The sequence below is a fragment of the Pygocentrus nattereri genome, chromosome 11 (genome assembly GCF_015220715.1).
Source record: "Pygocentrus nattereri isolate fPygNat1 chromosome 11, fPygNat1.pri, whole genome shotgun sequence".
Lineage (NCBI taxonomy): Eukaryota > Metazoa > Chordata > Actinopteri > Characiformes > Serrasalmidae > Pygocentrus > Pygocentrus nattereri.
Window position 1 is genome coordinate 15086653 of NC_051221.1, and position 72089 is coordinate 15158741.

A 72089-nucleotide genomic window follows, 5' to 3' on the forward strand; every position below is an offset into this window, starting at 1 on the left:
ATGAAACTAGAAAAAATGAACTACACCCTTAAAGGATCTATAGGTAATTACTACAAAGCATGGGGACCCTTCTTAACACATCTAGATGATGTGGAGCTCTGGGATCATCAAGATTCCAATTAGTTAGATTCAAAAAGTGACTGCCTCCAATTTTGTCTTGGGCCGTTGCCTCCTGCCTCCTTTTGTGTCTCTGTTTGTATGATTAAGATGCTATCAACCGCTGATTTGTGGTGTTCAAATATTTCACTTTTAATGTAACTCTGTTTTTGCCTATCTTGTTTTTTTCCTCATTATTATTTTATTTTGTTTTATTATTTGTTTCTTTGTCTGTGTAGGTCTGCAAGTGTATGTTTTTGATGCATATCTTAAACCAACAAATAAAACAATGATAAAAAAAAAGTCATTTAGCAAAAACCAAAAGATTTTAAGCCACTTTTCTCTTATACTGGTATGTTAATCTATAGGTTTTAAAATTATATATTTTCCTGTGAGATTGTCTGAATGTACTGTGGGAATCCTACAGAAACTCCTATATTAGCACAATATGTCTTTTCCATATGGAATGGCAAACTATTCTACTACATACCTGTGGAAAGACAGAGGATGAAGCTGATATAGTGAATATTCAACTGTTGAAGGAGCTCAGGTGATGACAGCAGTTCTACATCATGTCACCACAGGGTGTCAGCTTTTCACAATGTCACACCACAAGGGTGAATCCAGCTGAAAGTTCAACTAAAGACATAATTTTACTGGATTAATCTAAGGAATTAGTCTAAATTGCAGTCCCAGAAAAAAGCAAAAAAAAAAACAAAGAACAAATCTTTTCAAATGAAGTCAAAAGATTTAGATTTAACATTTATTTTTTTTTAATAAAAACTTTATTTCAAAAATGCTGTCCCACCTTTTCATGTCGTTACCAAAACAAAAGTTCTATGTGACAGGTGGAGCCATATTTTAGTCACACCCCTATATTAGTAAATAGCTCCAGCTGTTATTTATTTATTTATTTTTACACATATTTTGGGGATTTTTACCCAAATTTCTCCCCAATTTAGACATCTCCAATTCCACCTGCTAGTTAGAACTTCCCCAATTACGGGAAGCTATCAATGCTAGCAGAGTAAAGGCTAACACAGGCTTCCTCCGAGTCCTGTGAAACCAGCCACTGCTTCTTTTCGAATTGCCGCTTACACAACGTCACTGGACAGCTGAACGTGCTCAGAGGAAAGCGCCTACTTCCAGATCTGTTACGTCAGCTAACACGCCTGTGCTGACCAGCATCGCATTGAGTGATGGGAGGAGAAGGGAGACCATCCTACCCACCCAGAGAGAGCAAGGCCAGTTGTACTCTCTTGGACTCCTGGCCACAGATGGCTGTAAGCTCCAACTGTGTCCCAACACCTGTAATCAGTGTGTAACTTTATGAATTGTCACTACTGAAGCAGATGTTTTCTGATTTTAAGTGAACTTTTTCACGTTTTACAAAAAATATCGTGATTTCAACTGTGGAGAGATGTTCAAAGCTGTGTTTGCTCATCATATGCTGGCTGGCAGTGTTTCAGTTATGCTTCAAGGGTTCTTTAGTAAAGAAAATGCTTCTGTACAGAGCAAAGAACCCTCTGCATGATTAAAGGTTTCTTTATATTACTAAACGATTCTTCTTTGAATTGGTGGAAAATGTGATATAGTTGTTTCCACATGGAACCTTTGAAAAGGGTTCTATATTGCACAAAAAAGGACTCGTCTATCGTTACGATGTCAAGCTGGTAACAAAAGCAAAACCCTTTTAAGGTGCTATATAGAACCCTTTTCAAAAAGCTTCTCTAAAGAACCAGCACATTCTCCGTCAATCTGAGGAACACTTACAGCATGCAAAGAACCATGCAACGTGCAAAGCTTTTTTTATGTTTGAGTGTTGGTTCTATATGGTTCTATATAGAGCCTTTTTTTTAACTAAAGAACCTTTGAAGCACCATCTTTTTAATGTGTGTACCAAAGCATTTGATAATGTTTTGGATGCATTATTACTGTATTTGTATTGACAAAATGGGGTGTTCATTTATTTCTTTTATTAAAAAGAAACATAACTAAGGTACAGGGTCATTTAAAGCAACTGGGTTTTAGTCCAAGTCACTGTTTTCACTCTGACTTTGAATGAATTCTGTAGAAAAATCTTACTATTAGATTTTCACAGAAAAGGAATCTAAGCATGTTATTGTGCAGGACGATTCCAAGCTTTCATTTTCATACCTCATTCTCACTGGTGCACTATTGGGCTATCAGTTATTTAGTTGCTGAGTGGGCACTAAAAGGGCATCTCGGTTAATGAGTAAGAGAATGATATTATACACAGTTTGCATGGATAGGGGTTCCTATATAAACCTGGAATTCCCTTGGCAGTAAGGTCTGCCATCCCTGAACACATCTCACCTGGAGAGGAGACAATTAAACTTCGACCTTTTAATCAGGTAAGATGCTTAACAATTGATCTATCCACAAATGTGCTCTTTCATAGCCACTGTTCTGAGGTTGAACAAGCTTTACAGAACATTAGCATTAAAATTCTGTTCAACCTGATGAGAAATTGTAACATTCCATTTCGTTTGTCTCAAAGTATCTACATTAAACGCTACAGTATTAAATCACACTGCATCAAAACATGGATCAAAACATGTTTTTATTGTTGTTTGGCCCTAACTGCTGTTGCACAGTTATACAACGCTGTTGTTGGAAGAAAATCTTGTATCTCCAAAATGGTAAAACAGGAGAAGGAAAAAACCTACTTTACTTTTAATGTAAGTCAAAGGAACCAGAATTTTCCCCAAGTCATTTTGAGTCATTTCTTTTAGTCCAGTCATCATGAAATTTACACACAGAATAAAGAGCAACGGATATTTTCAAACTTTGTCAAAAACTGGAAAACATCAAAAATGGAGATGATGAGGTTTTCTTCTGACAACAGCGATAGACAGAAATCACGGTACGTTTTAGAAACAAGCAAAAGTGGTTACATTTGGATCAAACATTATGGCAAAATGATCATTTTGCCTTTTAAACAGTTCGGTATAATGAACTGTGCTTAAACAGGCCGTCCTGCCAAAATGAAAAAGGATTAGTGCATCTGTAGTAAACATGCGTATTAGCATCTTACAGTAGTGTCACAGTGGTCTATAAAATGTGACTTGCCAGATTAAACACTAGGAAAACCCCATTCTTTTGATGTCTCAAGGCTAGAAGGAGCTTTTTTGATTCTGTACGTTTTTTTTTTTTGAGAAATTATTAGTTTGAACTGGTGCATGAAGAAGTAAGCATGTTATTGCTTCCATATAACTGTAATACCTGTCTTTAAGTCATTATAGTGGAGAGAATGGATTACTTAAGTGAAAGAAATAACTCATCAGATGAGGACAACAAGCTATTTTTTTGCTTTGGTGACATCATTTTATACTTGTTGACATTCTCCTGTGTGTTATGCTTGGCTACAGTAAGTCTGGTTTAACAAGCTTGTTAAATATTTATATGTGAATTTCTTCAGATGTGTGTGATTTCTCGGGGGGCTCTCTTCGCCCGTGCTGTATGTTCTGCTGAATACATTGCGAGTGGTAATGCAGCAGACATGTAGATGTGAGTGCATGGTGCAATCTGATGATGGACATTGAGTGTCCCACAGAATCTTAAAGCAGAGCTCAGTGCAGATTCCACATGGAGGACAAGTGGCATCACCCACTGGCCTTCTCGGCATTTTTGTCACGGTGTTCAGGCCGTCTCAGACAGTGTTTTTAAAAAATAGTTGTTGCAGTGTACAGTCCCATTATGAGTGACCTTGACCACACACTGTGCAGCATATTAAATGTAAACAAGTGCTATTGAACATTCAGTTTTGAGCTTTACATGTGTCTTGAATGCCTGAGATACTGTACACTTACTTACATGAATGGCACATTCATTGCTAACAGTTATTCCATCATTATTATTATTGTTATTATTATTATTATTATTATTAGTAGTAGTAGTAGTAGTAGTAGTAGATGTAGTGGTATTAGTAGTACGTTATAATAGTAGTAAACAGTGATAGAAGTGATAGTAGTAGTAAACATGGTAACAGAAATAATAGTAGTAGTAGTAAAAGTCGTAGAAACAGTAGAAGTAGAAGTACTAGCAATGCTAGTAGAAGATATTTTAGTAATAGTAGTACAACCCCAATTCCAATGAAGTTGGGACATTGTGTAAAACATAAATAAAAACTGAATATGATGATTTGCAAATCCTTTTCAACCTATATTCAATTGAATGCACTACAAAGACAAGATATTTAATGTTCAAACAGATAAACTTTATTGTTTTTTGCAAATATTCAATCATTTTGAATTTGATGCCTGCAACACGTTCCAGAGAAGTTGGGACAGGGGCGTGTTTACCACTGTGTTACATCACCTTTCCTTTTAACAACACTCAATAAGCGTTTGGGAACTGAGGACACTAATTATTGAAGCTTTGTAGGTGGAATTCTTTCCCATTCTTGCTTGATGTACAACTCCAGTTGTTCAACAGTCCGGGGTCTCCGCTGTCGTATTTTGCGCTTCATAATGCTCCACACATTTTCAATGGGAGACAGGTCTGGACTGCAGGCAGGCCAGTCTAGTACCCGCACTCTTTTACTACGAAGCCACGCTGTTGTAACACGTGCAGAATGTGGCTTGGCATTGTCTTGCTGAAATAAGCAGGACGTCCCTGAAAAAGACGTTGCTTGGATGGCAGTAGATGTTGCTCCAAAACCTGTATGTACCTTTCAGCATTAATGATGCCTTCACAGATGTGCAAGTTACCCATGCCATGGGCACTCACACACCCCCCATACCATCAGAGATGCTGGCTTTTGAACTTTGCGCTGATAACAATCCGGACAGTCCTTTTCCTCTTTGGCCCAGAGGACACGACGTCCATGATTTCCAAAAATAATTTGAAATGTGGACTCGTCAGACCACAGGACACTTTTCCACTTTGCGTCAGTCCATCTCAGATGAGCTCGGGCCCAGAGAAGCCGGTGGTGTTTCTGGGTGGTGTTGATATGTGGCTTTCGCTTTGCATGGCAGAGTTTTAACTTGCACTTGTAGATGGAGCGACGAACTGTGTTCACTGACAGTGGTTTTCTGAAGTGTTCCTGAGCCCATGTGATAATATCCGTTACAGAATGATATGGGTTTTTAATGCAGTGCCGCCTGAGGGATGAAAGGTCACGGGCATTCAATGTTGGTTTTCTGCCTTGCTGCTTACTTGCAGAGATTTCTCCAGATTCTCGGAATCTTTTGATGATCTTATGGACTGTAGATGATGAAATCCCTAAATTCCTTGCAATTGCATGTTGAGAAACATTGTTCTTAAACTGTTGGACTATTTGCTCACGCAGTTGTTCACAAAGTGGTGAACCTCGCTCCATCCTTGCTTGTGAACGACTGAGCCTTTCAGGGATGCTCCCTTTATACCCAATCATGACACTCACCTGTTTCCAATTAACCTGTTCACCTGTGGAATGTTCCAAACAGGTGTTTTTTGAGCATTCCTCAACTTTCCCAGTCTTTTGTTGCCCCTGTCCCAACTTCTTTGGAACGTGTTGCAGGCATCAAATTCAAAATGAGTGAATATTTGCAAAAAACAATAAAATGTATCTGTTTGAACATTAAATATCTTGTCTTTGTAGTGTATTCAATTGAATATAGGTTGAAAAGGATTTGCAAATCATTGTATTCAGTTTTTATTTATGTTTTACACAATGTCCCAACTTCATTGGAATTGGGATTGTAGAAGTAGTAGAAAAAATAATAGAAATAGAAGCAGAAGTAGCAGTAGAAATAATAAAACCCCAATTCCCAAAAAGTTGGGATGCTGTGTAAAATGTAAATAAATGTAATTAAAAACATTTACCATTTCATGAAAAAGAGTAACTCACTGTACACAAGGGACAACACCGATGATGAATATGGAATGGTTATGATCTTTGGGCCCTCAGGTGGCCCTGCATTGAAAACAGGCATGATTCTGTAGTGGAAATCAATGCATGACCTCAGGAACACTTCCAGAAATCATCATCTGTGAACAGAGTTTGCTGTGCAATCCACAAATACAAGGTAAAGCTTTATCATGCAGAGAAGAAGCCACATGTGAACACAGTCCAGAAACGCCTTCTCTGGGCCAAAGCTCATTTTAAATGGGCTAAGGCAAAATGGAAAACTCCTCTGTAGTCAGATGAATCAAAATTTGAAATTCTTTTCGGAAACCATGGACACTGTGTCTTGCGGACTCAAAAGGAGAAGGACCATCCAACTTGTTATCAGTGCACAGTTCAAAAACCTGCATCTCTGATGGTTTAGGGTTGCATTAGTGCCTATGGTGTGGGCAGCTTACACATCTGAAAAGGCACGACCTGTGCTGAACAGTGTATATAAGTTTCAGAACAACATATGCTCCCATCCAGACAGAGTCTCTTTCAGTGAAGGCCTTGCATATTTCAGCACTATAATCCTAAACCATTCTGCATCCATCATAATAGCAGTTGGTCTCCTCACTTCCCAGATGTTTACAGTTAACTGTTGGTAAAAGAAGAACATGGGCCTGTCCCAACTTTTTTGAAGTGCATTGCTGCCATGAAGTAAATGAGGTAAGGTTTTTTCATGAAATGGTAAAATGTCCCAATTATGTTCTATTATGAATAAAAGACTGAGATTTACACATCTTTGCATGCTGTGGTGATGATAGTGAAGGTAGTAGAAGGTGTAGTAGTAGAACTCAGTAGTAGTATGCCCTCCCAATATTCTCCCTATTTATTTGCTGTCAATTTCCATATGTTTACTAATTGAAATGATTTTTTTTTTCAAATACAATTTTGAACTGCCAAAGTAAGAAGTTGGTAAAATTTTGAAACGTCTTTCCTTTAAAAAGTTGGCCACTGTCTTTACAGTCCAGCTCAGCCATGCACCCAATAACTGCTCTTATAGAGTGAATATAGAGTGAACAGCACCATGGACTGTATAATGCATGCAAGATGCAAGAAGGTTTGAGACTGAGTGACTGTCAGGCGTCATTAATTTCGTCAATCAGAGCTGTTGCTTTCAAAAACCCATTTGCAACTCCAGGTTTTCCACAGCCCTGGTGTGAGAAATGCGTTTATCTTAAGATAAGATGCATTTGAAACGAACATAATGGCAACTCAAGGTAGCTCAGGCAATTAACCAGTAGGACTTTGCATCATCTGGGGATTGCAAATGCCTTCTTTGTTACTCACAACATCTAAGACAAGCTGTCATTTATTCGAAAGGTCATGAAGGTGCTGAAGAGAGAGACAAATTAAGTGTTGGATAATTTATCCCTTGTGAATGAAAGCAAGCTACAGCTTCAGCAAACACTGCAGGTCCACTCAGTGTAGCGCAATGTGTATCTTAGCCTTCTCAAGTCAAACAAGGTGAGGCATCAGCTGAGATTCTGATCACCTGTGTTCATACTCATCACTCCCTGCAGCTATCTACCCAGACGTCATGTCCTCCCGGCCAATCAGAATCATTTCAACCGGAACTGGAAAAATGAGCAGCTTCAATGGTAAGCAGAATAAAGAAATTTGTTCACCAAACAATGTTTTGTATGTTGTATTTTTTCTTTTTTTTAAATATTCAGTTTAGATTTACATGCATATTTTACTTATAATACATTTTTAATCTGTTATCTGTTAAACCACATTTAATATGCTGAATTCAGCAAATAAACAGTAATTGTGTGTAAAAATATATGCAGAAGTGTGTTTTCTGTAGAGTAAATGTTTAAACCAACAGTTATTTGACCAGAAGTACCCAAACTTTTGAATACAGCTGCATTATATTGTGTAATATTGTTGGTAGGGTTATTTTATGCATTTATAAAAAAGTACTTGCCAGAAATTATGTAATGAAAAAAAAAAAAACAGTATAGTCAGGAAATCAGATGTGTGGCAAGGAGCACTTGGCATCAACGGATGGAAACTTTCACAGATTAGTAGTTTCCATTGACCATGCAGGCCTACGCGGCGCTCACACTATAATAAGGTAAAGGGAAAACAATTCAGGGAAAAACAATGCAGAATTATTGCGTGTAGTAACTTCTCTGTTAGGTATCTGAAAATAAAATTATTGTTGATTTGTTTGTGTGTACAATATATCATTTGATATTTGTTGTCATGATATTTACCATTGTAATACTGCTATACTGGGCATTACTAATGTAGTGGTTGGTGTAGCATATTAGGTAACACTGCTATAATGCATAATATTTGCTATATTGCAAAACCATTGACCTGGCCGAAGCCTTTGATGCTGTCAATCATTCCATTTTAATTAATAGATTGGACAGATTGGTTTACAGACCATTCTCTCTCTAAGATCACAGTGGATAAAGCTGACAGAAAATGATCTGTCTCTCCCCGTTTTGGTTGCTAAAGGTGTCCCGCAAGGATCAATATTATGTCCTTCATTGTTTTCGATATGGATCGTTGTACCAAAGAGGTTCAAAGTAAGAGTTCAAAACACATTTCAGACCTTATGTTTATTTCAATAAAACAATAAAATGTCGCACATTCCTTCTTGTCCTTAAAAAAACAATCACAACTCAAAAATAATAGCATGAGTTGCATGAGCAACAAACACAGCTTTGAACAGTTCTGCTACATAAATTCATAATATCTTTTAAAGAAACATTAAACTCATGATAAATCTAAGTCTTTCAAAAAAGATCTTAAAAGAATGTAAGAAAAAAAAATACTCGTGTAAATGAAGTTGGGACAGACACTTCCCAACAGAAAAGACCATATAAATGATGATTTTGTATATATTTAGCTTATTGATTTCTCAATTCATAGCTTAGATTTAAACACATAACATATTCAGTATTAACATTAAGATCTGAAACGTAATTGGATTTTACTTTATTTTACAGAGGGACCACAGATGCCTTTACTTACCTCAAATTGTCATTAAACATTTCTATAACCAAGATGACATCATCGGAAGGATGCCACAACCTCCCCCGCTTTTAAATTCATTACTACTACTAGTTTCCATTGACCACACAGGCCTATGCTCTGCTCACCATATAATAAAGTAAAACTTTCACAAAGAGGTGAGGTGATTTAGAAGAAAATGCAGAACTGCAGTGCGTACTGACCTCTCTGTTAGGTATCTGTGGATGAAATCATTGTTAATTTGTTACCTTTTGATTTGTCTGTCTTCCTTTTCCTCCTACGCACATGGTGTTTTAGGGATGAACCTGCACAGCTCCAGAGCATCAGAGTGTGCAGAGTGCGACATGGGCTCTACCGTGGACCTCATCAGCAGCTGTTCCCACTTACACTCCAGTGGTCCTGGATCTCCATCCCACGAAACCTGGGATGGAGGAAGACTTCCAAAAATCCAAGGTGGGCTTTCTTTGTGTGTTGACTGTAGCCATGGCATTTACCATTGTAGATAACCAATATTTATCTATATAAATGTGCAAAAGTTTGAACACCCCTGGTCAAATTGTGGGCTTGAATTGTTGATGTTCTAAGTGTAAACACATTCTCTATTACAAACTTAAATATGACGTTTCTGCAGATTTTAGAGCTCAGTTTCTGTTTTTTGCTCAGTTTAACATGTTGTAAAAGCAAACAAACCAAAAAACTAAAACATAAATATAACTTTTGCATTAGTTATGTTTTACACAGGGTTGTTTTATTTTTTTCTCTCTGATATGTTAAATTCAGGAAATAAACAGTAATTGTGCTTAAAAATGTGCAGAAATGTACACTCTATAGAGGATGTGTTAACGTATTTTCACTTAGAAAATCAATTTGACATGGCCTAACCTTTGCATATGAATGTATGTCTCTCTCTCTCTCTCTCTCTCTATATATATATATATATATATATACATATGAGTTATGTATTTACATTTTAAACTTTTTCTAAATAATACAATTAACATGAAATTAATTAGTAGACTCATAAGAATGGGTGGAGAGCCCTCTCTGGGTCAGGGATAGGCTCTTGCCTCAAGTGGAGGAGTTTAAGTATCTCGGGGTCTTGTTCACGAGTGATGGTACAAGGGAGCGGGAGATTGACAGGCGGATTGGTGCTGGGTCAGCAGTGATGCGGGCTCTTTACCGGTCTGTTGTGGTAAAGAAAGAGCTGAGCCATAAGGCAAGGCTCTCGATTTACCGGTCGATCTACGTTCCCACCCTCACCTATGGTCATGAGCTTTGGGTAATGTCCGAATCACGAGTCCGCGAATACAAGCGGCCGAAATGAGTTTCCTCCGCAGGGTGTCTGGACTCTCCCTTAGAGATAGGGTGAGAAGTTCGGTCATCCGGGAGGGACTCGGAGTAGAGCCACTGCTTCTCCACGTCGAGAGGAGCCAGTTGAGGTGGTTCGGGCATCTGGTTAGGATGCTTCCTGGACGCCTCCCTCAGGAGGTGTCACAGGCAAGTCCACCTGGGAGGAGACCCCGGGGAAGACCCAGGACACGCTGACGTGACTATATCGCCCAGCTGGCCTGGGAGAGCCTCGGAATCCCCCTTGGAGAGCTAGTGGAAGTGGTTGGGGAAAGGGAGGTCTGGGCCTCATTGCTTAGGATGCTGCCCCCGCGACCCGAACCCCAGAGAAGCGGAAGATAATGGATGGATGGATGGATGGAATGAACTTCGTCACATTAATATTCACTAGTTTGTTTTTAATATGTCGCTTGTTAGTGTTTTCTAATTTCTAAAATGTGACTAACCACCCTGTCTATCACAGAGTGTACAAAATATCTGTGCCTCTCACAGTCATTTGAATGTATTCTTGGAAACTGTAAAACATTTGTAACTACTTGGTCAAAGGCTACATCTGCCTCTGCCCTGTGGAACCAATGAGTGCCCTAAATGTGACTTTTACCATGTCTCCTTCATCATGGTGTGATTTTTCTCTCTCTTTAGTGCTGCCTGAGGCTCCTCATGGAGAAAAGACAAAAATGAAGTCACTCTTCATCAGCGTGATGAAAATTCCACTCCTCTTTTTCCTCCTCTACTGCTTCGTCTGCTCCCTCGACACCCTGAGCTCGGCCTTTCAGCTGGCTGGTGGTAAATATTAGCCTTTAACCACCCGTCATGAGGGCAGTTACTCAGCTTCTGTGGATGCACTCATCTGTAGCAGAGTAGCTTTTATCTAGTACATGTTTAGAGGCCTAATCTCTATCCAGTGCATCTGTACCATATGGTCTATTACCACAGACAGCAGTTCTGATGCTTTTTTGTGCTTGGAAAAGAACAGAAAAGCTGTTGATACATACTCTACATACAATAGGACTGGCCTGAATACTCAAATACTGTAGGCTAAACTACAATAGATTTCATCTGCAAAAACCTTACATGGAATAATTATTGTCATTATATGACAGTAAACATAAATAACTATGAAAATTGTAAAAATAAACAACAGCTGTTTTTGTTGAATACATCATACATTGAACCATGTCCCTTTACCTCATGATCATGGGGACAAATTTCCCCGTTGTGGGACTAATAAGGGTCTTTAAATCTTAATCTTAATCTTTAAAGTAACAGGTAACAAAATTGGATCTCTACACTGAATATGTCTGACATTACTATTATTAGTTTTTGTGCGCTTGTATTAAAGCCTGAGATATCAGTATGGTCAATGAAAAGGTAGTTTAGCTATTTTTACATGTGGATTGCTGTACATAATCTATAGCCTCCTGACATTATTCCCCCCAAAATTTGCACAGCTGTGCCAGACCTACAAAACACACTCATCAATGGACAGCTGCTTGTCCACAGACTTCTGTTCCAATACAACACATTCTGTGTTCTTTTCTAAGTACAGGAAAACATACTGAAATTCATTCAGGTCTTCCTTTTAAGACCCATACCTTAACAAAGAAGACACTGGTTTTAGCCTATTAGCAAACTGAAGCATTTTCATCATTAATTGTCCAGCTATGTGCAGGACCATAAGAAAACTCCCATATATATGTGCAGGTAAGGTGGCAGGAAATATCTTCCAGGACAACGCCATTCTGTCGAATCCCGTGGCTGGGCTGGTGGTTGGAATTCTGGTCACTGTGCTGGTTCAGAGTTCCAGCACGTCCACATCCATCATCGTCAGCCTCGTCTCCTCTGGACGTGAGTATTACAGAGACCGCACTTACACCAGTCCCTTTAACTCTCTCTCGGTAAATGGCATCCTTACTTTACTATGAAAGATAATCATCACTCATGTATTCATAGATCATCCATCATGTCTTCTGACAAATCATCAAATCTAAGAACAAACTGACCAATTCAATGAATCAAATCACTTAATTCATATCATATCTTGATGACCCCCTATAGTAGTGGTCTCCAACCCTAGTCCTGGACAGGTACCTTCCTGCAGAGCCTAGTTCCACAGTTTGCCACACCTGCTCCAGCTAATTTATCTTATCAAGTTCCTGATTGGCTGGATTAGAAGAATTAGAGTTCAGGAAGGGGCGGGGCATTTTATTAGATACAGACTGGAACTCTGAAGCAAGGTAGCTCTCCAGGAACGGGGATTAAAACCACTACCTTATAGCTTATCTGCTCAAACCTGTTAAGGTTAGGTTGGGTTGAGGTTATGATTAGCACAGGCATGTCAATCTGGGGACCTTCCAGGCCAAAGTGCTGCGGAGATGAACAATAACCTAATCTAATTAAACTTCACATACCTCACTTTTCTTTTGTAAGTACAAAATTTAGTCAAATAATTCTCTTCTCCTGGATTTTGTTTCTAAACAGCACAGATTATCATCATATTTGATTAAGAGGTCTTGTTCAAAACCTGTGCTTTGTTACTTTATTTACTGGCATGTTTCTCCAATTAGCTCAATCCTCAGAGCAGATGGTGTTCAGGCCCAAAATTCCACAAAGAGTATGGAGTACAACAGGGGATATAAGTCCATTGCAAATAGCATTTGAAAGGAAAGACCTTCTTTTCATGCTTGACGGAAAGTTACATTTTAATGCACTGGTTGTCACGTAAATGTTTGAGTAGAGCATCTGCCCAAAAGAGTCAAAGCTATGTTTGCAAATATGTGTGCAACATGTTTGCAAAGACTGAATGAATGCCCTGTACGACGTTTTGTTCAACAAGCTACATACATGACATTCTGTAGCACTCTACAGGGTGGGTGGAGCTAAATTGCTATAGATTGGAAGGCTGGATATAAATGTGCTGGATTTTATGACATCACAAACTCAGTGTTTTCACTGAGATGTTTTCAGCTTATTTTCTAATCATTTGGACTAAACAGTGAATGGTATGCTTTGAAACTTTAACAGTATTTGCATTCTATGTCAAACTCTTTTATTTCAACAGTTAATTTTTCCCGTAACGTAAGTCCAGCATGAAGTATTAGAACCTGAAATGCCAAGGTAGTTTGCCAGGTTTATTCTGTACTTTTTCTCCCTTTCCTATGGTTCACTGAGGCTGTGGACAGAAGCTAATGGTTGTCACAGTTGGGGACGCAGTGTTTTCACATGGCAGACAACTGCGCTGGCTTGAAATGCAGACGCTGTGTCTTATTCAGTGATTTCAGCACACAGCTTAAAAAGTAATTACCAGCAATTTCCGATACTAAAAGTTGGCGTGTTTAGGACAGGTACAGTCTTTGACATATTACTGCTTCCATTTAGTCTTGTGGGTCATTGCCATAGAATGAAAATCCTCAGCCCCCAATTCACTGTCACCTCTGCCAGGATTGGCAAGAATGAGATTTAGGCTGAAAATGCATGAGTCCCTGAATTGCTAGGCTTTGAAATGATTCTGGAGATTTTCTATTATTCAGTCCACAGGCTATTATCACTCTGTGTATTATGGACCACTGATTTACATTCATTTTTCAATTGGGTAAATGCAGTCAGCTCATGAATACATTCATTTATGTGCATATGTGTGTGTGTGCGTGTGTGTGTTTGTGTTTCAGTGTTGGAAGTGAAGTCTGCTGTTCCCATAATCATGGGCTCAAACATCGGCACATCCGTCACCAACACCATTGTAGCTCTGATGCAGGCTGGAGAGAGGAGCGAATTTAAGCGGTAATGGGATATAGATGACTCTATCTCAATACAACGTCATCAAGCATCAGTCCTTACTCACCAACGTCATCACCACCACCAACTTCACCATAATCATCCACAGTTGATTATAATAGTGAAGAAGAATGCCTAATCAAAAGTGTGTAATTCTGAATATGACTCAGCTGTGATCCGTCCCTGACTGCGTCCCTTATCACAAAAAATGAGAACCGTATCTCAGACACTTCATCTTCAATGGCTGTAGCTGTATTAACACTCTCTCTGTCACTTTGCTCCAGACTGTTCAGTATGCTCTCTGTTCATTTATCCATCTCTTGCTGTGTCTGTGTGCAGGGCATTTGCCGGTGCTACCATCCATGACTGTTTTAACTGGCTGTCAGTGTTGGTGCTGCTACCTCTTGAGGTGGCCACTGGACTGCTCAGCTTTCTGGCCCAAGCTGTGGTCAGCAGCTTCCAACTGCAGAGCGGAGAGGAAGCCCCAGAGCTGCTGAAGGTCATCACTGACCCTGTCACGAAACTCATCATACAGGTGTGCAGAGGATATATGTGGAAGCAAACAAGTGTGTAGGCGTACCATAGGTTATATAACATAGGTTCTTGCATATTTAGTACAGCACAAAAGTCATACACCTTTATCTATTTAATTTCCAGTCTAAATGATGATTAAATACAGTCATTCATTTTTCAGGAGATATTTCTGAAGAGATTAGATATCAGATAATCCACTTACATAATGGTGGCAAAAGAGGAGGAGAAAAAAGAAAAATAAGTAAAATAAGAAAATATATATTTAAAAATCTAGATAAAATGGAGAAAATATCACATATAGCTGTCAAGAAGTTTCTGCTGAGACCCAAAAATAGACCAAAACGATGAAAATTTGCAAGTCAAACAAAGAAACTTCTGGTGTTTTCAGAACAATGGACTGACTGCCCCAGAGTCCAGATCTCAACATCATTAAATGTTTGAATTGTATTAAATGTTTATTTGGAAGGGGTGGCGCGGTGGGTAGCGCTGTCGCCTCCCAGCAACGAGGGCCTTTCTGTGTGGAGTTTGCATGTTCTCCCTGTATCTGCGTGGGTTTCCTCCCTGCAGTCCAAAGACATGCAGTTAGGCCAATTGGACACGCTAAATTGCCCCTTGGTGTGAGTGTGTATGTGACTGTGTAGGTCTGTCTACCCTGCGATGGACTGACGACCTGTCCATGGTGTATCCTGCTGATGACCGCTGGGTAGGCTCCAGTACTCCCCCCCCCACGACCCTGAGGGAGAAGCAGCTTAGAAAATGTGTGTGTGTGTGTGTGTGTGAGAGTTATTTGGATTGTGAGAAGCAGAAAAAACAACCAACATATAAGACTGAACTTTGGAAATGTGGAAAAATATCCCAGCAGATTTCTTTAAAGAAACTGCAAATACGTTTACAGTAAATTTCCTGAAAAGAAAGGAAGCTGCAATAAAGACAGAGTAGACATTCTAAATGTTGAAAAATCAATATTATGTTTTATTAGTCTATCTATTCTGCTTTTCTGACGTTTTTCGTATGCTGACTGGAAATTAAAAGGTGGTCTCAGAATTTTGCACAGTGCTGTATATAATACATATAGGTCATGTTATTACATATAGCTTTCATATATATCACTGTTGTGGGAGCAAAACCTCTTGTCTCCAAATTGATAACTTCACAGGAGAAGGAAAAGAAACATACTCGTAATACTTTTAATGTAAGTTAGTGGAACCAGACTTTTTTCCATGTAATTTTGGGTTGTTTCTATTGGCCCATTTATTAAGAAATGTAAAGGACAAAAAGTAAAAAAAATGCCAAGAAGTGAGATACAAGGTTTTGTTCCAACAGCAGCAAAATACATGTGTGACGGTCTCACTGAAACTATATATGACCAAACATTTATGTGTGCATATCTTTTTAGACCAATCTTAAAAACAGCTTCATATGGTTACAAGCAGTGTACCTTGAGTGTGTGTGTATGTGTGTGTGAGTGTGTGTGTGTGTGTGTGTGTGTGTGTGTTTGTATGTGTGTGTGTATATGGTAGTCTGATTACAGTTTGATTACAGTGCTGGTGATTCAAGTTCTTCAGCACTGGCTCATTATCAGCATCATTATCACACTATTTAAATAGTTCAGTGTGACATGCAAAACCCTTGTGTGTTCACCCACATTAGCACTCATTGCATCATTTGAGGTGTTCAGTGTCTGTTCTGTATGTGATGCAAACTCTTGCTGACATCTGTCCTGTCTAGCTGGATAAATCTGTGATAACGGGCATCGCTTTGGGAGCTGAGCACATGAGGAATCGCAGTCTGGTGAAAGTGTGGTGCGGGAGCAGCATTTACACGGTATTGATTCTCTATTCTCCTCATCTGCTGTTCATTTACTCATTTATTCCACTTTTTCCTCACTTATGCAACATTTCTGTTTTACGTGGCATGGTTACCCTCAAAGTATGATCTGAGATCAGATTTGACGCTTTCATCTGTCTCATAAAACCGCATAGGTTTTAGACATTAATATCGAACTACTGGTTATTATTAGGCTTAAGATTAGAACCAGTGTAAGGGTTAAAGTTTTTGACTTAATCTTAACACTGCCTGTGGGTTATAGTTAGTGGATTAATCTGGTTTTATCTCTTTTATATTGAGCCTCCCAACCAAACTGCCTAATTTTTCCTAAAAAAATGTGATTATTTAAAAATGTAATTATTAATTACAAATGAATTAATTAATTAAAAAATAAATAATTATTAATTTAGGGTGGCACGGTGGCGTGGTGGGTAGCGCTGTCGCCTCACAGCAAGGAGGGCCTGGGTTCGATTCCCTGTCCGGGCGACCGGGGTCCTCTCTGTGTGGAGTTTGCATGTTCTCCCCGTGTCTGCGTGGGTTTCCTCCGGGTTCTCCGGTTTCCTCCCACAGTCCAAAGACATGCAGTCAGGCCAATTGGACATGCTAAATTGCCCCTGGGTGTGAGTGACTGTCTGTGTCTGTCTGTCTGCCCTGCGATGGACTGGCAACCTGTCCAGGGTGTATCCTGCCTTCCGCCCAAAGACTGCTGGGATAGGCTCCAGCACCCCCGCGACCCTGACGGAGAAGCGGCTTAGAAAATGGATGGATGGATGGATTATTAATTTATAGTAATTGATTTTTAAAAATATTAATTGTGAGAAATTCAGTTGAATTTAATTGAAATTCAGTTTTTAAGTAGCCTTTTTATCCCACTACCATTGCCAGCATTATGCTAATTTTCACTAGTGATGCAGTGGGTTTTACCTCCAATAGTGCTTTTTATTTAAGTGAATTATAAGCATCTAGTCAAATAAAGTGTACTATCTAACTTATTGCATTTTTACCTTAGCATAATCAAACCAGTGAGTCTCAGCTCCAGTCCTCCAGCCCCAGTGTACTGCACATGTTTGTACTTTCCCCACATAAACACCTCTGATTCAAAGCTTCAGGTAATCATCAAGCCTATTATGAGCTGAGTCAGGTAGAGAATCTATGATAATGTCCAGTACATGCAGTCCCCAGCCTGAGGTTACGTAAAAGGGGCGATACTTCAGAATGTGTTTGAAGCAGCTTTGTTATATGAACAATGCTGCTTGTTCTTGAATGTTTTCTCAGCAGTAATTCTGAGAGCGCTAGTGATAGGTGCTTCTGACAATGGAGAACAATAATCTCTCTCAAAGTGATGCTTTGCCAATCATAATTATGCTTATCATCCACTGGCAGCAAAGAAGTGTCTGTTACATGCCAGTACAGACACTACGAAACTAAGATGATAAATATACTGTATCAATGCTCAGTGGCCAGTTTATTAGAAACAGGTTCTAGTTCTACATTCTGTACAGACTGTTGCCTGTAGTCATGAACATCTTTCATCGTTGGTCAGTTCTGACCAGAAACTGACCACTAGTGAAGGGCTAGAAGATGGTGAACTTAAATTGTGCATCAACAGAGGGGCTACACTGTCTAACTGGACTCCAGAAAGGTGGAGCTACAGGGTCGTAATTAATAGTGAAGTGTTAGGTGACAGTATTATAAAATCTTAAATGAATGAGATTCTCTTTCTGATTTCTAGTTTTTTAATGAACATTTTAAGGCTCCCAAGTATCTTAGTCAATAAATGCCTTCTTACATTTTTAGTTAGTCCCTTATGCATTTTTTTCCATTTAACAAAACTCTCCACATCAATTACCAACAACTTTTAGAGAATCAGGCATGATGTTAACAAAGAAGTATACATATGTCAAGATTCAGTTTCATTAACTTCACACACCTCTCTCTGGTTAATGCTGATATGAGACCTGCATTTCTTTTTAAAAGAAAAGAAAAAAGGTCGTGCTGCAGTGTTCAGTTTGACATGTAGGGTTGCCAATTCTAGCAAAAATCTCCAACACCAAGTTTGCATAAAAGTTATCCACCAGGAGCTTAAACTTTGTTAATTTCCCCTGTGACTGCATTTTCAAACTAGCCCGATTTGGTGGGAAATCTAAAAAACAACTGGGAACTGATATTGGATGCATGCACTAGACCAAACACTCCACAGCATAACCGGTGGAATGTTAAAGTGTGTGATTCTACCTAGCCACCTCTACTGTAGGTGTGTGCGCACTTACCTGGACATAACTTCTTTGTTTTACATGGGGAACTTCTGTAGTGTTTAAATCCCACATATGGATGGTGTGAAAATACCAATTATAGAGATATTTCATTAATCCAAATGATTATTTCACGTTAATCCAAAGGAGTGGAAAGTGGGCAGTTTTACATGTATCTTTTTGTGACTGGTGGATGCCGTCCTCCCTCATCTCCCCTCAAATCGAGCTCTTTGGACTGTGATGAACAGTGCTATACCATATCACAGTAGCTTCTGATGTTAGACCTCACATTCACAGGTTGCTAGCTACAGTGCAACAATGGAGGCTTAGATGGAGAAATGGCTGTGTCTAACTTTGGGAGAAAACTTGGTTTAAAGTATTTCAAGAAGTATTAGCAGGTGGAAGTAATGTATGCACACCGGTTAACTTTGCCCATAGAAATTCTCAACATCTCACAGAGGTAATTGTGTCCCACAGACTTCATTTTTTTCTCCAAAAGAAATTCTTGGAAGTCTGAAGTTTAATTTAACTGGTTATTTTTCCGGAGGACATAATAATGCATTTTTTCAAATAACCATTTTATGAATTTCATAAGTTTTTTTGAGATTTTTCTTAAGGTAAATGCTTACAATTCAGACTGAAATGACAGTCACAATAACAGTATTAATCAAAGTAATAATGTTTTACACTTATGTTTCTCTCTCTCTCTCTCGCTCTCTCTATCTCTCTCTCTCTCTGTCTCTCTCTCTATCTGTCTCATTCACTATCTTTCTGCAGCCATCGGCAAATGATTCTCTGAATTGTTCCTCCGTGTTTGATTGCAAGACGGCCCTCACCTCTCAAGGCACTGCAGAGAGATGTACGTGCAGCCTCTATGAGCTGAACCAGTACAGTGTGCAGTAATAGTATTTTAAGGATCCATTCTGTGTACATTTACTTCGTAATGGCTTTCATTCAGTCATTGCATTCGATTCATTTTTTATTATGTTCATCGTTTTTATTACATTTCACCAGGCTATCAATGAGCAGGTATTGCACCTAAACATTTACAGTGCAAAGACAGATTTGAATGCTTTTGAGACTAACATGAGGTATTTAGCCTTAACCCCTTACTATCCCAGGCCTATTACATCCCAAGCCATATTACTGAACTACATGAAAAATAATGTAATACATAATGTAACAAAAGTCTGGACCTGCCAGCAGGTCATGACTGTGTAAGAATTTACTTTTTAATTTTATTTTTTTTTTTTTCTATTCCTGACAAGTGTGTGTTTCCTAAGAGATGCTGTTTACTTTAACGGTTTCTGTAGTATGTTGACTGTTGGCTGAACAGAATCTCCAATCTGCTTTATTAACTTCCATGTTGGTGTCCTGCAAGTTGTTAGTTCAAGACCTGCAGTCTTATGGAAGATAAGCAACCCTGTTAAAATGACATGTTATGTTGCTTTTTAAGTGAGAATAATTTGGCATGTTTTACAGAGAACACATTTCTACAAATATTGTCTATTTGTCTATTTACAAACATTTTAATTTGTCTATTTACTGAGTTTAATATAGTGAAACGTGGCATATGCCCAAACTTTTTCCCAACTCTTTTTCCAATTTATTAAACTTGGCAAAGAAGCTGGGCGCTGAAAGCAGAAAACTGCCAAATTCAAGGGGGGTTTCTGTAGCGAATGATTTGACAGATTTGCAATTAGAAAATGAACAAAATATGCAATTTGATTAGGGGTGTTTTTGATTAGGGGTGTATTAATATTACAGTTTTGTTTAGTAAGACTAAATGCCAAGGACAATATCAAACATGCCAGGGTTATTACATTTGGCTGCAAAAAAACAAACAAGCTGTCAAAATGCTGTACATTTTACAGTATTTTTCAGTTTTTAAAAACATAGGAAAATGTAGGTGAAAATACAGAAAATTTGTATTTGTCCTGTAATATCACAGCCAGTGGAAATATAAAGAATTTGCTTAAATCTCATGATGTTTGCTTTTCCACGTTACTTACAAAGCTCATATATAACAACCCTGTAGAGCTTTAAACTGTATTTCCCCAGCATATCTCAATAGCTGAAAATTAGATAGGATTATATATTATATCATTCTCAGAGTTTACAAATGATAATTACACCTTAAAATACATGTTGTGCTATTCCTGCAGCTCTATTAAATATGTCACATGACACCATTATCGCCAGTGAACTAATATTACAGCAATCATAAAAAATAAAATCCTATTTTGCAATCAGTTTTAATGTGTATACAGTCAGTAACAATGAGTAAATAGCAATTTGGTAAAAAATTAAAGTGACAGAGTTAACAGTAATAAAAGTGAAATAACTGTTGGAATAACAGTGAATATTGTAGCATTCACCCTATTAAAAGACACACAGCTTTCACATAAGTCATGGTGCTTTATTAACCAGCTGTTATTGGCCACAGCTGTGCTGTACATAGTCTCAGCCTTTCTCTAACAGTTTGTTCACTACTCAGCTCACATCTGACTCTCAGCTCTTTCTGATCTCGTCTGACTCTCATTTCACCCTACACTCGCACATATCCCCCCAGCAGACTAGCCCCACCTTCACAATAAGAGTCCTTATCAGAATAAACCAAAGGCTAAATGCTGAAAAAGTATAGAAGATATACTTATTGCTGTTTGGTGAAAATGCTGTTTTACTGTGATAAATGTCCAGCATGGATGGCCAGTAACACTGTGCTCTGTTGTCTCAGGCCATCATCTGTTTGCAAACACAAACCTGTCAGACTTGTCTGTGGGTTTGATTCTGCTGGCTGTCTCTCTGCTGGTGCTGTGCTCTTGTCTCATCCTCATCGTTAAAGTCCTCAACTCGGTCCTTAAAGGACAAGTGGCCAAGATTATTCAAGTCATCATCAACACAGGTAAGAGTCTGTGGAGCCTCTGTGGAGAAACCAGTGAATGATTCTGTTTCAGGAGAATGACACTGATACATTTGCTGTTACTCCATTATGCGCTTATTACTTACTAAATATTAAAGTGTTATTTATGCTGCACATTTTATTTACATTACATAATCAGTGTAACATTACAGTCATTACGTAAGTGTAATTGTATAATTGCTTAATTGAGCATTAGAACACGAACTGTGATACCACCACCTCAAGTGTTTCATGGATTTTGCAAATTGTGTTCTCAATTTCTCATGAAATAAGCGTTCAAAAATAATACGTTTCTCTCTTGTGAAAGACAGAGAGCAAACTACAACCAAATACATTTCAAAAGTCGTTAAATTTTGCAAATCATGGTGAAACATACATCACCTGTTAGTTATTAAAGGGCTGTCTAAAAAGTGCACAGCTATTACTTAGCAACCAGTGATCAGACTTTGCTGTCAGAACTGCCTGCTGTATGACTACAATGTTATATAAATATGTTATGTAATTAATTCCATTCGCAATCAGTTTACACTCTGTATTAACAGATTTGAGGCTGCCTTTCTGACCCCCCCCTAAATTTTGTGAATGTCAAAAAATGAAAAAAAAAACAAAACTTTTCTTAGAACAATAAGGCTTTATTAAATTCAAATTTCTTCAACCACAGATATGGTATGGATAGAAACGGTCAAATCTGTGCTTCAAACACATGTTCGATTAACTGTGAGGAATTATACATATAAAATTACACCACACCTGCATTTTGACTGTAATGCCTGTAGCTTTTAAGGGTTAAACAGTGTTCCTGGCCATTACCTGATTTGGAATGATGCAGACATGTGGACACACATTTCACAAACTTACTGACTAATGACTAAAACTCTTATCTTTACAAGACATTTTTACTGTTCTACTCATCATGAAAGTTTGATACAGTGTAAATGGCAGCAGGAATTTCCATTTTAATAAACAATGAAAAGGAGAAGATTTAGGGGCATCTCTGTTTCTCATGTGTGTGTTTTTCCTCTGTGCAGACTTCCCTTATCCTTTCAGCTGGCTGGCGGGATATGTGGCTATGTTGGTCGGAGCAGGAATGACTTTCTTAGTTCAGAGCAGCTCAGTGTTCACCTCTGCTATGACACCTCTCATTGGTGAGTTCACTAAAACTCTGAACTCTCACAGCACTGAGTGTAATATGGATGGCTTTCGTCTGTTTATCTGTAGGTGGCTCTTCATATCATCATATACTGGTCACTGGCCACTTTATCAGAAACCCCTACAGATGAAACTACAGCTCATCTTCAGTTTGTGTTAGTCATCCTCTAGGACTTCATAAATGGTCAGTATCTAATGACAGAGCTGCTTTTGGCTGGATGTTTTGGGTGGTATATCACTCTCAACCTAGCAACCTGAATGGACATTCAAAATAGGTGTTTCTAATACAGTGGCTAGTGAGTGGAAGTACAGGGTACGTGCTTCTAATAAAGTGGCCAATGAGTAGAAGTACAAGGTAAGTGTTTCTAATAAAGAGGCCAGTGAATTGAAGTACAGTGTACGTGTTTCTAATAAAGTGGCCAATGAATAGAAGTACAAGGTAAGTGTTTCTAATAAAGTGGCTGATGATTGGAAGTGCAGTGTAGGTATTTAACTTAAGTAGCCACTTATAAATAAAGTGGATGCGTTGAGTGTGCATAGGTTGGCATATAAGTTTTCTGAGTATATATTGTTCAATACATTGCACAGTATCAGATACAAAGATACAAAGTCCATGGAATCATTTTCAGAGCTACAGGAACACTGGCTTTAATCAAAATAAGCAGAGGAACTAGCCTTGGGTACGTAACAATATTGCTCCTTATGAAAGTTAGGACACTCGTTTGTTAGTGTGTCTGGTTCCTATAGCATGAATAGAATAAAGAGTAAGGGATATAACTGTCATATGTAGGCTGTTAGTCAGGATATAATTATTGTGTAGAGCACATCCTGAGTTAAAATGACAAATAGCTTCAGAATGTTCAGTGTGTCCCAAGTCCAAGATCAGAAATAAGCTGGAATGCCAACCAAAGCAAACAGTGAAGAGTGAATATTTGATGATGAAAGTGTTTGGAAAGCTTGAATTAATGAACTCATTCCATCAACAAGTGGAGTTAAACTTTAGACACTGGTGTTTCCTGCGGATAGCAAGCAAAGTTCAAGGAACAGTGATGGAGAAGGCCTCAAATGCAGGCGCGCTAATGGATGTTAAATATTGACTTAGTTAAGATCTGTGTAGCAAGACAGAGCTCCTCAAATAATGTCTCACTCTATTATTATGCCATTCAATTATTACATTATTCTCTGCCTTGACTTGCTGACTGCTGTGTAATGATGCCTCTGATTAACTTTGAAGACGGCGAGATTGGCTGCTGCGTCTTCCAGCTCATGGTTACCACCGTGATCATTATTTATTGAATCTGAACAAAGTGTTATTGCACTCTGAGATTTTAATTGTTAACAAGACGATCTGCTCTGCCAGAAAGACACGAACCCATGGACCTCTATTTCACAGCTTCATGTAGAATCATTAAGGGAAGTAGAAGATTGGCACTGAGCCAGGCAGAAGTACACTAAGAACTAAAATTATGCCTCATCACACACACACACACACACACACACACACACACACACACACACACACACACACACACACACATATATATATATATATATATATATATATATATATATATATATATATATATATATATATATATATATGCATAATAGTTGCCAAATATGAATCATGCATTAAAAGAGTGCATTTAAATTAATTAAAATATCACTGTGATCATTATTTATTAAATATGAACAAACTATGCCTGTGTTCATTAAGTGAACCACAAGGCTGGCACTAAGTACTAAAATTAATATATAAATACACATATTTATTTACATGTACAACAGATGCAAATATAAATGAAGCATAACGATAAGTGAATCTGAATTAATTAAAATTCTTTTTCAAGGTCTCCAGAGCTTTCTGCCAATTGAAATTGAAAATGCAGAAAAAAAAACAATATAATGTAAAGTTAATCAACATGGTACTTTTTTTTTCATTTTAAGTGAGCCAACTAAAGCATCCACCAAGAATAATTATACTACTATATGACTCTCACTATAGTTTCAGATTAAATTATTGATGCCTTAATAAACCATTTTTGCTCAAACTCAGATTTACTTAAAGCTGCACTATGTAAGAAATATATTTATATTTAGCATTACTGAGGCAGGAGAGGGGTGGCATGGTAACACAGTGGGTAGCGCTGTCACCCCACAGCAAGAACGCAGGGTTTGATTCCCTGGCCAGGTGACCAGGGTCCTTTCTGTGTGGAGTTTGCATGTTCTACCTTCGTCTGCCCGGCTTTCCTCCCACAGTCCAAGGACATGCTAAATTGCCCCTAGGTCTTCTTAGAGGGGGCAATTAAAATAATACACACTAATATGGTTTGCTTGTCCCGCTGATAGTCACCCTGTAAAGCCTGAAATAGTCATTTAAAGACCAAAGACTTCAAGGTTTTTCAGATCATCTTATATGTTTTAGATGTTAAGGTCTCTCACACACACACACACACACACACACACACACACACACACAGACTCAAAAAGGCTCAAAAAATCACTCGATATTTAGGTCCCAAATGCAAAATCAACATTATACTGATGAAGACAATAATAGACAATAATAGATCATTCTCTTACAGCATTGAAAGACAAGAATAATCTTTATACACAGTTGCAATCATCTAATGTATCCTAATGGAAGGGGTCCAGCATTTATACACCTTGTGTTTAATTACACGTTTCCACTAGTGAGGACGTTTTGGAGACCTCTCTGGTGGTAATTTGCAACTGCATGCAACATGTGGCGGAAGCATATTTTGTAACGTCAGCTGGTCTTGAATCTGAGGATTGTGGGTTTGTTTCAAGAATGTTCAAAGAGAATGCAGCCTACAAGCCTACATCATTTCCTTCTGACCTCCTCTGGCTGTTGCAGGGCTTGGAGTAATCACTCTGGAGAGGGCGTACCCTTTGACTTTGGGCTCCAACATCGGCACAACCACCACAGCCATCCTTGCTGCTCTGGCCAGCCCAGGAGACAAACTGCCTGCTGCCTGTCAGGTAAGAGGAGACTGGACTGGAGTTTGGGGCAGGAGGGATTTAGGGTTTGGGGAATTCAGCACACTTTGGCCTTATTTCTCAGACACAACTTTAACTTGAATTCAGTTACAGTCAGTGTGGGTATGTTTGCTCTAGGACAAGACTTGATTCATGTCCAGCAGGATGAGTCATTTAAAGGTACTCCAGAACAGCCAGGCATCATCAGTGGTTTATTTCTGAAGTGCCCCACCAATGACTAAAAAAGGATTAATATCACTGTGAGAAAAAGTAAAGTAATGTACAATAAAATAATATATTCTAAATGTACAGTACTGTAGAAAAATCCAACCATCTTCCATTAATTTAAATTCCAGTCAAAGCAGCTATTGAGTAGATTTTATTCATTTTTCAGCATCAGGAAAATACACATTTAATAGAAAATTACATAAAATATGTTGTTTTGTCAGGATTTAATGTGTCCACTCAGTGAGTTTATTACAGAGTCCATTCTTTTCAGGGGACTCGCTTTCAGTTTTTGAAAGAAATCTGTAGGGATATTTTTCCACGCCTCCAAATTTCAGCCTTTGATGCGTTTTTTGCTTCTCATGATTGAAGCAGTCCCAAACACATTCAGTGAATTCTGTACCAGCTTTTTGAGCATTTAGCACTGGTGCTATGCAAGTTGCAAGTGTGTCACAAAGTAAAAACAACTGACACAGAGCTGACTACAGAGAACTGACTACAACTTCTATGAGTATTTGGACATAATATTTAAATGGATATGAACACAATACTGTAATTTTATTGGTTGTTGCTGCATTGGACAGCCGTGATTCAGTGATATTGATCTCTGGACTCCTTTTCTCAGTAACAGCTGCACATCCTTTCAGACCCATAGTGTAAAGTTGTCTTCTCACAGTTTAAGGATGGACAGAAACCTGTGTATTCAGATCTGAAGCAGCTTAATTTTCACCGCTCTCACAAAGATGAAAGCTTTAAGAGCTGTTGATCTGATGATGACAGCTTTAGTGGTTTGTGAGATCACAGAGCACAGTCATTAGGGATCCCATTCTCTCTGTATCTGTTAATCTAATTTCGGTTAATCATCTTTTAATTCATATTGTGTTTTCACTCATTTTCCTTTGACTTTCCTCTTTCTGATACATCTCTGCAAGAAATGAATAACGTGTACTGAATGGATGTTTTCACTGGAAATTAAATAAATGAAAGGTGGTCTCTGATTTTGCCAGTACTGTATTACAGTATGCTATATTTTGGCATATACTGATAACATACAATAATAGAATTTTCATAGAGGAGCCTATTGCCTATTGTCCCCTCCATGCATTTAGAAACATGTCTCTTCTACTGGTTCAGTCTGAATATAACGTTATAACATGCTGGGATGTTGATTATTATCTGAAAACAGTGCTGGGCAGAATAGGAGGTTCAGTAGACCACAGTGAATAACTGCTTCATCAAACATTAATTCACCCTCTGCCTAATTCTCTAGTGCAATTCTCTTCACAGAAGTGCTGAAGAGTGAATTATAAAGTCTTCCTGAACCTGAGGGGTAGTTCTGAGGTCAAACCGATTATTCAAGACCTTTACCTATTATAATTCATGGTTACAGACAGAGCAGGGCCAGAGTCCCGGCTTTAACAGGGCAGGAAAGGGAGAATTAACTGCACAGAGGAAAGAGAAGAGGAGAGACAGGGTGGAAAGATGAAATGAGATGTGAGGACAGAGAGGGCAGAAAGACACAGAAAGGGAGGAAAATTGAGAGGGAAAGCTGAGAGAGGGCAGGAAAGAGAGGCAAAGGAAGAGAAGGAAAGAGGAAGATGGAGAGAAAAAGAGAAGGAACGAGAAAGATGGAGAGAGAGGTAGAGGGGTGAATGAGAGAAAGAGAAAAACAAAGAGAGAAGGTATGGGAAAGAGAGAGAGAGGGATAAGAGAGAGTGTGAGATAGCAGGATTGAAAGAGAGGCAAAGTGAGTGAGAAGGGAAGAAAAAGATGGGGATAAACAGGCAAAGTGAGGGAGAAGGGGAGAAAAAAGTAGAAGAAGTAGAAGTAGAGAGAGACAAAGACAATGAGAGAGAGAGAAAGGTGAAGTGAGAGTCAGAGAAGGAGAGAGAGACAAAAGAAAGTGAGAGACAGAGAGAGAGAGAGTAAAAGAGAAAGAAAATAATAGTCAGATAGAGAGAAACAAACAAAGACAGAGAATAAGAGACGATGAAAATGAGACACAAAGAGAGAGAGAGAGAGAGAGGGAGAGAGAGAGAGAGAGAGAGAGAGAGAGAGAGAGAGAGAGAGAGAGAGAGAGAGAGAGAGGTGGAAAAGACCTTGAATATGGTGAGAGAAGCATGGTTATTTGTGACCATGACACAGAGAACTGGAGGACAATGTGTATACTTATTATCTCTGAAGAATATTTACTGTGAGTAGAGATAGAGCGAGAGAGAGAGAGAGAGAGAGAGAGAGAGAGAGAGAGAGAGATGGAAAGACAAGAGAGAGTAAGAGTGAAGCTAGAGAGAGACACAAGAGAGCCAGAGGGAGAGAGATATGTTGAGAGAGGATATAAGGTAATATAAAGCAAGAACGAGAGAGAATTGGCAAGTAAAGCTCCACTCAAGAGAGAGAGAGAGAGAAAAAAGGAGGGTGGAGAGAGAAGAAGAATCACAGAGGGAGACAGAAGGCGGGGAGAGGGAGAAAGAGAAGGAGAGAACACCGAATGAGTCAGCAAGTTCTTTCCTCTTTCCTGTCTTTTGAGATGATGTGCTAGAGATTGCACTTTTGTATCCAGAGAGCTAAAATTACAACAGCTTATCAGAAATGCGGGATGAAATAACATTATCATGTCTCTCCCATTTCTCAGAGACCAAAAAAAAAAAAAAAGAAATGAAAAAAGTGCACCCAGTAGATTCTGCACAGGTGTTTACTCACTCATTTCCTCACTCTTGCCCTCAGATCGCACTGTGCCACTTCTTCTTCAATGCATTTGGGATCTTGTTGTGGTATCCGCTGCCCTTCAGCCGATTGCCCATCCGCATGGCAGCTGCACTGGGTGAGCGCACAGCTAAGTACCGCTGGTTCGCTGTGCTCTACCTGTTGCTGTGCTTTCTGCTGCTGCCCTCGCTCGTCTTCGGCCTCTCTCTGGCCGGCTGGCAGGCCATGGTGGGTGTGGGGGCACCTTTTGCCGGAGTCGCAACCTTTATAGTCCTTGTAAACCTGCTGCAGTCTCATAGCCCTGCCCACCTGCCCAAAAAACTGCGCAGCTGGGATTTCCTGCCACACTGGATGCATTCCCTCAAACCCCTGGACAAGCTCATTACCAATGCAACAGCCATGTGCTGCAGCCCTGCCCGGTCCACCACAGCGGCCACTGTTGACCCTGAAGCCCCTGGTAGCCCTGATACCACCAATGTAAAGTCAGCGTCAGTGATGTTCCAGGGAAAAGTTCAACTAGCATTCGACAACCCTGCACTGTCCTACAAGGACGAGTCACCTCCACAGCCACGGGTCTTCAAGCTGAAGGGGCTAGAACGCTGCAATAGCACACCCTTGTAGACATGAACTGACCACTCTACGTGCCTCTCAGGGTCCACAGGAATTAACCCTTGACATATTTTAGACTTTCTGAATTGGACCTTAATTTTAAAGGGCCCATATCTTACTTTGTATATGTTATTTTTCCTGATATTTATGTGGATTTATGTACCTAAATCAGTCATAGTCCATTGTTACATGACCATTTTCCAATTAAAGTGTTTTTTTTTTGTTACTGTTCCTTTAAGACTGACATATGCAAATGACCCCTGTTCTGATTGGCTGCCCTGTATTGTGCCTCATTGAAAAAGCACTCAGAGCTGAAATGTTCCTTATAATGTGAGTGGGAGGATTTCCATATATATGGATCACAGAGACTGAGGAGTTCAAATGTTAAACTTTATGAATGTTTACATGCTACAGCAAACTCCATCATATGGGTCCTTTTAGACTATATTAGCACCATCTTGGGTACATTTTCAATTGGATACTTTGTTAATATTTATATTTTAGACTTCATTTACATTTATACACTTTTTTTAGGTTTAGCTTTTCTAATTTATGCAATTTTGCTATGTGTAACAATACACAAGTGTGATTCCTTAGCTTGGGCATTGACTTATTTCAGGCTGCTTCCAAGAGAAGTCGGGATTTCATATAATCCATGGGATTTGCCATCGATGTTGATATAAAATGGGAATTCTGTTTTTTTTTTTTTAAATCTCTACATACTGTAATTCAGTCATGAAGGTTCTAGTTTGATGTGAAATAGTTAAAGGTAGAGGAACCTAGGTGTTGCTATGTCTACAACACAAATATAGCATACATAATTTTTGTATGTAATGTTGATAATGGTAAAATAGTAATAAATAGGAAAAATCTTTTTTTTCTGTTTTGCTTTATACTTCCATGAAAGTGCTATTAAATACCTAAAGGTTTTAGGCCAAAATCTTCTATCAAAACTCTTATAAAACTCTTAAAAAAGTCTCAAACATCAAGCAATGTATTTTTGTGTAACAGCTTACTGTGTTAAGTGGTTTCAGATTTGTTAATTCCTTCAGTTGTCTGGTTCACCACCACTGTCAACAATTATGACACACCAAGCTCCTCTAGAACGCAGCACTTGGAATGACTGTACCATTAACCACCATTTAATTAGACGGACATGTTGAAAAATCAGAGTTCCCCTATAATAACGCTGGTCAATATGTGACTCATGCTGAAATGTGTTGGGTTGACTTTTGTCCTTTTGTCTGTAAACCCTGATATAATAAAAGCCTTTTCATTTCTAGAAGAGGAGCATGGATATTCATTACTGGATCAAATTTTGGCTTTTGGCAAAGTAGATTACCTATTAAAATGCAAATTCTTCCAGTCTTCATGTTCTTTTGTGAGTCTGAGAGTCCTTTAAAAACATCTCATCACCTTATTAGTGTGCTAGAACACTAGAATATGTTATATGTAGGGTTTTTTTGTAGATAGTGGCTTTCTGGTGCATCTGAGTCAAGTAATAGTTAAAATCACTGAAACAGGTATCTTCATATCTGCTTGTAGCTGCAGTCAAAGAACGCTGGGTTTGGCATAATTTATGTGTTAAGTGTGCTCAAGTTATTCTGGTGTGAGCGTGTTTATTATCATTAATGCTGAGAGGATGGTGCTGCCTCAGCAGCAGCAGCAGTGTGGGACCAACTGTGCATCAATAAGCTCAGCCCGCACTGTTCAAAGAACAACTAGCCTGAGGATTACGTGCCTGGTGTTTAAAACCATGTACAACAGGCTCAGATAAGAACTTATCAGGCAGGCGGACCACTTTCTGCTACTCCAGCCAGAGAGACTATCAAATAACAGCCACTGCACTCTGGAAAGCCAGGTGATAAAACAACGGCTCAAAAGTGGTTTGAGGAATGCAATTACTAACTAGAAATGCATATTTTGCTTGGAATAAAGGAAAATACTGATATTTTGTAACTCATAAGTTATAATCTGTTGCTGTTTAAAGGTTGTTTTTTTTATTCTGTGTAGCCCACAAAGCTCAAATCAACAGCTTATGTGGCATTTTTTCAAGCAATGCATCATTTTTCTTATTAACCTATTGTTGCCATTGATCTAAATGGTTTAGAAATGTTATGGTGATGTTGGGATTGAAGAACAGAAACAGTGTGATTTTTAAGAAACCCTGCTTTGAAGCAATGCCATAGAACAATGACGACTCTAAATATTTCTAAAAATTCCAAAATTCTTGGTTGAAATATAAACTGAAATTCAGGACACACTGGGCTGAAAAAATCAAACAATAAATAAAAGCCTCTGTTTATAATAAATATACATATATCCTAATAAACACTAACATCATTACAGTATGTAGGCTACAGTATGTGCCACGAAATCCAGCACCCTCAACAACAGAGAAATGTTGCGCATATTAAATAGGACGCTGTTTCAGATGGTAGCAAACCTGAGGTGGAGAAGTTCTTTCGTGTTCTACCTCCTCTTGATACTCAACATAAAAAGACATAATAAATTGCTGTCTGATGTTTCTCATAGAAAATGTGAAGTAGTTCCACACTTTCATTGTTGATCTGCTGCTGCTCAAACTGTTTGAACATGTCTGAACTGACTTTTGCAGGAAAGTGAAGGTGTTTTCAATCACTATTTGCAATTTTAATTCCCATTCAAATGATCTGTAAAGTCATTGTAGGCCTATTTAATCTTGTTTCTATTATTTTTTTTTTGTTAACAACCAACAGACAAAAGTTAATTCCTACCTAAAATAATGAATGACCCATTTTTGGTTCCTTTTTAATGTTTTAAAGAATCTTTAGGAATTAAAGGTTCTATATCAGCTAATACAGGGGTCACCAATCTTGTCTACCAAAAATGCCAGTTTTCCTTACAACCAAGCAGAAGCTCAACTTATATAACTAATTAACTGTTTGAAAACTTAGACCAACTGATGTAAACAAGTAGAATCAGGGGTGCTTCTGCTCGATTGGGCCTTTGGTGGATAATACTGGTGATGTGTTAAAGGTTTTTAGAGCCATACATTCAAGCCATAAACCATTTACAATCCTTTATGTGTAAGAGGGAAAAGACAGTGATACATCAATTGTTTTGTTTTCCATTGGCCAAGTTAAAGGGCGCTTCTGAGCAGTTTTGCCACTCTTTCAGCAGTTCCTGATTACGGCTTTAGAAACTTTGTTCATTGTTATTTCCATATGGAACATCAATGAACACATAGACCAGCCCTGGCTGTGGGCTTCATATTAAAGTTAATACTGACTTTCATGGCTGCTTTTGTATGACATTTGCAATATACGACTCTCAACAAATGTTTTGAAAATGTCAAATCTTATTGATATCACTTTTTTAAAGGGTAACATTTGTAAATCTATCTTTTTTGTTTGGTCTCTGGAGCACTGGAGGAATGGTTCCACTATTTTCATTATGAATGAATGGCTTTCACATTCCATATCACACTTTAAACCTGCATTATGTACTAGACTACTTCTGTGAAGGGGATGAAAGCATTGCTGAATGGATGGATTTCCAAAATTATACTTGGTGTCAATCCCTCAATCATGGAGGAGCCCTGCGTCTTATCATCTTGAATGAAAGCACATGTAAGAAAGCTCAAAGTAACAATATTTTGCCAAAAAAACAACACTATATATATATATATATATATATATATATATATATATATATATATATATTGTATATACAATACAATTATATATTACTACATGTTAATATGCTACACAAGTTTGCCAAAATTTCTACATGCCCATATTGTTTGCTTATGCATGCTTCATAACACATACACCAACCAGCTACTTCATTAAGTATACCTCCCTCTATCTACACCCACTGTCCATTTAATCAGCCCCACTTACCATACTTTGTAGTTTTACAGTTACAGACTATTACAGAGTGAACGGCTGTTCGTGCATGAATGTTGTGTATTATGAGAGGCTTTTCTGCTCACCACAATTGTACAGAGTGGTTGTTTGAGTTACTGTAGCCTTTCTGTCAGCTCAAACCAGTCTGGCCATTGACTCCCTTGACCTCTCTCATTGACAAGTTTCTGTCCACTTAATAGATGTTTTTTCTTCATTGCACCTGTGTAAACTCCAGAGACCGTTTTTTATTAATACAGTCTGCTTTCAATAAGACAAACGTGATCAGACAACGAATACAATTTGCTTAAATCAAATTTGTTGAAGTTATTACAGTATGTAGGCTACAGCATTCAGTATTTTTTTGAAAGCCAGTGTTTTTTATCGCTGTTGATCTGCTGCTGCTCAAACTGTTTGAATGTGTCTACAGCGTTTTATTCACCTTTCTCATTTTCATAATCATTCAAATGAAATTTTGAGTGTCAGATTTTGAAACTTAGACCTATTTATATAAATAGGCTTATCAGCTCAAACCAGTCTGGCCATTCTTAATTGATGTTTTTTCTTCATTGCATCTGCGTAAACTCCAGAGACGTTTGTGCATGAAAATCCCAGGAAATTAGCAGTTACAGGAATACTCAAACCAGCCCGTCTGGCACCAGCAATTATGTTACAATCACTGAGATCATTTTTTTCCCCATTCTGATGATTTAGACTTTACCTGAAGCTGCTGGCCTGTATCTGCACAATTTTAAATATGTTACATTTCCAAGATTGTTTAACACCCCAGGGATGATGCAGATGCTGATATTGTAATCTACCACTCAAATCTTCCCATCTTTACTGAATATTACTCACACTGTGTGTTCAAAACAACACATTTTCAGGGTTATACAGGAAAGGTACTCGTCTCTGTGGGGAATAAGAAACATGCTTTTGCTAACTGCCTGCCTGCTCTGCTCAATTAAGTGTTATTTTAATATTTTGTATTTGTACAGTGTATGAAATAGACAAACCCATTTTAGGCACGATTGCAGTGCTAAATGTGCATTTCTGGGTTTAATTTAGCGATCATCTGCCATTCTTTAATTGAGCATTTCCTGGAGTGTTTAAGGTAAATGAAAGTCAAGTTCATAATCACTTTGCCAATGTTAATGAATGGAACCCACACCGTAGAAGTACATGAGGGAAATCAAATATGAAGTCATCAAGCTGACAACAGGCTGATTCTGTATTGGTTACACAAGGGCAGCTGATCAGTCAGCTCTTTAGGATGGAAGGTTTTTATGTGTAATTTGGCTTTCAGAGAAGGCCTAATACTTTCTGTGAAAATAAAATGTCAGTACATGTCTGTAATTTTTAGTTCAGTTTCATTTAACAATATTGTCATGATTACTGCATTTAAACTCTACACGTATTATACTAATTGTTGTAATACTCTTTTGATTGCTTTGTTTGGAAAGAACAACAGAAAATGCAAGCTGTCTTATCGGTTAGGACTTCAGGAGCTGAACTGAAGGCCTAATGTGTCAGATTGACCACTAACATGATTAGGAACTCACAGTGGAATTGATCATGTGTCAAGTGAGACAGACCAACTTGTTAAAAAAAAGTCACTGTATGCTTTCTGGAATAGGCCAATGACGTTGAATGTGAGTGTTAGTCTGACCAATGCTTCATTAAGATATTAGAAATTGAAATTTGGAACAGCTCTGTTTGAGAGGTCTATTGAGGGAATTTCTGGAAAAATTGCTACAAGGTAAAATATATGTTAATATCTGTTCAAGCTTTAAATAAATAATGAAATATCTTTTACAAGTTTCAAATATCTGTGTTTATTAAAGAACTGCTAATGCGCCACTAGAATCCCATGAGAGCTATCATTAATTTGCACTATCATTTATTCTGAGTTTTTGACCAGTATGGCCCTAAGGCCTCAGCTCTAATAGTCATATACGTTGTGTCCAGATCTAAGGCATTTTACAAGATTAAGACCCTGTTGTTGTGAATTTTAAATTGTGGACATAAAATACAGAATAACAGTGATCTTGGGAGATCAGTTTACCTGCATACTCTTTAAAGATTCAGAGTCAAAGGGAACTTAATGGTTTAGAACCCCAAACAGCAGTTGTTGTGACCTAGAATGTATTGATCATATCAGGCTCATGACTACCGAACACCTTTTCAGAGTGAGGAGCACATGGAGGTTGGAGACAGCAGCTGGCTGCAGCTGAAGCTCATTAATGGAGCTTTGAACTTAATGAATGAGTGAGACACTCCAGAGTGTGTCATCCATGCTGACAGCAGCCTGGCACAGCAACAACCCAATCAGCCCCACTCCGCCTGCAGGAGCGTGTGTTACTTTAACGTTGATTAACTGTTTCAGAGGGTCCACTACAGCTTTAATGGACAGAATTGGTAGGGTTAGTCTATACACTAAAGGGCAGTCGCTCGATTCTCATGTTGTTGTGTCACATGGGTCCCATCAGTCCGGTGCATTCAGCACTTCCCACTGCAGGAGGTGAAAGACTGTTTCATGAACATCACTTCCCTTTTCCACATAAACACCTAATTGAGTCTGAATCAATGTATTGACCTCTTAATTTTAGAAGTGCCATGGTTTAACATAATCTATACCTTCAGATAGGAACTGCTTAAATATGTGACACTAATAATGCTGAGTATGTAAGAACCACTCTGTCTACCCTCCTGCAATGATTTTAGTCCTGTAATGCTTCTCCACAGCTCATTAACGATCACACCTAAAGACACACATTACATTTTTAATTTAATATAGTTCCCTGTGCGTCAGTCAAGACATGTTTAATATCCAAATTTTGCCATTTGTCTTAAAATGGCTAACAAGTCACTGTTATCAGAAGAAAACCTAATATCTCCAAAATGACAAGTTCACAGGAAAAGGAAAAAACCTACTTGACTTTTAATGTAAGTCAATGTAATCAGAATTTTTTCCCAAGTCATTTTGAGCCATTTCTTTTGGTCCATTCATCATGAAATTTACAAACACACCCTCAAAACATATCTCAACTCACTCAAACTTCATCCAAGTCTTTAGCAAGTCTTACTTGGTTTATGACATTAGATGCTTGAGCAAAGCAACTTGTGGGCATTTTGTGCTTTGCAAACATCAGGGTTAATTTTCTAGAGTACCTACCTGATAGATTACATAATATGGCTTAATATTGCGCTCACACAGTAGTTAGAATAGCTCCTGAATAACTGAATATTAATCATTAACTACAACTTCATTGAGCACTTAACACTTAGAACGTAGAGCACTTTGTTGTATTTGCACAGGATTTATTTGTAGTGCCAAAAACTGGTGGGGCAAATAGAAAAAGTGAAACTGTGGCTGACTGACTGATGACAAAAGATGAGTTAGCCATTTATAAACTAAACCTTTGGTTCATTTCACCTGCATTATAAAGGAGGAGAAGACAGTTAATTGGTAGAAATATTAGAACAATTAATGGGATAGCACAGAATGATACTGAATAACTTGCCATCTATTTACAGTCAAAGTGTCACTATTCAATAAAAAAGCTGCAAACAATAGGTGCACGAACAGCAGCCAGAACCACACAAAAGAAAAAAAAAGTTTTTTTATGAATTGTTTGAGGCAAACACTACAAACTATTTATACAATATCTGTTCCATATTTTGCTTGAGAATAAATACATTTTTTGAAATGTTAATGTAACTTTCAGTTTCAGGTTATATAGCTCCCTACTCAAATGTTCAGGTTTCAGGTACACATTAGGTCTTGTATAAGCAGAAATATCTACTCTCCTTTATTCTGGCTCTGGCTCCACCCAGAGAGAAGACTTTGCTAGCTAATATCTGTGGAGAACATGACACATAGACATCAGTAAAAAAAATGATGCATTAGTCCAGAAAATAGAATATATAATGGATTAGCGAGTTGTAGTATTTTTTTGCTTGGAGCTTAAATGAAAGCAAAGTAACCACTCTCTCTCAGGCTGCAGTACTCGCTGGTGAGTTTGTGTTAATGCACAAAAGGAGTTTTGTTTTTAAGCCGAGCTCGTGGAACACAAATGACACAAGTCTTAAGACCAGCCAGCTTCACAAAACCCGCTCACCAAACTGTAACTTGGCCTCAGTGGAGTGTTATTACTGCCACAAACCAGGACACATAGCTAGTGAGTGTTGTGCGCTAAAATGTAAACAGGAGCGCCAGGAGAAAAAGGGTGGGGTTTCATTTGTCTGAAATGGAAATTTTGATTGGATTTGCCACTGATTTCCACTTTCTCTCTCTGTGTTGTTAGACTAAGATTTTAGTTTTAATGTAAGCTTTGAAAAGTGGTGGGGTAATGAGGGGTCAAATGGGGGGTCAAATGCCCACTCACCCTAGCATTTTCAACGGCCATGCTTCTAGCATGTGTGACAATATTTTTGCATTTTACAGCCCTGCTAATGCAGCAGGAAAGTAGCTCTACTCAGTATGAATAAAATGTGATATTGACTTAGACATGCAGTTTTCATAGTGCTAACTGCTTTGGTATAAGCTTCCAATACTTATTAGCTACGCCCATCACTGCCCAATACATCACGGCTGAACCTGAAGTTCAAGGGTCAAACCACCGATGCACACCTATGCTACAGAGTCTGCCTACACTGTAGCGGGCTTTTCAGATGTGTGTCCTCTAGGAGGCGTAGTTCACAGCTGTTTCTTTTGACTTTGAGAATGTTCTATTCAGTCCAGTTCCTTAAATTACATGAGCCACTAAACTGCACTATTTCACGTAATGAATGACTTAGCTGGGTTTCTGTGTGAGCTACAGAACGTCCTTTTAATTAACTGACTGCATGCCCGACTCTGATCATGTCAAGAATTTGACCCTTGGGTATACGGGTTAGATCAACTGTAAGCTAGAGCGTGCTAAATATAGAGCATGTAATTAAGACTGGAATGTGCAGAAACTTTTTCAGATCAATGTTGGAGTTTTGAGAAGAGTTCTTTTGAATCCTTTTTTTGCCAAGATAGTTTTCAAAGGTCCAAAATCTTCAGATTCCTGGTGACCAGTTGAACCAAAAATGTTAAAATGGTGCCCTCAGTCTCAAGCCTAATGACTATAAAGTGCCTTTTGGTAGCTGCCCTTACTAAATGTCGCTCTTTGTTGCTGGTCTCAGGACAGAAAAAAGGCAGAGAATATTTCTTGTGCAATTCTTTTAGAGAACATTTCTCCTCTGGGTGTTACATCTTCTGATTAAATTGCCCCCACAGCAATAACTTAAAAAAAGGCTTTTCCAGAATCCCCTTGTAGGCTGTTGGAGACAAAGTACACCTTTTTTCAACAGAAAAAGAAACTGAACAAACAGAGAAAAAAGACTGAATAATGGTCTATAATGCTGAAGTTCACAGTTTAAAGAACTGCAGTACCAAACCAAACATTGCTGAACTTTCCTAAACTTTTCTTGGAAAAATCAATATTAGAAGAAATGATTCAGCTAGAGAGACATTTCATGCGTTATATTTTGGCCTATTTAACAAAACAGTGATGAGTAATGCTTTTCTTCTCTTTCTCTGTGTTACCAGGGCAATTTCTAAACATTTTGAGACCTTAAAGGAATAGTTTGGCAAAGAAATCAAATTTTCAATATTTTCTTGCTGTCCTAAATGCAATTGATCAGCTTAAGACATGTTTTAAGTCAAAATTTCAGATCTTTAGATTAGAATCGGTGCTGCTAGGCTATGTTGATAACAAACATAGCTCGTGTTTCTCTTTATTCACGCACAAATCTTTCACCTTTTGCTAAAGATTTCCGTGGAGGGGAATGTTGACGAGTTCTTTTGGGGCAGTTGCGGGCTGGAGATCAGTTCGACCCTGTGACCAGAAGGTTGCCGGTTCGATCCCCATTGCCGACAGTCCATGACTGAGGTGTCCTTGAGCAAGACACCTAACCCCCAATTGCTCCCCGGGCGCCGTGGATAGGGCTGCCCACCGCTCCGGGCAAGTGTGCTCACTGCCCCCTAGTGTGTATGTGTTGTTTCACTTCACGGATGGGTTAAATGCGGAGGTGGAATTTCCCCGTTTGTGGGATTAAAAAAGTCTCACTTAACTTAAACACTGAATATCAGCAGTGACCCAACAGAGTGGTGCAAGCAGAAATAACTTTTGGGTTAAGCCTGTGAAAAAGTGAGTAGGACAAGTTTGTAGATATAATTTCAAAGCACACTAGTGTCCTACAATGTTATAAGGCTCTAGCCTATTTCAGTCATCACCCTACCTATTCCAAAACAATAGGAAATACAAGAAACACTGCTGCAGCCTTCACTATAAAGCATGCATCTGCTCACCACAGGCACGTTTACCCAGAAGACAGTATAAAATCAGCCAACACGTACAAATATAAGAAAAAATACACAGCAAAATTAATAACCTAAACCTAGCCTAAAGCTTACTGCCACAGTGGGAGGGAAAAATGTTCATGATATATTTATTTAGTAGATATTTACTTCAGCATTTTGACACAGCCCATTTTGGCTTTTATAATAAAAGAGCATTGTACCAAATCTGAGTATAAACCTGACTGACAAAACTTTGTTTTTATCTTGCCAAAATTATATTAATATTTAATTTGTTTGTTCCAAATATGTTTCATATTTTATACAGTCATAAAAGGTATAATAAGTGAATAATACTGTACAAGTGAAAGTGAACACATCCTCTAAAGGGAACTTAATCATAGTGTTTTCCTGATCATTTTAGTGCACAATTTCTGTTTATTTGCCAAGTTTAACATATTGAAAAAATAAAGCATTAAATATCAAATCTGCCATAACTATGTTACATAGTCTCAATATGTTAAATTCATAAAAAACATTTTGTGAATGTGCATTAAAATGTGCAGAAGTGTGTTGTCTGTAGAGGATGTGTTCACTTATTTTTACTTAGAAATCAAGAAAATGTTATTTGATTGGTGTGCCAAGACTTTTACATATGACTGCATGTAGTATGTTCTACATAAAGAAATAGAGTTTTAGGAGTTAACAGGTGTCGGCTGTGACAGTATGAGAAGAGCATTGTATGAAAGTTTTTGTAGAAAATTTTTAGTGTATTGTTTAAAAGCAATGCTTGATAGATAGATAGAGGATAGATCCTCCCACTACTCCATGTACTCCTTTGTTTTGGTCTTCCATGTGCGTTTGTTTTGGTTTAAGTCCTGCCCCCTGTTTGGTTTCTCTGCCCCTGATTGTGTTCACCTGACCCTCGTTATCCCTGTGTATTTAAGCCCTGTGTTTGCCTCTTGTGTTTGAAACTCTTTGTTTGATGTCTCGGTCTCTGTTTGTTGTTTGATTCTCTTTTTGCTGTGTTTATTCTGGTTCATGTCATGTCTGCCCCCCGATCTATCCGTGTTGGCTCTATGACCCTGGACTGTCTTGACTATGACCCTGGATTTGTCCCTAATAAATCTCGCTTATGCGTCCGCCTCAGGCCCGCCTGCCCCCCCCAGGACTTTACAGCCCCTTTGTTCCCGCCCATCCCGCCCTTGCCTGTCTCTGTTCCTCGTGGTCCTTCTGTGCCTCCCGTGTCTGCTGTTTCTGTTCCTTCGTTTCTGCCCTGTTCGGTCCCTGGTTTTGTCCTGTTCCCTACTGTTGTGTCTGTGTCAGTTCCCATTCCTGTTGTTGTTTCTGTTCCTGTGTCTGTCTTGGTGCCTGCTCCCCTGTCTTTTGCGTGGTCTGTCATTCGTTCTTGTTTTCCTCGTCCTGTTTCTCCGGTTGTCTCTCGTTCGGCGTCGTTTTGTGTTGTGCCTCCTCGTTCTCCCTCCGTTTTTCGTCCTCGTTTTGTTTCATCTGTTCCTGTGTCTGGTGTTGTGTCTCCATTTGTTCCTGTTTTGCGTTCTCCGTCTGTGTCTGTTCCTGTTTCGCATTCTGCCTCTGTGCCCGTTTCTGCCTCTGTTTCTGTGCCTGTGGTTCCTGCTCTGGCTTCTGTTTGTGTGCCTGTTCATGTTCCGTGTTCTCCTGTTTCTGCTTCTGTGTCTGTGCCTGGCTCTGTCTAGTTTGGTTCTGTCCTTGTTTTTGGTCTCTTGTCTTTGTTTGGTTTTGATTTGTTTGGCGCGCTTCGGAGCCACACGCCTAGGTGGGGGGATCTGTCACAGTTGGCTCCTCCCACTACACCATGTGCTCCTTTGTTTTGGTCTTCCATGTGCGTTTGTTTTGGTTTAAGTCCTGCCCCCTGTTTGGTTTCTCCGCCCCTGATTGTGTTCACCTGACCCTTGTTATCCCTGTGTATTTAAGCCCTGTGTTTGCCTCTTGTATTTGAAACTCTTTGTTTGATGTCTCGGTCTCTGTTTGTTGTTTGATTCTCTTTTTGCTGTGTTTATTCTGGTTCATGTCATGTCTGCCCCCCAATCTATCCGTGTTGGCTCTATAACCCTGGACTGTCTTGACTATGACCCTGGATTTGCCCCTAATAAATCTTGCTTATCTCCGCCTCATCGCTCCGCGTTACAGATAGATAGATAGATACGTAAATCTTGAAGGGAAATTGCAATGTTACAATAGCAAGACACATCATTGCACATAAACATACATATACTATGCAGAAAAATAGAAATAAATCTAGACATAAGTTAAAGTACAAGAGAAATAAAAGTATATTTTACAGCTTGTTGTCCAAGTGCACACCCAGTTAATTGTAGGTCCTGACCACCTCCACATCAACTCCATCAATGGGGACTGGTGACAAGGCAATTTTGGACTTCCTAAAGTCCAGCGCCATCTCCTTAGTCTTATTGATGTTTAGCTGGAGCTAACACAGTCTCCTGGGATGTCCCAACACGGCACACAGCCATGTCTGAGACACAGCCCTGTAGTCGCACATACTGAGGTCGTCCAGTCAGATAGTTCATTGTCAATGAGATGATGGATTTATCCACCTGCATCTGCCGTAGTTTCTCCCCTAACAGCACAGGCTGTATGGTGTTGAATGCACTGGAGAAATCGAAGAACATGATCCTCACAGTGCTGCTTGACGTATCCTAGTGAGAGTACGTTCTGTCCAGCAGGTAGATAACTGCATCATCCACTCCTGTCACATCTGCCCCCGACCATTCCCCTCCCCGCCACTGGAGGTCACTGTCACCAGAATTTTAGATGGTCTCTTGACCCTTTGGCCTTTTTTAGTCAGCCATCTTGTGTGTATATATACCCTGTGTTTGCACATGTTCATTGCAAAGTCTTGTTTGGTCTACCAGCAATTCTGAGCGTTTGTATTTCTGATTTTTTTTTTTCTGGTATTTTGATCTTTTACTTTGTTTGTTCTTGACTAGTCTTTTGGATTTGCCCCTTTGGATTTGTTTGCTCGTTGTGACCTACTTTTCTGGATTTTAGTAGGAGGTCACTGCAACCGGTTGATAATCATTCAGTGCTGTCGGTTGCCTTTTCTTGGGGTCGGGAACCACACATGTTTTCCACAAACATCTGATGATGAATACATTTATGAATGTAGAGTCTTAGTTCTGGTTAAATTATTATATTATCTTATCAGGTTTTGATCTGCACTGAGGACTATGATAGGCTGGTTTGAGACAATTTTGGACAGAACTTTGTTGGAATTGGGTCCATTTCAAACTGATTCGGGTCGGGTCTGGATAAAATTTCTCTTGCTCATACTGGGTTCAGACTCAAAACTGGATGTTTTCAGATGAAAATTTCAGGCCCAATTACAGCTGTACTATTAATGCCCAATTCAGATCTTCAGAACTGCAAACATATGAAAAGCACTAAAGGGAAGGGACTTTAAGTGGTTCATGACCGTGCATTCATTTACTCATCTTTTTCAATTGTTGCATCAGTTTTACTATTTATTTAGGGTCATTTCACTAGCGAAGTCTGCTGAAGTCTGCATGCCAAGCAGATTCTCTGGCAGTTCACAAAACGCCTTCGTGAGCCACTCTGTGAAGTAGATGAAAGGCAAAGTCAGATAGATGGTCCTATAGCCGTGTGCACGCTCTGTAATACGCTAAGTCCAAGAATCTGCGGGTCTAAGCAAGGCCAGAGATTGAATCTAACGGTTTTATTTGAACCATTACAGCCTTAATATTGTGAGAGCAGGAAAATGGTCAACAATCAAATTAGTTAGCATTAATTTCTTGAAGTTGTTTTGCACCTGCTTCTCCTCTTCTGTCTTATCTATCTTCTGGATATTTTCATGATCGTTGTATAACTTTTTATATTCCCACATCACTAAATCTGTAAATTTGGGTACTTTTTCCAAATTACCTTTTGCATTCTTTTCAGGTGATAAAAAAACACACAAAAAAACAAAAAAAAACAATCAAGAAAGAAAATACAAACCAACCAAAAACGCTACATATTTGGGGAGCCCCCAGGTGGCACTGAGGCCCTGAACTAAAGCATATACAGCTAATAGAAAGAAACAGCCCTGCATGTTGTCATCTTCACATGGAAAGTAATTTCCATGGGCACATCGAGTTGTTGTGGAAAAATAAAACGGTTGGGGTTGGGTTGTGGTTCTGTTCGCTCTGTGCTGCTGCATTCTCCTCTGCTGCCTCAGAAACACATGTTTGGCCTGAGGACAGCACAATATTCTCTCTGTTCCAGGCCTCATCACTCCACAGCCATGGCTGTCTCCTTTTGAGTAATAATCCTGCTCTCCTTCACTTTTTCATGTGCAATTAAAAATAATATTTCTAAAAACATTTGCTGACTGGTATCCAGGTGGTGTGTGTGTGATAGGGAAATGCGTGTATTCTGTTCTGTTGTAGAGCAGCAGAGTGAGCCTGGAGGTGCTGCGTTTATGGTTTTGCCCAGTTTGAATGACCTCTTAGCTGCAGTGAAGCTCTAAACAAATTTATTTCCATAATACTGCATAATGCTTCTATAATAATTCACATTATATCATATACTGTATACTTTTACCTTTGCTTAACATTCTGGTAGCGCAGTCTTACAGTAATATAGCTGTTGTATATTGTGTATACTTATGTGGTAGTGCTGGGTGGAATATTGTCTGTACTAGTATGTAATATTCATATTTTGTGATTTTGATTGACATTTAGCATTATATTCTACTTTGTGCTCTTGATGCACAATCAGATTTGGCAGATTTTTGTTCCAAACACAAAATCAGAAATCAGTCAGTTTTGGTCGATCTGCGTTACAGTTCCAGCTGAGTCAGGGACATGTTCACTGTAGAAACGAGCAAAGCAAAGCACTGTAAAATGCAGCGATCCGTTTCTCCCTGGTTCAGATTTTGTGGTACCAGCTGAGTGGTGTCAGAAAGAGTTTCAAATTTGCTGGTACAAATTGGGTTTAGGCTTTAATTTCATGCCTACGCAGATCAAAAAAACTTACTTTGGATTGTTTGGAAGGAACGGAAACCCCTAAAAATGAAATAAGTTGATTCTCTTCTTGACATGTCCTTTCTGTCTGGTTCTGGTTCTTGTTTCCAGTACCAAATAAGGTTCTTTTTGGTGTAACCGTATATGAAACAAAACAGAACAAAAAGACTATATCAGGAAGGACATTCATTTACCATGGTGGACCAGCAATTAGGAACCAGGAGTTCATGAAATGAATTAATACAGACTTAAGTATCATTGGATACTGTGATTAAAGGCTATCAATACTGCTCATCATTACCCACCACCACCCCAACTAAAGTAACTGCCCCAGTTGTCCCAGAAGAAATTCTTTAGTAATTCATGTTGTTGTTCATTGGGTGACACTGTATGGTGGTGTTCACAAGGCTACATGACACCTATTTAAGCCCTTCATGATAACTTGCATTGACCTATAAATATGTATATCCAAGGCATTTGTGGTCGTTATAAAGGTTGCATTTGACAATTTTAAAGTTAAGTTGAACCTCTGTGGTATAACACAACCTGACATTAGGTTGTCATGACACTTTTTGGGGTGAATATAGACCCAGACTTTGTAGCTCAGTGACTGTCAGAATACGTTTTATTTGACAGCTTGCTGAGTCAGACTCGGTGAACAAAAATGATCATATTCTGTGATCATATTCTTTAGATAGAGAGAATTTCATAATATTTAAGCTGCATCACATCAACATTATGCCACTGTGATAAGCACTAATCTGCAAAGTCACTCATTATAATGTGCTATGTAATTTCACCTAAAAAGTGACCGAACAACCTAATCTGACAGGTCTTTTGTTGACAAAAGTAGCTGGACAACACCTGTGGGAATACGTCTTTGTAAATGGTTATGTAGTTTTAAGACAGGCGTCATGATAGGCTTATATAAGCATCATAGAGCCTTATGAAGTTTAGCAATTAATGGTGTTGTGTAAGGAACAATGGATTTTCAGTGGAACTTCTTTCCCCAGTCCTTCTACTCAAGACTCACAGCACCAGTCACAAAGCAACACACATTCATCCAGCCACACTCTTGAACACCATTTTGAGCTGAGTGCTGTACTATAAGGAGGTTAAGCAGTCAGGAGGAGAAGAGAAACAGGTTATATAATGGCCTGGAAGAGAAAGAGAGAAGGAGAGAGTGGAAAAAAAACGAGGGGAAGAGAGGTGCCTGATTACTCCTAATAGATGCAGGCCTCTCCCTGTCACTCTGGATGTGTAGGCCAAGAACACACACACACACACACACACACACACACACACCCCGACCGATTTTCAACATCCAGCACTTCAAAACTGCATAGTTCCGGCTGCAATTAACTTCTCACTCAAAAACCATACACATGAAATGTTAATTAGAAAGTTAATGGCCCAGTCAGGCTCTGTGTGTGTGTGTGTGTGTGTGTGTGTGTGTGTGTGTGTGTGTGTGTGTGTGTGTGTTTTGTGTCTGGTTTTGTACATTTGGAACACTCAGCTGTAGCACACTTTTATAAGAGTACTTAATAATGAGCATTATCAATGCTTTCCAGAGTTACTCACCTATAATTATGTGCCTTATTTGGAGACATTTCCAGCTCATCTGTATTTGTATATTGTTTACTCATCCAACACTAATGCAGCAGTGGCTTTACATTGTTAATATCCCTTCTGAAGCATCGGTGATAACGATGAAACCATGTTAAAGCAGTGATTCTGTGAAAATTCTAATTTACATATATTCCAAATGTGGTACATCAGCTAAAGCATGTTCGTTACCATACTGTTCTAAAGCTGAACAATAGTATGGGCAAAATTCAGGCTTCAGAATTATTTCTCACAAACAAACCTGGAAACTGAGCCCATTTTTTGGATATACCAAAATAATATCTAGTGGAATAATTAAAAATAAACCTGAATGGTTTAATTATTGTCATGTCAATCTTTAGTAACATTTTACAATTTAAGTGATCAACTTATCCACAACATTGCTAATACTGTAAAATTTGAATATGAATCTGTACTTTTTTCCTTTCATAATCTCTTTATTATTTGTATTTTAAAGCTGTTTATTAAATTTGATGGTGTCAGAAAAAAAAATGTATCTCCATTTTTATCGTTTTTCAGTTTTTGACATAAGTTGAATGTGCCTGCTGCTCTTTGCATTGTATGTAAAATTCAGAATGAATGGGCCAAAAGAAATGACCCAAAGTTACTTGGAAAGAACGTAACGTCTGGTTCCATTGACTTACATTGAAAGGAATATAGGAGTTTTCCTTCTCCTGTAAATTTATCATTTTGGAGATACAAGGTTTTACAGCAGATACAGCAGCAATATGATAAGAAATTTTATTACATTACTGCACCACATTGAAGTTTTTCTTTTTACTTATGCCACATAACATTTCAATGTTTTGATTCATTTTTTTTTTACATTTTGCAAGGGACACAAAGTAAAGTGGTTCCATAGTTATAATACAAAGTCATTTTTTGTCTAAAAACAGTAGAACAGTGAATAAATATTTGGTATTGATAAACACATGTGGGTGCATTATGCTGAGGGGAATTGGGGGAGAAAATACCAAGAAACCTGAAAATAGAAAAATGAATGATTCAACTTTTGGTGGTACCATATAGAGCTTCAGTTCTACCAAATTAGGTCTACCAAATTATATGAATATTATTATCTGTCTGATGATTATGGCTGTTTCAAGATTTCAACCATCTTGTTCTGAATCAAAGCTTTTCTTTTCCATAAAACTGAATGTTTAGTGGTCAAAAATCATTAGATCTTCTATCGAGAAGACCTTCACCATTCCCCATTATGGCATACTCATATGGTATTATGATTATGGATTTTTATGGGTATAATTTGAGGTGGTTTCTTGAGAACTATTAATTTTGTTCATTTTTAAACCAATCAGCAGCCTGTAAACTGCATGGCTACATTATCACATGCTTGTTGCAACCATGTCAAGTTCTTACATTGGAATTCCATTACTTTTTCAACATTTTTGCATTATTAAATGATTAAAATGTAAACAAAAACATTCAGAGTGGTTTGATGTGAAATGTTCTCTCCATGTCTTTGTCCATCTTACAGATAACAGTACCATAATTATAATAGCATAATTAAAGAAACAAACTTTGGACATCAAACAGAGGAAAATCTGGGATATTTTACAGCAAAACCTGGAAAGAAGTGAAGCTGGGGTGTGTTTGTATTCGGGGCTGTTTGTGCAGGCTGTGGGTGTCTTGACAGTGGGTCATGCCTGGCTGTGTCCATGTGCTCCCGTAACCCCTCATTTCCTTGGCCGCTAAACTCCAGCTCCTCCGCTGTAAATGATCCGGCCAGTGGAAAACAGGCCTCCGCACGCTCGTTGTTTGTTTTCCCCCCACCGAACCTGAAATAGAAATAAGTGGGTGCTATTTCACTGTCCGGCCTTATCAGATGGAAACAAAGCGGCAGGCTCCAGTAATCGCTTCCATCCTCGGCTCTTCCAGGGCTGCTCATATGGAAAACCATATATATGTAAAGTGCAATGCATAAAGTGTCTTTGGTTTAATGCATTTTTGCTTAACATATTATGTCATAATATGTCACTATGTTGCACTAAAATAAGTGACACACTGGATTTGATTTATTGAAATATGTACATTTCCACAAGGATGTTTCACAGCAACATTGTGAATAATGAGTTCAGTCCCTGGTGATGCCATAGAGAGTCTGAAAGAACATAATTGGCCGCTATCTCTCTCTGGGTTTGTAGGATGTTCCTCACTCTCCCCTGACCACTAGATTTGATGTCAGCTATCGTACAAGCTGTGGAAATGGAATTGACAGTTAGCATTTTTCTCCAAGTGCATTATGCTGTCCATTGAAAAATATGGTAGTGCATCACAGGTTGCGGAGTAAGCATGTGCTAGACTCCACCTACCTAGATTGGCATTATCATCTGATATAGGGAGACCCGCATCAAACAAACCAACCAAACAAACAAACAATCAGACAGCCAGACAGCCAGACAACCAAATAAATAAATAAATAAATAAAACCTTTTCTTTTATCATCAACACCTTGTGGCCAAAAATATGTGGATACTTGAGCATCGAACCTACACTAAATCTAATACACTAAAGACAAATCTCTATGCACCTACACATTACACCCACAGAAGCTTTCATGACATTCCATTGTGATCCATAGGCATTTATATGGAGTTGGTCCTCCTTTGCAGCTATAACAACTTCCACTCTTCTGGGAAGCTTCCTGCAAGGTTTTGGCATGCCTGTGGGAAATTCTGACCATTCGTCCAGAATCTGTGAGATCAGATACAGATGTTGGACGAGATGGTCTGGCTCACAACTTGCCTTTAAATTTATCCCAAAAGGATTCAATGAAGTTGAGATCAGGGCTCTGTGCAGGCCTCCACATTAACCTTGCATTGTGATTTGGGGCATAATCATGCTGGAACAGGAAACAGGCTTCCACAGACTGCTGCCAGAAATCTGGAAGCAAATAACTGTCTAAAATGTATTTAGGTGCTGTAACAATAACATTGTCTCTCACAAAGAGCTTAGCCCAAACCCTGGAAAACAGCTCCAGACCATTATCCCTCCTCCACCAAACTTCACTCTTACTGTTACATAATAATATACATTCCAGTTGGAAGTGTTCTTATTCCATATGTACATTTTTCAAACCCAGATTCATCCACGAAGATAGTGAAGCATGATTCATCACTCCAGAGAACTTGTTTCCACTTCTCCAGAGTCCAGGGGTGGGATGCTTTACGCTACTCTAGTCGATACTTTGCATTGTGCATAGTGATCTAAGGCTGCTTGGCCATCGAAACTCATTTCTTGAAGCTTCTGATACACAGTTCTTATGCTGATGTGGCTTTCAGAGGCAGTGTGGAACTCTGAGGATAGGCGATTGTTATGCACTTTAGCACTTGGCAGCTCTTCTTGTGAGTTTGCGTCATCTGCTGCTTTGTGGCTGAGCTGCTGTTACTCTTAAAATGTTTCCATCAGTCTATCTAAACAATATGCACATATATATATATATATATATATATATATATATATATATATATATATAAAACATAGGTAGTTAGTGTGGCTGTATGTATAATCACTGATAGTGCTGAAGCTGAAAAAAGGTTTTAAAAAAATGTAATCTGGTCTGGGAAAGCTGACCCTAGATCAGATTTGTCAGATTGGCATGGGTAGGTGGGTTAGTCCTGTCAGTCAAGTCAGTTATTTGTAGCTTGCTTATCCAATGACTGATGCTGAATTTTTAAAGATGGGAAGTGTTGCGAATCTGTTTAGAAAACAGGTCATATTCCACCCTGTCACTTCGTCTATTTTTAAGAGAAAGAAAGTTTCAGCAGGCAAGAATGTTTATTTATTTCTTTCTTTCTTTCTGCAATGATTTTGCATTGAAACCATCTTCACCCAAAAATGGCAATTTTTCTTTTTTGTGTACTTCCTTATCTTCACGATGAGCATTTTGCATACAAAGGAGGTTATGATCGCAGAGCAATCTTTTAGTGAAAAGAACAGTTTTTTGCCTGTAATTGAATGTCACATTTTACTCATCCATTCAGGCTGATATGATTAAAGTAAACACTTTATCCAGCATGCAGAGGGATCACCGAGAGTGCTGCCATTAGCCTGATGAATAGTTTGGAGCTGTAGACTTTGCTACTTCACTGCTTGTTCAAGGTTGCTGTCAATTTCACTGTACACTCACGTTCTTTCATATCTGCACAATGTAAAGCTGAATGTGGGAGGTTGCCTTCAAATGTTTGCTTTGCCTCATTAGATGTTCAGTTTTGATCTGTGAATCATCTTTTAATTTATTATTTATTTGCCTCGCAGTCAGTGATTGTGAACATGGTTTGTCAGTAGATGACGAGGCCAAGCTATGTTTGTTAGTGTTTAGCTTTAGAGGACAATGGCAGAATGCAATGAGTGTGTGCATCTATATATGTGTACACATACAGTGCCCTCCACAAATATTGGCAACCCTGGTAAACAAGGTAAACATGGTAAACATTCTTTATTGTTTATCCTCTTGACCTTTTATTTAAAATATTAACAGAAATATGACCTTTTCTGAAGTACATTCATTGAAAAAAAGCTACATTTTATCAGGAAATAAATGTTGGCACCCTTTTATTTAATACTTTATGCAGCTTCCCTTCGCAAAGATAACAGCTCTGTGTCTTCTCCTAAAATGAGACTGGAGGACACATGCAAGAGGATCTGAGACCATTCCTCCATATAGAACCTCTCCAGATCCTTCAGAGTCTGAGGTCCACACTGTCCACACTCCCCTTCAGCTCATTCCACAGGTTTTCTATAGGATGTAGATCAGGGGACTGGAGTGCAATGGCAAAACCTTCATTCTGTGGTCAGGGAATCATTTTGTGTTGATTTTGAGATGTGTTTTGGATCATTGTCCTACTGGAAGATCCAAACTCTGGCCCAGTTTTAGTTTCATGGCTGAGGCCGTCAGGTTTTGATTTAATATCTGCTTGTACTCGATGAAGTCTGTCAAATTGTATATCCAGATAAATTGTCTAACATCTTTGGAAGAAAAGCAGCCTACATCCACCACCATACTTCACAGTCGGGATGAGATACTTTTCTGCATTGCTCCATGCCAAACTCACCTCTGGTGTTTGTGCCAAACTCCTCTGTTTTAGTCTCATCTGACCACAGAACGTGGTCCCACTGAAAGTTCCAGTAACATTTGACAAACTGTAGGCCCTTGAGTTTGTTGGTCTGTGACAGCAGAAGCTTTTTTCTGGCAACAGCCCCCCCCCCCCCCACCCCCCCCCCCCCCCCCCCCAAACAGCTTGTGGTTATGTAGGTGGTGCCTGATTGTAGTTTGGGAGACATTATGACTCCAAGACCTAATCAGTTTCTGCAGTTTCCCATCTGTGATCCTTGGAAATTCTTTGTCCAGTCTCCACACACAGTGGTCAGCCATGACTTCCAGATTCTCTGGAGATTATATATGAGATGAAACACAGGCCAAATTTCCTCAGTCATCCATCACTGTGAGAAAGACTAGAGAAAATAGCAATGATGTATCATTGCTCTGTTTTAATAATACATCCTGCAGCTCATGTGAAACTCAAGTTTCATTAAAACCAATGATGGTTCATTGGATGGTTCAAAGAGAGTATCCCACTTGACTGGTGCAATCATCTAAGCTTTGGTCCTATCATCAGGTGATCTAAGAGAGCACAGCTCCCCTCTGGGTTGGTAGAATGACTCTCTGTCTCCCCCTAGCACTCAGTGCAGTACTAGTCAGCTTAGGTGTCTGTCAGCTGATGTCTTTTTTGACTGTGTTCAGCTGTAGAAATGAAAAGATTTGAAAAGATGCAATGGTGCTTCAAAGGTCTTGGAGGAAGCCTGTGCTAGTGCCCTCATAGCTCTGGTGGTGTCTTGTGATTGGGGGAGTCCTGACTAGTGGGTTGAATTGGATGCAACTAATTTTGGGGAAAGTCTTGGTCTGGAGGTTAGAGTACCAGACTTGTGACTGGACTGTTTGATCCCCTGAGCTGACAGGACATGACTGAATTCCCCTTGAGCAAGACACCTAACACCCAACTGCTCCCTAGGAACCGTGGATAGGGCTGCCCACCGCTTGGAACAAATGTGCTCAATGCCCCTTAGTGTGTGTGTTCACTAGTGTCTGTGTGTGTGTGTGTGTGTGTGTGTGTGTGGAGTTTCACTGCACAAATGGGTTACATGGGCAGAGGTTAAACAGCATGTTGCAGTTGTTTACCCTCAGCAGTTTTCTGACTTATGGTAAAAAACAACTTCAAGCTTTTCCACCAGAAACACAGCACACCTAATGGTTTGGTTGATTTATTTTTAGAATTAGTTTTGATGGTTTCATTTGTTGTTGTTTTTTGCCTCTTTTTTCATTGCTTTAGCTTATTTAATTGTAAAAAAATATGCCCAATGGTGATTTTCTAAAATCCATGCTGAATCTGATATACATCTAGGACACAGCCGTTTTGCATGCAGCCCGTGTAAATGCTCTAATCTGCCATGCAGAGGTAGTAAGCAGTTATATAAATTATAATTTCTAGGCTACATTCAAGTCTTTAATCAACCTTTTTCTTAGTTACAATGTTAGTAAATGACAGTCACAGCACAAATGTATAAAAAAATTTCAACATACAACAATGACTTTTCATTAAATTCAATTTATATTACTCAAATCATAATATGATATTTCTTCTACTTACAGTTTGCACTTTCTACACAATTGTTCAGCTTATTTCAATAAGCAACAATTGGGATATAATTAGGATCAAATTTCACCCTGCTTTGTTATCACTGGCGATAATAATGCCTTCTAAAAGTTCACCACACAATTATAGGTTTTGCTAAATGCCTATTAATTAACAAGGATAACATCTGAGGGCTTGTACGGAGAACTAGCTTCTAATTCTGGAAGCTGTTGGCCAGTTTTATTATAGAAAGATCACACAGCCTGAACAAAAGTTCAGCAAATGCTGTTTATCCTACCAGGAAAGAATGAGAAGGATCTGCCACTGTTCCTTCCAGATTTTGCTGTTGACTTGTGAGTATTTCCCTTGTTTGGAGAGTCTCCTCACTCACATTTAACTTCATGCACAGTGAGAGCAGGTCATATGTTTATTTTAAGGCTTCCTGTACCTTCTGGTCCATTAATTTCATGTAAAAAGACAGAAATAGTCTGATGCTAGAACAAATCTAATATTACACAGCTAGTATTTTTAACCCTCTGATTGGGACCAGAATGGGATTTTTATCCAGAAGCACCAACGTGGAAGTTGGTAACTGTAAGTCAGGAAGTCCCCAGTTTACAACTCCAGGGGATTTAAAGTGTATTTTATGGAGTTTAGGGATCGGAAAACCTATCAACCTATCATACCTATCAAATGTGTTCCTTACTGTTGGGTCTTCCTTCGGCATGGGCTGTACCCAGAATGATGAATCAGTCTCCAGCATTTTCACTAGGCTAATTTGGAGATGCTGGACACAATGTTTATATCATATCCAAATCGTGCAACTGGTACCTCACCGAACCTTGAACATCAACAATGTTTCAGGCATGATTTTACATTTAATTTGAAATTAAACATGGTATGTGCAACGTGACAGAACCACTCAGATGCTCACGGAAAAAACTAATAAAAAAGGCTTTACTGTTTGAATCAGCAATCAAAATCGGTGTCAGGCAACAGGCACAGGTCAAAGCCAGAAAGGGCAGCAAGTAAAGACACAAACATAACAACAGGTAAAAACAATCCAAAAGCGGTCAGGCAAAAATGGATGAGTCACAATACAGAAGATCAGTCAAAACCAGAAAACAACACAAGAAATAAGCACTCAGTAGGTCAAGAAAGAAGCAATACCCCCACACTGAACTGCTCTAAAAGCCCGGGCTTAATACTAAAGCTAATGAGCGGTCAACAGGTGTTTCAGATCAGTATTCAGGAGAGAGAGATCTGCGATTGGAGCGTGCTGCAGTGTTAGGAATCCTGTGATCTCCTGGAGGATTCTGGAAGATGGAATCCAGGGAAACCTCTGAGCCATAGGGATGCATGACAATGTTTTGCATATTTTATATATAATTCAGGAAAAAGAGTGAATACACACCTGTATGGCACATTATCTTTACATGAAACAGATTATATGTTACATGATGTTTTGGATGTATTGTGAAATTCACGTTCACATTTCTTTCACTGAAAGCTGTTGCTGCATATGACTTCCTCTGTCGTAAACTGTATCATAGGCCAAGAAGGGGTGCACACACTCTGGGGATGGTCTTCTGTAAGCAGTATTCTGGGCAGAAACACTGTTTTATGACTGTTTCTGACATTGTTCATGAAGATAAAGGTAAACAGAAAACCTTGGAATGTTTTAAGCAAGCAGTCTTACGGAGGAAGCACACTCGCGGATTATGATTCATAAGCCTGGTCACAGTGGGTACCAGAGCTGATGAGACCCTTACAGTATTTCTTGGGTAAATGTGTTTCCATCATAATTGATATCTTTTCTTTATCCATCTCAAGCAAGCGTACAAGCTTTGGTGTGAGTCTTTTTATTCAGTATTCCAAAATGAACATAGCAAAATGTGGATGGAAACCAAGATGGTGAGAGAAAGAGAGAAAACAGTAGGAATGTTTGGAAAAAAAAAAAAGAGTAAATGCCTTGTCGAGGCTGAAATCTGTATTGCCAGCATTATTAACACTCATCACTGTCATATTCAGCATAGAAAACAGCAGCGCCTTCTCTATCATTTCTAATTGCTTCTCGTCAACAGTCTTTGTTTCCTGAGGCCTGGTCTGATCATCTTTTCACCCACAGCTGTCAAGAACATAAACAGTTTTCACTAAATCTGCCTCCAACATATATCACAAGCTCCTTCTTTCTCCTTGTGTTTCTGTCTTTCCTCGCCTTCCTTTTCTCTTTCTCTCTCAGTCTCTCTTTCTGTTCCCGTTCTGTCTATCTTTCCCTCCCACTCATTTCTCATATCAGTGCTGTGTGTGTTGGCTGTGCGTTTGGGGCTGTGCGGAGCGGCTTTGCTCCTCGTCCGGGTCTACGAGGAGCCGCAACACAATCTCCCGTGGTTTAATAACACACAGCCACAGGGCTCCATGCTGAGTGCCAGGGTCAGGGGTCAGCTGTGGTTTGTTTCCTTTGATCTTCACTCCGCTCTCATGATACTGCTGTTGGGCATTCAAGAGCGTAAGATTGAGTTTGTCTCATTATTGCGGAAAAAAACGATATTGATGCACTCCAGTTTTGGCCATTAGGAGGACAAAACAGCGCCGTTGAGCAAGAAATGGCTCATAATTGGTATGAGTGAAATATCATTGTTGGCAGAGGGGAACCCTCAGGGCCTTCTAGGCCTTCAGGGATGGCCTATTGATTTCTGTGAGCTAAAAAATACATGTCTGGAATGCTTAGATTATTTTTATTTAATAGAATCATGCTTGTATTTAAACTCTGCAAGTTGTACAGAACTAGTTATTCTGGAAACACTAAATGGAAAATTTGCCAGTAAGGAAGAGTTTTTTTCTCCATTGTATCTTGGTTGTTAGAGCTCTAAGGGAGCTCTTCTGTTGGTTAGGATATCAAGAGCTGTGTTCTTGTGTTACACTTAAAGCCAACATAAGTATGAAGTGATAGAGAAATCAGCTAATCACATTTTGATTCCCAACAGAACCGATTTTATAAGGACAAATATGACTTCTAAGAATATAAGAACAAAACACTTTTAGACATCCTAGATACATCACTGGCTGCGAATAGGAGCCGCGGCTTAATCAAAAGGCTTTCAGAAATGGAGAACAGCTGCAGTGGCTCAAGATAGAATATACGCTAATATGTATATCACAAGCTTTACGCAATGTATACTTGTGGCTTCAAATTTCCTTATTCAATCAGGAATTGCCAAAAAGTATTCATGTGAAATACCATTAGCTTTTGTGCTGAGAAACTACTAGAATACAAAAGTTCGCATTATAATAGAGGATGGTTTTTTTCCAGTTTTGAAATTTATAGCTCAAATTAAAGGCCTAACCATAAAAGTCACTGTTAATATTTAGTGAAGGGCCTGGTCTATAGAATGATATTGAAAATGATTGAAATTAACTGATGAAATTAAAAAAAAACTAACTAATGGAGATTTTCTTAGCTTCTTAGTTTTATTTTTAGTAAAAGGCTATTTTAATAAGCTCTGCACTTTAACAGATGTAATCAAATGCATTCAAATGTGATGAATGCCCTTGTTTGCTACTATTTGTTCAGTGATCACTGTAAGTACTCTTTGGCCTGCACTAAAATGGCTAAAAAGTGGAGTGAATTCAGGGAAGATCTTTGTAATTTGTAGCTTTAGAGGATCCTAAGTGGCACTCCTGAGATTTGTTAGCTGGAGATGTGATGGCTAGAGGAACAGTGCTTTACAGCAGATTAGGTCTGCAGTCTGAAGGGTCTTATTTTAGGTTGCTGTACCTTTGCCAGTCTCTCTCACTCTGCAAGAGGGAGAGAAAGAGAGAGAGAGAGAGAGAGAGAGAGAGAGAGAGAGAGAGAGAGTGAGAGAGTGAGAGAGAGAGAGAGAGAGAGAGAGAGAGAGAGAGAGAGAGAGAGAGAGAGGATAAATAAGAGCAATTTTTGTGTTCTGCTCAAGAAAGATTGTAGGTATTCCAGAAGAAATGAAAGCTTGCCAAACCAACCAAATATAACATCAGGAGAAACTAATTGTTGGATGCCACTAAATTGCTCCTTCATGCAAGATAGATTGGACAAATGTTACCCTTTTCCATTTTCTTTCCTCTTTCTACTCCCTCTACCTTTTTCAGGTACATCCCTCTATTTTCCACCTCTTTTGCTCATGACTCTCAACAGATGGACAATGGAAGACACATGAACTATCACTTTCAATTGACAGCTCCAGTTACGTTACCAACCACAGCACATGGGATGTGTTATGTATGACTGTCATGGAGCTGCTGTGGTTACCAATGAGGCCATGTACACAAACACACATGCTGTCAACCTATCCTGACCCACTTAACACACAGCACGAGACTTCCTGTTGCTCTTTTAGCATCAGACTGCAGTGGACCATGTCAGGTAATGTTTGGCTTTAAACCGTCCGTTTGCTCATCATGCACATCATTTGGAATCACTTGTCATACTTCCCTCCCTCCCCTACCTACCTGATAGCAATGGTCAGAACCTGATCAGTACCACGCACCCTTCAAGCTTCCAGTACGGCTCAGGATGACTGAAGACTCATGGAAGGCAAGCATTAAGACTCTCCTCTTATACACAGGTGGTGGAACTAACTTGCACTGGCTGACTGAACAGAGTCCCTCGCTGTCTTCAGATGCAGAATTTTGGAAAAGCATTTAAATGAAAACTAATCTTGCACTTATTAACCCATTAAATGGCCAGGGCCCACCAGCAGGCTCTAAGCTTTATTACAGCTTCTATAACTTAATAATAGCTCAACCAGTTTGCATTGAAGTCCATGTAGTTACTGAATAATAAGTGTTATTATGTAATGAGCCTGGGATTTTAGGGGGTTAAAATGTCCAGTACTTGCATGTATACTGGGCTGTCTCTAGCCTTTTCACGGCCATAAGTATGGTCTTTTTTGTGGACCCCCAGTCTTGCTAGGTGATGTGCTGTAAATTAGAGGTTAACTGATAACAATGACTACCACAAGGTGACTACATTATATACATTTATAACTGGCTAATTTTTGTGTTGCTGGTGATTGGATGCTCATTCTAAAAAGTTAAAAATTACATAGTTTCTCAACATTCGCAAACCACGAGTCTGCCTTACCACGCTATACCATAATATTTCTCACTGACTGAGCTAATTTGTGGTGAGTGTTGCTTTTCTGTCATTGTAAATGTTCTACAAATTTAGGTAGTGTAGGTAGATTTGTTGTTCCTTTTCTTTGTCCTTCTCATGTTTCCCATGATTGGCCGTTCATCATAAACATTGCAGTTTCATGTACACAAGCACAAGATTGATTCTATAAACCTGGATTAACAGAGAATGTGTTTAACTACTGTTGTAAAATGAGTTAACTGTGTCTGTGTTTGTTAGGTTTTGTGAAACCTGTGAAAGTGTGTATAAGTTGAACCTGCTTTGTTAGAAAGATCCCAGATGAACTATTGTCCAATAACAAAGCAAAAAAATTTTTACATCACAAAAAAACATAAAGCATGGCTTTATTTTTAATCAATCTTTCTGTCTTATCTTTCTCCTCGCCTGTTCTTTCCCCTGTTTGTCTACAGATATGTACATTCTAATTTTGGACAAAATTAACCAGCTGCTTTTTCCCCCTTTACTTGAGCATCTTAGACAATATAATAAAGTAAATTTACAACCCAGACGTTGTTTGGGTGTCCCCTGGCAGCTGCTTATGTCACTTATTAGTTAAAGCTGGCTCTGCGCTAATGAAATATTGTCTCTGCAGTGTGAATTTTTGAATTTAGGTATTAGGTATATTGCACATTTTGTATGTAGCGTCTTTGAGCAGGTAGTGCTGGTGCTAAAAAAGCTGCAAGTGTGGTAGCAGATATTGAAATAGTACAGCATTTTAAAAAGTCCATAATAATACATCTAAATAGTGTCAAACCTGATAATAAACAATTTATTTTATCTATTATTTATTCTGTAAAATGCACAAATAATTACTTTTCTCCCCCCAAGGGCTGCTACTTGTATTCAGGTGTGTGTTGAAAGTGTGGAAACCCACAACAACAGATGCTCACAAATATATAGATGCTGCAATTTCAAAATTAGAAGGTAAGTAAATTGGTGTTATTTAACCTGTGATGTTTAATATAATCAAGGATGATATATTTAATGTTTAAACTAATTAAGTATTGTGATGCCTGCAATATGTTGCAAAGATGTTTGGACAGGGGTATGTTTACCACAGCGTGACATCACTAAACCTTTTAACAACCTTCAGTCATCCTCTGGGAGGAGATCAATTGTAGTTCTGAAAGTAGATCTTTTTTTTTCACATTCTTGCTTGACATAAAACTTCAGCTGTTCAGTGCTCCAGGATCTCCATTGTTACAGGTTGTGCTTCACAATGCGCCGCATGGTTTCAATAGGAGACAGGTCTGGACTGCAGGCAGGTCAGTCTGACACCTAAACTCTCTTACTACAAAGTCATGGTGTAACACATGCAGAATATGGCTTGTCATTGTTTTGCTAAAATAAGCAGGGATGTCCCTGAAAAAGTATCTCTCAGCATTAAGGGTGCCTACATGGCATTAATGATGCACTCACAGACTCTCGTCTATGACAGTCACTGGCTTTTCAGCTTTACGTCGCTATCAGCTGGGATCGTCCTTTTCATCTTTGACCAAGAGAACCCAACTTCCATATTTCAGCAACCAAACTGAAAGGTGGACTAATCAGACAAGATTGCATGCTTCTATTTTGCATCAGACTGTCTGAGATGAGCTCAGAGAGACTGAGAAGCTGAGGAAACCAACTGCTGCCATTGGGAATGTAGATTTTTTTCAGATTCTTGTTGTAACGTATGAAGTTGTAACACATGAAGAATGTTTGTTGCCATTGTCTTGCTCAAAGAAGCAGGGACACCCTTGAAAAAGACATCGTTGTGACGGTAGCATATGTTGCTCACGAATGCATTGTGTACCTTTCACATTTGCCTTCACATGTTTACTGTGTTTACTTCTGAGGGTTTTCTGAGCCCATGTGGTAATAGGCATTGTAAAAGCAGGTTGGTATTTAGTACAGTGCCTTCTGAGGGATTGAAGATCACAGGAATTCAATATTGTTTTTTGTCCTTGCTCTTGACACACCTATATTTCTCCAGGCATAGTGTAGAGGGTGAAATTTCACAAATGCTCCTTTTTATGTCCAATCATGATAGCATTGCTTTTAACTGACACACCTGTTTACCTGTGCAAACATCCAAAACAGGTGTTTTTGATCTCTTGCATTGCCCCATCCCAACATTTTTGAGGTGACTTGCAGGCAGCAAATTAGGAATTAGCCTGTATTTACAAAAATCAGTAAAGTTGACATGGTAAAATATTACATTCCTTTTGTGCTGTTTTCAATGAAATATCTGTAGTCAAGACAGTTTACAAACCACTGTTTACTTTTTGTCACCTTTTTAAACTGGATTTGTACAAATGTTAAACATTTTAAATCCTTGTTTTATATTACGTAATGGACTACAACAAAACACAAAACCACTAGAACCTAACCTGCATTACAAATTGCACAACTACTCTTGGCCAATGAGGATGTTATACAGGGAACAGCTCATAAATGATATATGGAATAATTCATTAGAAAGAGATTTTTCGAGCTTGTTCTCTTTTTCAGTAACAACTATGTTATTAAATGAAAAATATGCTGCAATTACATGCTTACTGATTGCCACCTTTCAAATACAAGCCATTCCAGATCCTAATTTTATTCGAACTTTATTCTCAATGTTATACAGCTTTCTCATTCATAAAAGATTATAGGACAGCTCTGTACATCATTCTTAACAAATGAAAAATAAAACTTTCCTCAACATGTTTTGCTTCCAACAAATGATTTGAAATGTATGAAGTTGTAGGATCATATTACACTGTGTGAATGTAGTGTATACGTATGCGTGTGTGACTGACCTAACTGCCATAGCTGCCGCCAGGACATGACTGGTCAATTTTTTATGCAGCTGGACCCTGTTTTTCTGTTTTCCTCTCAAAAGCCCTCTTCCTGATGCTGAGGGATTTCAGCGGCCTTCAGTTTTGGAGGCCATTCTGAGCCATTCTCCATCAGAATGCTGTACAAGATCAGCCTCTGGAGAAGCAGGCCTGAGGCAGCTTTTGCATTAGCTTTGCCTCTGCTTTCATGTGCAAGTGTGCTCTGTTATAGTCTGTGCCAAACAATGAAACATGGAAGAGAACAGAAGATGATCAACTGTGTGTGTGTGTGTGTGTGTGTGTGTGTGTGTGTGTGTGTGTGTGTGTGTGTGTTTAGATCTTTGTGGGGACCACATGCCCCCAGGATGATGGAAAACATGAGCATTGGGGACTTTTTTCCCTTTTGTATTTTTTAGACTTTTGTGTGAAAAAGTAAGAGCCCAAAGTTTAGTTTTGGAAGCAGAGATTAAGTTTAGGTGTTGAGTGTAGCGCAGCTCTGCTGTTAGTCTGAAGAATGTGAAAAATATGCGTGATTGTAAAAGACCAGCCCTGTGATGAACTGGTGACCTGCACAGGGTCTTTCCTGCCTTCCGCCCAGTGACAGCTGGGATGGGCTCTAGCAGCCCCCACAACCCAGGAGGATAAATGGCTTAGATAATGTGTGTGTGTCTGTGTGTGTGTTTGTGTGTGTGCATAAAGGACCAATGAAAAATATAAAAGCATGAAGATAAAGCATTCCTATTCTTCATTAACATTTTCCCTAAGATTTTATATATTATGACAATAATATATTACAATATACAGTATATAATACCAGTGAACTTTTCAAACAGGATCAACACTGATTTTCCTTTAATCTGTAAAAAAAACCTTCATAAATATGTATTCAAATGTGAATATTTATAGGATGGATAACATTTTACTAGATTTTAGAAAAGAAGTACCTGTAAACTGTCTTCAATGGGTTAATAATGTCATTTCTCAATGCTGCTGTTGAATATGCTCAGTATCAAAAGACCTTCATCCAACACAGGCCACAAACTACCAGTTACTCTCATCTAGAGCAAATGTACACTGTAATCATATTACAGACGTAGGCTGTTACTGGGTTTGAAGTCTTGCCGAAGGACTCTTATTGTGTGATGTGTTTACCTGAGAATCAAGCCCCTTAGAAGGCAGCAGTACTACCCAACATGCTACACAAACCACTACACATTAATTATACTTTATTGATCCATTTTAAAGGGACATTTTTGCTGCCATATGTGCCTTGTCTGGACATGGGAGTTAAATGTCTAATCCAAGGGCATAACCAGGAGCACTCAATTAGTCCTGGGAGTTGAACTTCCACTGGCTCACTCTTCTTGCCTGTAGGCTATGGGCCACCAGGGTAGCATGCAGGATGAAGTTACAACATCCAACAATAAAGGCAGCTCCTTTTACACACTGACAGAAAACATGGTTGCTTACAGAAAGCTCCAGTTCCACATGCTGATCCATGCAGGCATTGCAGCTACTCTAGAGGCAGGTTTTATAAGTGAAAAAATATGGGATGAGAGGAATGACCTGTTAAATATTCAGGCCTAACTGATGTTTCTGTGTTTGGAATGTCACAAGAGTTGAAATGTTAACATATACCCGACACATATATCGCTGTTATTGTAAGAAAACCTTGTATCTCCAAAATGGTAACTTTACAGGAGAAGGAAAAAATCCTACTTTACTCTTAACGTACGTCAGTGGAACCAGACCTATTTCTAAGTCATTTTGGATCGTTTCTTTTGGTCCATTCATTATAGAATTTACACATAATATAAAGGACAACATGTAGTTTCATACTATGTCAAAAACTGAAAAATGAAAAAAAGAAAATTGACATTTTCTTGGTTGAAATGGTTGAAACAAAAAAAATACTTATATTTATTTATCATTATTTGATTTTCCAAATTGAGCCTCTTGACATATTTCCTATCAGAGTCCCTGGAGACAGTAACTGATTTTTGGCTGCAATCATATAGAGGCCAGTGTAAATACTCCAAATTGACTCCTCTCTAAATTCCTCCTCTCTCTCTCCCCTTCTTTGTCCTTCCACACTACATAAATATTGAGGGATGAGATGGTAGTGTGGAAGGACGAAGGAGAGAGAGAGAGAGAGAAAGAGGAAAGAAAGACGAAAGACAAAGTGCAAAGAGGGATGGAGAGAAGGAGATGGGAAAATGGAGGTGGCGAGAGAAACAGGAGAGAAGAAGAGGAAAGAGAGAAAGAGCAGAGAGATGGGAGAAAGAGAGAAAAAAGAAAGTAGAAAGAGTGGAGAAAGACAAAGAGAGAGATAGAAAGGAAGGAAAGAAAAGGAAAGTAGAGAGAGAGAGAGAAAGAGGAAAGAAGAAAAAGAAGAAACAAACAAGCAAATGGAAAGAGAAAAAAGAGTAGAGACAGAGAAAGAGAAAGGAAAGACAAAGAGTAGAGAGAGAGAGAAAAAAGGACAGAGAAAAAGAGCGAAGGGAAAGAAAGAGTACAGAGAGAAAGAGCAAAAAGAGAAAAAGAGTAGAGAAATAAAGAGAAAAGCGAGAGAAAGAAGAAAAAGAGACAGAGTAGAAAGAGGAAAAAGAAAGAATAGAAAGAGATAAAAAAGTGGAGAAAGAAAGAGAAAACAAGAAAGACAAAGAGTATCACGATCGGCCCCTCCCAGTCCTGTCCATGTGCTTTGTTTTGGTTTTCAGTCCTGCCCTCTTGTTTCGTGATTCCACCCCTGATTGTCTCCACCTGTGTTTCCACCTGTCCCTCGTTTACCCTCATGTATTTAAGCCATGTGTGTTCCCCTGTCTGGTTGCTGGTCTTTGATTTGTTTGATATGTTTGATGTTTGTTTGATGTTTGTTGGCTGTATGTATTCTCGGGTTGTTTGATTCTTGTTTGTTTATCATGTCTGCACCCCCGATCAATCCGTGATGGCTCAATGACACTGGACTGTTTGGACTACGACCCTGGATTTGCCCCGAGTAAATCCAGTCCCGGTCCAGCTGCAGCCGCTAATGGGCAATCTATGATTTTAAAAATGGTCATTTACTCAAGCATAATTGCTTAGAGGTCATTAGGAACAAAGCTGCATCCAGTCCAAGCCCCTCTGCTTTTATGCTGAAAAATGCTGGCCACCTTCCTCCACACCAAATCCACCAAACCAGTCAAACACTTTTCAATAAACTGTAGACAAAAAGTAGCCAGTCTGCTTGTGAGGTGAATCAGGCCCTGTCCACCTTCCGCTTTGGCTAGAAAAAGCACACTGAGTGGGACCCAGTGGAGAATTCATCCAATTCATACCAGCAGGCCCAGTTAACCCTGGCAGCTGATGTATAGTCAAAATCTCAAACAGTAGACAGAACTTATTACTATATGTTTGCCCATTCATCATGGTCATTACATCATCTGCACAGGCTGAAATCTGATGTTGAATATCATGCTGAAGTAACACAAACCCTTCAATTCTGAAGCAAATTCTATTCAGCAGTGGTTTGGTTTGAGGACAAGGGAATACAGCATTCCAGACAAAGCGCAACCCTGACATTGACATATTTCAGCACACTCTCACTGTCTAATAACTTTATTATAGCAAGAAAAGCAGGACCAAATCCAAAGGCTTCAACAGTGTATTAAAGATACTGATACTCAATTTGATCAAAAGCTCTTTCTTAAACTATTGAAATGAGACCAGAATCAATTCACAGAACATTAGAACCATCTCAAACATCCCTAATTAAACATTATCTGTAATGGACCTGCTAGGTACACAGTAGATAAGATAAAAGAGAGTGAAAGAGGAAGGAGAAAAAGGCAAAAGAGACAGAGAAAGAGGAAAGAGAAAAAGAAGAAGGCGAGAAAGAGGAAAAAGAGGAGAGAGAGAAAGGAAAGAAAGAGAAAGAGTAGAGAGAGAGGAAGAAGAAAGAGGAGAGGGAGAAAGAGGAAAGAGAAAAAGTAGAGAGAGAGGAAGAAGAGGAGAGGGAGAAAGAGGAAAGAGAAAAAGTAGAGAGAGAGGAAAGAGAGAAAGAGGAAAGAGAAAAGGTAGAGAGAGAGGAAGAAGAGGAGAGGGAGAAAGAGGAAAGAGAAAAAGTAGAGAGAGGAAGAAGAAAGCGTAGAGAAAGAGGAAAGAGAGAAAGAGGAAAGAGAGAAAGAGAAGAGAGGGAGAAAGAAGAACGAGGAGAGAGAAAGAGGAAAGAGAAAGAAAGAGTAGAGAGAGAGGAAGAAGAAAGGTGAGAGAGAAAGGAAAAAGAGGAGAGAGAAATAATAGAGAGAGAGAGGAATGAGAAAGAGGAGGGGGAGAAAGAGGAAAGAGGATGGAAGAGTAGAGAGAGAAAGAGTAGAGAGAGAGGAATGAGAGAAAGAGGAAAAAGAGGAAAGAGAGAAAGAGAAGAGAGAGAGAGAATGAGGAGAAAGAGAAAAGTGAAAGAAAGAGTAGAGAGAGAGGAAGAAGAAAGGTGAGAGAGAAAGGAAATAGAAGAGAGAAATAATAGAGAGAGGAATGAGAAAGAGGAGAGGGAGCAAGATGAAAGAGAAAGGAAGAGTAGAGAGAGAGAAAGAGTAGAGAGAGAGAGGAATGAGAAAGAGGAGAGGGAAAAAGAGGAAAGAGTGAGGAAGAGCAGAGAGAGCTATAAGAAACAAGGGAGCGAGAGAAAAGAATGAGAAAGAGGGGAGGGAGAAAGAGGAAAGAGAAAGGAAGAGTAGAGAGAGAGGAACAAGAAAGAATGGAGAGAGAAAGAGAGAGAAAGAGGACAGAGGAGAGAGAGAGAAAGAATAGAGAGGGAGGCAAGACAAAGAATAAAAATAGTAGAAAGAGCGGAAAAAGAAATATGCGAGAGAGAAAGAGAAAATGGAGAAAAAGAGTAGAGAGAGAGAGAGGACCGTGAGGAAAGAGAACAAGAGGACTACACACTGTATACATTTAAAAACATTACAATTAGATCTTTAGCTTGTTTATTAGTATCATTATAATTAAATAATGCTGTAGGCTGATCATGATCATTACAGCAATTAATATGATTATTATTTGTCATACTTCTTGCAGTTATTTTCATTGTTTGTTATTACTGTTATAATGCTTCAGCGACACTGTACACAGTCATGTTAAGAACACTGGTCTGAATTAAAAATTGAACTGAGTTGAGAGAGAGAGGGAAGACAGGAAGAAGAGAAAGAGAAGAATGGTTTAATAACTCAGTATAATGCTGCTTTCCTTCATCAGCACGATGTGCTACTCAAGAACACACGTGAATAAACAGTTAACATCTCACAGCTCTGAACACAATTAACTCCTCTCTCCACAGGCTTCCATCTGACAGCCTAATTACACAGCTCAGCATTCAGCCGACAAGAGATAGACCGACCATCAGGCACGCTGAACAGGTGTGATTCTCTTTCTCTTTCAGGATAAACGTCCTGCTTTTGTACATATAAGGCATATTAATGCATGTGTTTGCTTTCCTATACAGCACTGTGTAAAAGTCTTCTCTGATTGGTTGTCCACTGTTTGCCAGCTTTCTGGCCCAGTTTGACCACCATGGAGCTTCCTGCTGAAGAACGTTGTGCAAACCTCACCTGACGATACTGCTACATTTTTAAATCATAGGCATTGTTTCTCCTGCTTCTTCCTTTTCCTTATACTTTATACTTAAACTGATGGTCAAACCTTATTCTCTGCTGTTATTGTTTGGGTTCCCCTTTCGAGCCTTGGCTCAAGGTTTCCTCCTTTTGCTCTTAAAGAGTGTTTCCTTGCCACTGTCACCGTTTGCTTGCCATGGGGGCTTGGACCTGGATTTTTTTTCTATAAAGCTGCTTTGTGACCATGCCTGTTGTAAAAAGCACTGGTTACATAAAACTTGATTGACTTGAAAAGAAATTGGGACTCCTAACAACAGAGCAAGACCTGGTAGGCCATCAAAACTGTCACCATCAGATGAACACCACTTTAAACTTTTACCTTTGAGTGAGAGGAGAAAATCAAGCTCAACTCTATGAGTCCGAAAGGATGAGTAGCTGTTAAGAAGAAAATCTGCAAAACAAACAAAGAAGCTGCTGATGTTCTCAGAATGATGGAGTGACCACCCAAGAGTCCAGACCTGAACCTCACTGAATGAGTTTGATCAATGCTTGAGGAGGCTTGAGGCTTGTGAGGAGAAGAAAAAAAATGCAACCAACTGCTAAGATTGAAATTTGGAATTGTGGAAAAATATCCAAATATATTTCTTTGAAAAAAACGAAACTAGAAAATAAACAATGCAAAGTGTTCTCTGACTTTTACTTAGTACCGTATAGCATATAATACATCTGAGATATTTAAATAATAGAACTCGAGACGGAGTGTGTTATCGCAAAATAACATCAGGGCTGTGATTTGGTGGCTGTAGGCCATCACAGCCGTGATGTTATATGTGATACCACACGGCCTCAAGTGTTCTATTGCTTTTATACACCAATTAAATAAATAAAGTACGAAATTAATAAATTGGGCTGTGAATGTGGAATTTAATGTTTTAATGTTCGCAGTTCCTTCCGCCAAATTGTAGTTCCTTAACAAGCAACTTGTTGCTATGTCAGAGTGAAGAGTTCCACCTGCTTGCTGCACAGCCAGCAGTTCGTTCTCCAGCTCCTTACACTAAATTCCCAAACTGTCATCACCACTGAGCAGCTTTTTGGTTTTTTGTTTGGGAATTTTCATCTTCAGAGTCTGACCAAATCAGCTGTCAGTCAAATACAATACAAGTATCCATTTTCTATTTGTGGCAAAGCAAGGAGTACAAAGTTTCAAACGACTCCTACAGCTGTCAAACCCGTTGCTTAGCAGCGGTGTCTCGACCAATCAGCTTGTGTGGCCGGAACTAACTGTTGTATAATTTGTTATGACATATAGATGTAAATGCAGCAGGCAAATTTTATATAGAACCTCAAGGTTGTAACAACTTTTTGGTGCTATATTACAAGCATATACAACACATTGTCCATCAATATGAATTTTACCATGCAAAGACACATTTTAGCATTTCAAATGGTTCTTGAGTGTTCATGGTTCTATATAGAACCACTGTCTTTACTAAAGTACCCTTAACGAATCATCTTTTTTAAGTGTGTTTACTGAATCTAAAATACATAATGGTAATTTTTATATGCTCTAACATTGCATAAAAAACCTGTGTGTGTGCGTGTGTGTGTGTGTGTGTGTGTGTGTGTGTGTGTGTGTGTGTGTTTCTTATGATGCTACAGAGGAAAAAAAACTGCGAAAGGAGGATTTCTTTTCGTCAAAGGCTGGTGTCAGAATATGACATGCCAGAACACCCCATGTGACTGGAGAGGAAATGGCTGGATCCCTCTGACATTATTGTGAGCTAACATGGGAGTAATAACCTCTCAGTCACATCCTTAACCCTCCTTCTGGAGTCAGGATTCACTCCTGCAGAAGCTGCTTTTAAGAGTGAAGGCATGTTCCCATTCATTTATTTTCCTTTCCTTCAAAAACCTCGAGACACTGGGGCCTTCAGTGATGCTTTTAAAGCTTCACAATGAGATCAAATGTTCCTATTGATTACGTAACTCTCTGCAAATGTTTTATGTAAGACTTTATACCTTTTTCTAGAAGGTTATGAGGCATTGATTATTATCAGTGATACATTGGGAACACGGATTCTCTCTTTTTATCAAAGCAGCAAGGTCAAAGGTCTCTGGAATGAGGAATGTAAGTCACATCCAACATCTGTCTCTTCTTTTTCGTTCCTCATGTCATGAAAGTGCTGATGTTCCATGTGTCACTTTTCAATGCTGTTATATTAAACCCTTGTAACTTGAAACTTGTTTGTTTGTTTGCTTATTTATTTATATTTTATACAAAACCCTGGCAGCAACACAAATGGATCAAAATGACTTAGAATACAATCTTTTTGCAGTAACTTACATTAAAGTTTTAAAGTACTTTTTCGTGTCTCTACTGTTTTTTATTTTGGGTGACTTTTTACTTTCACTCCGCTACATTTCAAAGTCAAACATCTGACTTTTTACTCCACTACATTTTGAGAAATCTGTCCTTCCTTTTGGTTTCTGTGTGTATAAAACATAACAAGTCAAAATGAAAGAAACGAGAAACAAGAGCACCAATCAGGGCACAGCAGTCACTTTGTTTTGAGCTTGTTTTGACCTGTTGGTCAGACCGACCCAGTGCAGCACGCAGTTCAACATCAGTGCAGCAGCGTAAAGTTTTGGGAGAGTCTGTTCAACATAAATGATGAACTAACCTAACTTTGTGTAAATAGAGCGCACAATATAGAAATATGTCCACATATGCAGTCGAGACGCTGCTTTTTTCTGAATTTCTACAAACACCATTTCATTTTATAGTAAATTAGTTTGGGCTGGTTTCTGTTTATGAACAGACGCCTACAGATCAACATAGTAAAGGAGCTCATCTGTGATCCTGAGTTTAAAGCCAGTTTTTATTAAACTTAAACTTGGAACTAAGTTGTAAATAAATCTGAAACTGAAACTTTGCTTGTGTGTAAAAAGTGATTTCAGAGCCACTCGGTTCTCCCTGATGGTCGTCCAACACTGCTTATTTATCCACCATATTGGAAAAACTAAAAGCTTTTCAATCTCATCTTCCCAGTTCAATAACTTCTTGACTTGGCATGATTAATTCTTGTCACTATTGCAGGGTTTAATGAAAAAGCATTACTCTTCCCACTGCAGATTCAAAAATAAGAACTGACCCAAATGAGAACCAATCAAACTTACTCTGCTAGTTCCACCAACGTGAAAGACAGCTGAGATCCTTATAATAATGATTTAATAATGAACAATTTAATGGTCATTTTATGGCAGTATAAAGCATCTAATTTTGCTAAGCTACCTTGCTTGCCAGTTACCACATTGGCTGATGTGAAACAATATACTACACTATTCTGCCCAAGCACTCACAGAAATGTCTGCATTTATAGAGAAGCAAGTATAGAATCAAACAAAGCTTCATTTTTTCTCTACTGAGGGTGAAAATATGAGCAAAAACACTTGTGAGGCTGTTAGCATACATGCTAATATCATTAGCGTCTTAACTAACTTATAACTCTAAAAATAGCAGCCAATATCAATAGAGCATCCTAGTGTATATGTTGGTGATGTAATAGCGCTTGGGAACTTCATATTTATCTGAAACAATAAAGGATTTGATAAAGTGTACAGCTTCAGCTGTGACAGTGTCAGATGACTCAGTGGGATTAATACTGCTTTTAGCAGCTCTACCTGCTTTTGAAAGCTTAAAAACTAGAAAAAAGCAAGTAAAATCATCAAAAGCACAAGCTTTAGTGATCTAGCATGCCTCCTCTGGTACAGTATTGACTGCCTGTGGAGATTTTTACCTCAGTAACTCAAATCTCTGACATGGGCATCATGAAAAGTCTACTGATAAAGCACTCATAATGTCTTTATGAAGGGTCTCATTCCATGTTATTAGTAACAGCGCAACAGCCAAACACAGGGCAGTAAAGAGATCTAATAGGTTTTAACACTTTGTTTCCCTCTGAGACATGATTACACTGTCTCTCATGATGAGAGGCCCAATCCCATTTCTTATTTTTATCCTTACTCCTTGTTTTCGAGTGTCTTGTTGCCCCTTAGAGTTAGAAGGGGTAGTGGCTGAGATCCTCCCCTGTGAATTGGGACCCTCAAATAAAAAGAACATTACTTCATTAACAGCTACTAGCGCTGCTCTGTAGGCGACCCTGCCAGTCTGCCTTCAAAGAGACGGATACAACAATTATTGATTATCACCCACCCCAATACTTTGGTGAAATGAAGCTGAAGTCAACAATTCACCAGCTTCATGTTTGAATTTGAAACACAAAATTTAGCTGCAGCATTTCTGACGCCTGAGGCACCATTTAAGGTGGAACCGGAAATTTAGCTAGCTATCGAGACGTTAGGATACTACTCGCTATTTTTCATACTTGTTATGAAGAAAAGGACCATAATACATTGAAATCACATTAAACCAAAATAATACTATTGTTATCCTAATTCTAACAGGGAAAATACTCACATCTTGGGTAGCTTGTGCGGCCGTCTTGCATGCTTTTGTTTTCCTATAACACTCTCAGAAACCTTCATTTGGAGGGTCATGTAGCCCTAACGCTTCGCCCTACCCAACCATCTCAACACAAATTGGGATACCCTGCTGGCATAAACACACAAAAAGGAGGGGTAGGTCTAAGTGGCAGGGGCAAGGGGTGAAGTAGGATTGGGCCTAAGTTTACTCTATGTTTGTCTCCCTTTTTTCCCGAGGCCCTGCTATTAAACTATTAAACATGTTCAACCAAATAAATAACAAGTTTGGCTCATGTCTTTTGATTTAGACTCATGCGGTAAATATTCTTTGCAAAGATAAGACTATTTTGCCTGTGATTTAGAGATTATGGCCAGCAGGAGCAGCCCAGAACATTTGGACTGTTTACTGGACATTTTATTGTGAATATAATCCACAATTCCATGTCCAGATGGTTAGTGCTGGGGTGGAATACCTTACACACATATGAAAGTGATGAGGACCAGTTGGGAAAAGAACATCTCATGACCCGTGTTTTGAAGTGGGATTATAACATCTGATAGTTTTTATAAGGTTTTTAATTCTACCAAAAAAGCTTTCAACATTGTCTGTTTTACATAACATGCATGGAAAGGTCAGCTTGGGATAATTCACTGTGCACTAGGGCATCAAGAGGCTATCCAACAAAAATAAAACTGGACAAAATGTAACCTTTAGATGTTGCCAGTGATAACAAAGGAATGTTGTAATTTGAATTTGTAGATCATTGAAACAAGCAGAGAAATTCTGTGGTTGTGCTTGTGGTTCTGTGCTACATTTGTGGTTGTACTTGTGGTTCTGTGCTACATTTGTGGTTGTGATTTGAAGAGGAGCTGTTTTATTATAAGTAGTGTGAATCTTGCTTTGTGGAAAAGTAAAATATGTTTGATTATATTTAGAAATGTCAGGAATGTGCATTGAACCTGTTGATTATACTATACAACTACTATGTAATTATCCTTCTATTCCACATATTATTAGAGCAATCCATTTACATTTCCTGCATAAATAGGACCTGATCATTAAAATCAACAGCAATTAAAAAAAAACAATGCAAAAAAAAAAAATTGGGGGGTATGTTGCCTTGAGGCAACATTGCACGACAATGGAACTAAATAATACAAAACATCATAAAAGAAACTGCAGTGTTCTCTGAAATGCCTGCATAAG

General features: G+C 38.8%; 1 protein-coding gene and 1 pseudogene across 3 annotated transcripts; both read left to right on the forward strand.

Annotated features, from left to right (window-relative positions):
* The first annotated feature begins 2387 nt into the window (after window positions 1–2387).
* slc34a1a (solute carrier family 34 member 1a) lies at window positions 2388–30611 on the forward strand. Of its 3 annotated transcripts, XM_017703838.2 has the most exons (14): window positions 2410–2471; window positions 6574–6658; window positions 7516–7593; window positions 9281–9436; window positions 10973–11116; window positions 12035–12178; window positions 13999–14110; window positions 14444–14639; window positions 16367–16462; window positions 19495–19576; window positions 21455–21622; window positions 22669–22785; window positions 25668–25792; window positions 28739–30611. In XM_017703838.2, the coding sequence occupies exons 3-14, from the start codon at window positions 7533–7535 to the stop codon at window positions 29336–29338; spliced, it is 2001 nt and encodes a 666-aa protein (XP_017559327.2). In that variant the 5' UTR covers window positions 2410–2471; window positions 6574–6658; window positions 7516–7532; the 3' UTR covers window positions 29339–30611. The 3 variants fall into 3 exon arrangements, with proteins under 3 accessions (XP_017559326.2, XP_017559327.2, XP_017559328.2); XM_017703837.2 differs by lacking the exon at window positions 6574–6658 and having other exon boundaries at window positions 2388–2471; XM_017703839.2 differs by lacking the exons at window positions 2410–2471; window positions 6574–6658 and adding an exon at window positions 8959–9141 and having other exon boundaries at window positions 7512–7593.
* Window positions 30612–38964: 8353 nt separating this feature from the next.
* LOC119264464 lies at window positions 38965–39049 on the forward strand (annotated as a pseudogene).
* The last annotated feature ends 33040 nt before the right edge of the window (window positions 39050–72089 follow it).

Coding starts and splice junctions, on each gene's coding strand:
- slc34a1a (XM_017703837.2), top strand. CDS start 7,533: ATGTCCTCCCGGCCAATCAGAATCATTTCAACCGGAACTGGAAAAATG. Junction 14,111..14,443: donor GAGAGGAGCGAATTTAAGCG/GTAATGGGATAT, acceptor GTCTGTGTGCAG/GGCATTTGCCGGTGCTACCA. Junction 25,793..28,738: donor AACTGCCTGCTGCCTGTCAG/GTAAGAGGAGAC, acceptor TCTTGCCCTCAG/ATCGCACTGTGCCACTTCTT.